This window comes from Protopterus annectens, chromosome 2.part0 (assembly GCF_019279795.1).
Source record: "Protopterus annectens isolate FY-2018-M chromosome 2.part0, PAN1.0, whole genome shotgun sequence".
NCBI classification, from domain to species: Eukaryota; Metazoa; Chordata; order Ceratodontiformes; family Protopteridae; genus Protopterus; species Protopterus annectens.
In genome coordinates, this window is record NC_056728.1 from 793,242,919 (window position 1) to 793,315,007 (window position 72,089).

The window sequence follows — 72,089 nt, forward strand, 5'->3', positions numbered from 1 at the left end:
GACTTCTGTTGTGGTGCTTGCATTAAGTACTGTTTTCTATTGATAACTAAGTCAGGGTTCTAGCCTCACTAAAGCTTACTGGTCTTTATCGGTGTTCAGTTAGGTCACATTTTGGGGACCATTTTAGAACAGCATGTGAGACACTCCTACTACCATTTTCTTGTCATCAGACACTGATGATGTCATCTGCTGTTGTGTTGTCTGACAGAATGGTAGTCAGACTTGTGCTGTGGCACTTGTGTTAAATAGTGTGTTCTATAGATAGTTAAGTATGTCTTTTAATCTCACTGCAGTTAACTTGTGTGTTTGTATTTAATTAGCTGTCATTGTGGAGACAATTTTAGAGCAGCATGTGAGACATTTCTAACATCTTTTCAACAAACACTAATGATGCCATCTGCTATAAAGTCTTCTGCAACAAAGGAAAAGTCAGACTTGTGCCATGGCATTTCTGTTAAGTGCTGTAGTCAGTAGATATGCAAGTAGAGGTTCTAATCTCACAGCAGTCAACTTGAGTGTGCTTCCATCTTTAGAGAAAATTTTACACCGAGATGTGATTCAGCATATATGTCAAATACTCCTTAAAACATCTTCTTCTCAGTATAAAATGATACTACCAGCTTCAGTAAAGTGCACTATGACATTGTTAAAGTCAGTCATAGGTGATGGCGCTAGTCTTACATTGTATGGAATCCAGCTTGTATAACTACAAACATTTAATGTTCAAATCTGATCTCAGTCAGCAGTTGGGTGTGTGGTTGGTGGTTTTCTATAGTCATTGTATGATATTTTGAATCACTTTTCATTTGGCTCTCACTCTGGTGAACCTTTAACATAGCCCCAAGAATCCAACATTTCCTTTTTCACTCTGTCCTCATAACATCCCTTCTGCAAAAGACTAGACGACGTCATCATGTTAAAAATGCATACACACATTGTGAAGCAGAGTTCTTCTGTGACCCTCTGTAACTCAATTCCAGACCACTGGATGTGTGATTAATTTTTTCATGGGATGCTGCAAAAGTCTCATATGGACTGAGTTAGTATGTAATACAATCAAACACATACACATATATGCACATACCCTTACTCTCTTCCATCATACAGATATAGCAATTATTGTTTAAATGCAACAATGATGGCTTGAATTTTATGTGATGTTGGCTGTTAGCCTAATAATGTCTTGTGACCCTATGAACATTGCACAAGTCAATGTTGTTGTCATCCATATGTGCTATGTTGAGGTATGGATGCACAGTAGCCCTGCAACAGTGTATTCCAATCTGTGATTAGAGGTAATGTATTGACAGCCTCTGCTGCCATTTGATTACATGTTCCATAGCAGCTGTATTAATATGTCTCCTGAGAACTGTTGACATATGATGATGCAATGTATATTGTTGCCTTACTAACTATACCAACATTCTACACAGTTCTCATTCAGCCATCACAGTAACACTTGCAGTATGTCACAGGTGTGTATGTATACTGACTATTATTAAATGCTCTGTGACATAAATCATTATAATATCATACTGATTACATGCACAGAGACATCTTGTTTCATCCACGCGCTGTAGTTCTGTTATATACATACACATATAAGTAGTTCATATTCTATTGCAAACTTTGTGAATTCATGTGTTGCTATTCACAGGGATTGCTGAGGTGGTCCCCAGCAGCACTGTGTGACTGACAGCATTTGGGAAATTAACTGTTCTGCATGAATCGCATCCACTCTATTTGTAATTTGTCCATACATGCTATTAGGGCACTCACACAAGCTTTCCTTTGAAAAACATATATGCATATGCAGTGCAATTCATGTAATTACATGACATAGGTAGAATGGTATGACTGACTGAATTCTTCAGTTGTGTGGCATGTGATATATACCCAAGGTTGCAATTGGAGATGTTGTCACAAATCATTTTTTAAATAAAAACAAAATGCTACGGGAAATACACAACTAAGCACGGAGCTGTTTGTGGATGACATCATCCATACTTAAGTGTAGGAAATAGATAATTGGCTAGCTGACAGATATGGATCAAACTTCACCATCCTGTCCACAATGGACATCACCCAAAGTATATATGCAAACATTCCTCAGCTTATTTCCTCAAGAGATCGGCTCATTTGTGTGCTCTCTAAGGCTAAAATCATGACATCAATGGGCCATAACAACATCGCAGGTTGCCTTTCAATAATGTGAAACCTGACCTAGAAGACAGAGTTGGTGGAATGGTGTACAGCAACAGTCATCCATCTGAACAAGGGGGGGGACTATCACCTGACCCAGGTAATTATTCACCTATAAGACTGACTTGCTTCAATTTTAAGGCAATCAAAGGAATCATTATGGACCTTATCAAAAAGGGCACAGGTAATCTCCTGACTGTCTACCTAACCCATTTTTGATTTGACAAGGATAAATCATGTCTGTTAAATCTGTTTGACTTCTTCAAGAAGCTCACCAAGGGCATGGATGAGGGAAAGATTGTGCATCCCTCCTAGATGGACTTGGCCAATACATTTTACAGAAATCCACACTCAGGTATTACAGAGAAACTGTCTCAACTGGGCATAAACACATACGTCACCAGGTGGGTAGCCAAATGGATCACTGACAGGACAATTACTATTGAAGTGTGTGAATTCACTTCTAGCAAGAGTCCAGTGACCAGTGCCATACCAAATGGTTCTGTACTAGGTCCTTTCATGATCAGTATTTACTTCTCAGAAGTCAAGACAAACTTAGACAGCCTTTGTATTTCCAACTTTGTGGATGACTGCAAAATAAGGACAATAACTGAATCCACTAACACTATTGATGTACTGCAGAAAATATTAATGCACAAAAATGATTGATGCCAGAACCATGGAAACACACTAAATGAACAGCATAATTTTTCCCTTTTGGAAAGCAAATACTCAAGGTAATTATAGTATCAACAGCATAACCCTATAAGCACACATCAGTGGTACATGATCTGGGTACTCAGAGACAGTGAATGGAACTTTGACCACCATTTGTCCGCAGTGTTGACAAATCCCTTGTATGTGACACAACTCATAAGTATAGGCAGGGCATTTACAGCAAAGGACACTATAATGCCATTGAACTTGGCCCTCATCTCATCAATAATATACCTCACCAAACAACTGCAACAGCTGGAGCATCCCCAGAGTTTTCACACAACGAAGATCAGTAATGTAAACAACAAGTCCTATGCAAAAACATTTTAAACCCTATCACTGTATTGTGTCTCAGACAGACTACTAATGGTAGAACTGTGTCTGGCCTACACAGCACTCTCCATTCTTGCCCTGATGTCAATAGTACACATTGTTAATGCAAATTCTACAAGGGTCACTCATTCCAAGGATATTAGCTACTGACATAATAAATCCTGTTGGTGAGATAGCTACAGCTATCAGACACTACCCCTTCTCTGGAACATGCTTGTCATTCACATAAAGCAAAGGCCTTCCTGCCCCTCTTCAAGTACAATCTAGATCAATGGATGGTTAATCATGATTGTACTCATGTTGTTGTGTCCATGTCCCTCATGGATAGAGGCAGTTGTTATTAGATAACATATCATAAGCACATACTTGTGTGAACATAGTTCACATAGCTATTGAAAATTGTGTAACTTATGTTAAATATGGCTAAGGTTTTATGGAATCTTGGGAATTTAGCCTAGTACTCTCTTATGCACCTATAAGCCTATCAAGGTGAATTGTATCCTAGGTACAGCTATAGTGCAATTGCACAGTGTCATGTACGTGCCAGTACATCACATTAGTATTAGTAATTGATAGACTGCATGAACATATATTCATGTATGTCAGGATTTCATGGTAGTGTAAAATTTTCCATGGCAATGTCAGGGTGACAGTGACTGTGTGGCACATGCCTTGGGTTTGACATGTGTTGATAGGAAGTGTGCTCCATGTATTGTTTGGTATGTCAACAATATCATAGTGATGGTATCCTTGCTCATTGATGCTATACATTGTACTGCTGTAGTTTCTATGCACATGAGCATAACTGATGCATCGCCAACAATTTAACATAGTGCTGTACCATTCATTATGATGGCTCACTTCTTAATTAACATATCAATTGTAGATGCTGCAGACAGTATACATTGCTATTACATGTGGCAAAGGCATGCAATACACAGCTGTGTTTAGGAAATCTACTGATAGTAATCTGTTTTTAAATGTTGTTATCCATATGGCCAATACCTAGGGATGCCTTACTCAAGTGTATCACTTTTGGCACAGTGAGCTCCTACACATCTTGTCAGCCATGCATAAATATATTTTGTGATGCATAACTATTAGGAGTTGACAGTGCAGAATTCCCTTCAAGGTGTTCTACAAGATGCATGTGTGATATTCTGTTAAGCGCCCAGTAAATGCTCAGCTCATTTACAACACTGATAGCATGGGTTACATTCTTGAATGTGTGGATTATGGCTTATATGTCATGCAAACCTTTCCATTGGCCAGGATTGCCCCTAATTTAAACTACAGGTGCAATGCTATCCCTCTTAACACCTCCAAAAAGTGGTCATTTTTGAGGAAGGTGTGTTGAATTCCCCTTATAGATTACTGACAAATTGTTACAGTTATACAACTGTGTTCCTGCAGAACATGTATAATAAATTACAATCATGCTGATGATGCTATTATTGTTTTGAAAAATGATGTGTGGATATTATGTGCTATTTGTCAGAGCTAGCGTGAGTTACAGATGGTCAAATGCATTCTATTCAGTCCACTTATTTTTATTTAAGCCCTTTTCTATTACTTGGTATTCAGTTTTGTTTTCATGCTGATTATGTAGTATTATTTGAACATTGTCCACGATTGCGCTTGCTTCTGTCTAATGTTGTCCATGAACTTGTTGCTATGTGTCCCTGATTGGTTGAGAGCTATACTGACATTTCAGTCATATTTAAACAGCTCATTTTGCACACCTTCACAATATGCACATACCACTATTACATTTAACTTCCTTGCTAAATGTCCTCTCCACTGATCATGCCAGGATGTTTATATCTCAACAAATCATCTCTGTTGATATGTGACCTTGTGTGACAGTCACATAATAAACTATAATGTGTGATGGTATAAATATAGTCACACATGAGGTGTAAACAGCAATATGTACTGTACTGTTTACATATGTGATTAATGTTATGCTACTGACTTGTCTTTGGAGAGTGCGGACATTGAAATGCCCTTACCTGGTGTACATTACCATGTTTCACATGTCCTCTTCTTCTTTCCTCATTCCTACCATTCATGTCTGTTGCCTTTTCAGCATGCACACTTCTCCAGACTAGTGTATTTATACTGCATTCTGTGTACTCTTGATGATCAATGCAAATCCTTTATGTCAGTATCCTAAAAACATGTTGCAGTGTACATTGCACTGAGTATACTTTTCTATAATGTGTTACTGCTGCTTTCATTCCATTCATTTTACACTGGTGATCATTGTGGCTGTCTGTGCAATTTCACAGAGCAAGTTTGCTCATACCTAAACTTATCTGCATGTTCTATATGCCTTTGTGCTGTTTACAGAATTTCCTGGTTGGCCATGAAACCTTGCTTGTATTCATGTAAGCATGATGTGTGGCATGCATATGCAACTAGCGCTGCTGCTCATCACTCAAACACGTAAATTCCATGTAGGCTTCATGCTAAGCCTACACAGAGTTTATTGAATCTCTGGGATAGTTTGATAATTAATGACCTGCTAAATGTATACTTCTTTTACTTAAAATGTATAACTTTCAGCACAATTATTCGGAAGATGTACAAAATAATGTTTTAATATCTAGTAGGAGACCTAGATAGCACCTATTGTACTACATACCTAGGAAAAATGCAGGGGGTCTGCACTACAATGAAAGGAAAATCTTAATGTTTTATGACATATGAGAGGAACTAGAGGGAAATAACTGAGGGAGAATTTGACACTTCATGACTGAAAACAACATAAACTGTGTGCTCAACAATAATGCCTTCAAGAATGCTCAATCCACCTACAGCATGTCTTTGGGATGAAACTGGAGCAAACCCACGTGACCACAGGGAGGACATGCAGACTGTGCACAGAAGGCACCCCAGCCAAGGATCGAACTAGAGAACCTCTTGCTGTGAGGCAGCAACACTAACCGCTGCACCACCGTGGCCACCCTGGCGTATGTGCTAATGAGAAATTGTAATATAAAAAAATGTCCTAGAGTTGCTAAATTTCAGTACTGCGACCAAATAGAGGAAAGAAAATATACTGACATTTTGGCCAGTGATGTGTCTCCTCTTTTTTTTATTTTTTTTTTTCTTAGTGTATAAAAATCATGTCAATATGCTTGTAAGAGGTACCCTTTTAAAATAAGTCAGAAACTTATAGTATGACACAACATAATGAAAGCACAAACCTGAACCTCAGAGAGGTGTATATAATAACAATGAAAAGACACTAGCCTAAATGCTAACTGGAAAACTAAAAACAAAGCAGCAAACAAGTGAAAGTACAGAACCTACATCAAAACAAGACTAGCTAGACAAAAACTAGAATACAACTAAACTTTATTAATTTAATTATTACTTATTTATTTACTTATTTTTTTATAGGTAGACTGGAACACGGGTCAAGGGCTCACAAAGCCAAAATGGGAACAACAGACCAACTGATCTACCACAATGCAAGACCTCATTTATGTTATCTCAAGATGACCATCTCAAAGGCTTACCTCCTTATTGGTCTCTGTGGATGAGCTGACTGTATCATTCTAAAAGGTGAACAATCATGGTGTTCCAGCTGCTTAGCCAAGACTGACATGCTGATAGCTTGAACAGTTTTGAGCTGCAATCACAGCCATACCCACAACATTGCAGATTGCATGCATTTCGATCTTTGGGCCCAAAGGGTATTTGTTACCTTCTTAGCTTTTTCTTACACTGATGATGCTGTTATTGTTTTGAAGAATGATGTGAGGATATTATGTGCTATTTGTCAGAGCTAACATGAGTTACAGATGGTCAAATGCATTCTATTCAGTCCACTTATTTTTCTTTAAGCCCTTTTCTGTTACTTCATACTCAGTTTTGTTTTCATGCTGATTATGTTTGGGTATGGAATTCCAAGTTGCATTCTACATGGTTTTTAAATACAAAATGAAATGTAATCAGAGGTTTTTGTGTATAAAAAGTGTATCTAATGAAGGATGTTTTACTGAATCATTTTGCTTTTGTGATGAATACCAATTTGTTTAGAAAAAATAATATGTTGTCCTTACTTTATTTTTTGTTTGTGTTTTCTTATTTTTGGAGGTTATGACAAACCCCCATAAAATAAATAATTGTTTAGAATTCTGTGAGTACAGGAAGAATGGGTATTTTGCATCTATTTTTATTTATTTATTTAACATTTGTTTAACAGGATAGTCTGACTAGGTGAAAACCCTGTTTTCAGTGGAGGCCCAGGAGAAAACCTCAAAAGACAGTTAACAATACTTAAAAATACATTTAGAAAGAGATACATTTTGAAATACCAAAATTTAGGAACACAAATAAACAGAAATATTAAGGAATACTAGTTTGAACACATCATAATGACAAAAAGTTACACACATCATAAAAAATACATTCAGTAGAGCAAATAAAGTAATTGTAAAGTAAAATGTTTTTTAATTGAAGTCAGATGAGAAATGGTAGCAAAAATTTGAACAGTATATGAAATTATGAAAAAGAAGCATTAGAAGAGAAACTATAGTGAGAAAAGTAAAGAGTTATTTGGAGAGTAGAGATGGAGGATCGGGGAAAGATTACAGGAAAGAAATAGTGGCAGTGAAGAAACAGAGACCGGGCAAAGGTGAGAAGTTAAAGGTAAGATAGCTGAAAGAAGTTGAAAAAGATGAAATATTACAAATTTGGAGCGGGTTAGGAAGAAAGTAAAAGAATTAAGAAAGTTACATAAGGAGGAAGTGGTATGAAAGGAGAGTAAGTTGAGAAACTGAAAGACTGGGGGAAAGGATTTAACCAGGGCAGGTAAATGAAGGGGATGAGAAGGAAAGCAAAAGAAGTAAGCAAATTGCATACAGTGGATATGATGTAGAAGGAGAGTTATTCTCAGAACTATACACCATGATGTCACCATATCTTTATTAAGGTATATGTTGTTTAAATATGTTTATGTTGGGGCAGCTAACAAATCTCTTAAACTAAATAAGGAGATAGACTTAAGTTCACCTCAGAATGTATTAGCTGAAGTTGCAGAAAATTTACATCATGCAGATTGGGAAAGATAAGAAAGCTTGGCATGGTTTGTAATGATAAATTTTCTTTTTTTAAGAGCCATTTACCTAACTATTAAGCTGCATCAAGCTATTTTGCTGAAGATAGCTTATGTCTCTGAATGGTATGTCTTACTCTGGGGTCATGCTGGAGAAAGTCATCATCTGCTAAGGGTGACAAGCAAACTAAACAAAATACAGAATGTGTTTGATTAGTGTTATGTTGAAGAATTAATCTAATATATTGTTTTTGTTATATAGACAAATTAAAGGTTTGGGGATCTGATTAACTTACTTATATTTGTGATCTTATTTTTTAATTACATTGCATATAATTTGTGTATGATTGTTATAGGGGTGTTCCTCAAACTATGAAAGATTGTTTTACTAAATTTTTGTGTTCTAGCTTATGGATTATTTGGAACAGTAGGTGTGGTGAACATTTTGGAATAAAAAAAATGGATAATAATTGCTTTGAAAAAATATATTTTACTAGTTTTGGCACGAGGGATGGGGGTAATTTGTGTTTCTATTTATTTTCTCTTCTGCTGTAACATCTTATTTATTGTGTCTAATGCTAAGATTTTCTTTATTTAACAAATTTTAACATACCACCTTTTTTTGGGTGATAAGCATTTTTTGCATCCACTTGCATAACTTAAAAAGCACACCGAGGAGAACCTCATCAGTATTATTCTGTACTGCAGCACCAGTACTGTGAATTTATTACAAACATTTGATCTGAAAATAGAACCAACAGTCCTTTACGTTTGTAGCACTGAAGGTAAGTGTGGTATCTGCTGAGCTACTGACATTGCTTCCAGGTCATTATTAATTTCTTTGTACTTCCAGGTCATTATTCATTTCTTTGTACTCCACTCTATTGGTATAGTTATGACTCTGCATTGTTGCATTATAACAGGTTACAAATTTGAATGATGCTCATTGTTATTACTCCATTATAACATGGCATATCAAAGACAGACTAGCAATATGACACAACCATTTAACTATATGGCAGCAGCTCTCTTTGCAGTGCTGATGACTCTGTTGGTGCACATATTCATATATCATTACATGCAGACTGATTCGTTTAAAGTCTAGCTTTATTCCTACTCTTTTCATTAGCAGACGAAGTGTGTACCACTGACAATACTATGAAATAAAAAGATTGCAAAGCCAAATTCTTCCCTGCAACCAAATTTCTCATTATTAAAGCTGCATATATAAATCAGTTTATTAAGGCTGATGCATTCAGTTTTTTAATTAAAGCATATATTAGTAAAGTTTATGTAAGTGACATGAATTTGAGTACTTTGAACGAGAATGTGAGAAAAGGGTTTCTATAAATATACGATAGTTACAAAGATTTGTGCCAGAAGAAAAATAGTCTCTGCACTGCATAATTATCATTTCTTTGTCATGTATTTTGCCTATTCTTTGCAATTAAAAAGCACACATTTTATAAATGGAGTTTGCAGACAGACTAGTTAGTCCTTGATGTCATGCTTGGAGGGAGGATTAACTGATGATTCTGACAATGTTTTTACTAGGCGGGGTTGGGACGTGAGTGAGAGAGAGAGGAGGAGAAGACAGAGGAAATTTTGTTTGAAAAGTAAGAATGTCTGGGATGGGAAGAGTCAGAGGGCAGGAAATAAGTTTAAGGAAGTATTGCAGATCGATTATATAAAGTGTGAGTGATAGTGTCATTCATCTTGTCACTGTGTTTTATTGTTAAAACATCTATTTACAGTGCCCTTTGCAACCAGTAACAGGCTATACTGGGGTAGCAGGCCTAGATTAGATCGATCAGTTATTTGTTTTCAGGCTAGATAAGAAAGTTTAGCCTTCTTTTCCTGACATAGGTTGACATTTGTTAAGGCCAGTGAGGCTTCTCTATATGGGATGCTGCCACAGCAAAGAGGATTTTCCCCCAGCACCAGCATTTTAGTCAATGCCATACCCCTCAGCCCAGCAGCAATCAAGGGTGTTTTCCTGTTTTATGGAAGTTGAGACTGCTAAATATGCAGGAAATATATCTGAAAAACAAACAGCCCCATGCTATGATGGGATTATAAGGTGTGGTAAATTCTAACAGGGAATAGGAATATAAAATCAGCCATAAATTGGTCAGACTGTTGATGGGTTTATTCTGGTACACATCATTCAGATATAGAACTAAACAGCTGCTGCAATCAGTAATATGCATAAATTTATTTTTCCTATGGTGAATAGTTAATGTTGTTTCCTTACTTGAAATTGGCACAGCTTCTTGCAAAAGGGGCATAATTCCCCCATTTAAAAAAAAAAAATCATCTTTCGACATTGTTTTAATGAGGTCAGCCTTGGAAGTTGAAATATAAATTTGGGATAATAGGTAACATTCTTAGAAAGTAAGTTTTAGTCATTCTAAAAAAATAGTAATAATTCTGTTACCTTTCTGTTGAGCTGTTATTGTGTAACTTGAATGTAGCAGGGTTGTGGTACAAGATGGAGAAGGCGAACCAGAGATAGAACTGTGAGACAGCAGGCAGTGTGGCTGTCTCTTTTTAAAGATGGAAACAGTGGTAGAGTTTTGCAGCAGCTTTACTGTGACTGAATTCATTGCGGCTGGCATGTGGTCAGCCTAGGACTGTTGTAGTGTCCTTCTAGGTGAAGGTGCAGGGAGAAAGAGGCAGTGCTACTGATGTTTGGGGGTGTGACATCAGCACATTGGGGTGCTAACAACTGTAAGGTGCATGTAAAGAAAAAAAAGTAAAGGAAAAGGAGGAGATTTACAGGGTATGGCTGGGCCAAGTGTGTGACTGAGTATGGCAGTGGTTCTCAAGCACACCCCAAGTTACCAAGCAAATATTATTTGGATGTAGGGCTACTTTTAGTAGTTAGTATTATATATCCTTAGCACAGTAGGTGTTAAGCTACCAATAGTTTGTTTCTGTAGTGCAGGGCAGGGGGTTGATTCTGACTCATTTATTTATCATGGGGTGCTGTTGAGCAAGGCACTTAATTAGACAGTGTTCGTGGGTCACCCTGAAAAGGACCAATAAGTTAACTTGCAGGTTAACTTTATAAAAAAATGAATGAGGGATAATAAGACTTGTCATCAATTATGGGGGGAGAAGATGGTGTTAATCTACTGCTGTACAATGTGTTGGGGCAGGGTTCAAATCTCCCTTTTTACAAAAAACTCCCTTTTTACAAAAAAGAAAAAAAAAGGACATGAAGAAAGGAAAAAAACAGAGCCAGGAGACAGTGACAAGGAGCACAAAGAAGAGGAAATGTACTGGTGACTGCCCACTTACAAAGGCCCCAGTAGGAAAGGAAAGCAAACACAGTTGAAGCAAAACATAGCTGATGTTGCAACACTGATGGAACCACAACTGATGCTGGGAAACAATTTTCTTGATGATTTAAGGAAGGCACTAGTGCAGAATGAATTGTCAGGTCACCTTCTGTTAAGCTTTGTGAAAGGTTTATAGAGCAGTCTATGGTTAATTTGCAAGATTTTTTAGGTTTCATGGGATGGAGCAGTTTGGTTGATCTCAGATGAGGTTGAGGTCTAGGACTATGGGAATGAGCCTATGGATGGGTGGCCAGCAGAACAAAAATGGGGGGGGGGGGGTAGTTTCTGGAGTTTTTCAACTTAACTGATGCAGATGTAGTACAGAAAATTGCAAAGGCACAGGCAGAGGCACTAGAGTTGGAGACCTTACAGCTGCCCTGCCAGAATTCAGTAAGATAAATGCAGGCAGATATAGCACCAGGACATGAGATAAATGGGTCTCACAATTTAGTTATATAAGGACAGCAATTCTGGGGAAGGAACCCCAGCATGGGGTGCTCTTGTTGGCCTATTACTTATCTATCAAGGAGGCTCTGTGTTTGGGGAGACGTCTGTAATGTTGTGCCAGGTGCCAGTGACTGTCTGGTCTTATCTGTCTACCTAAGAAGTAAGTATTAGTTTGACAAATCCATGCCAATGGGCTACGCAGTTGCTTGTGCCACAACTGGTAAATTTTGTAATATGTTATATTGTGTTTAACAGGCACATGTATCAGGGCTGAAGGCAGTGCACTAACAGGATGATTTTCTATTAATAAATGTTGGAGAAGTGATGAGGTGTGTGCAATGTTTTTCACAGATATTCAAAACAAATAGGTGTACCTCTGACTAAGAACAAGCAGAAAGAGTTGGGCAAGAAGTTAACATTTTTGAGGCTTAAAGTGGATGCAGAAGTGGGTGCATTTCACCTCATGAAGGGCAAGTTAGAGTTCAGAAAGGAGAAAGGAAGGGTCAAGGAGGTAATGGAAGTATTTGGGCTGTTGAACTTTGCATTCTGGGCAGTGAGTCCCAGAATAGCATTTAACAGGTCATTAGCTAATTTGCTCTGAGGAAAGAGACAAACATTATTGAGTCAGGATGTCTAAGTTGGTCAAGGAGGACATAGCCATCTGGGTGAACTTCCTCCATCATTTCAATGGGGATTGTTTTTGGCAAGGAAAAAGACAGTCCTTTAAGGAGATGCAGTTGTACACCAATACTGCAGGAGGTTTGCATGGTAGCACTTTTTAGGTTAACTGGCATGGTCACAGAGGTGTGCATTGCAGATATTTGGTGGGCATTTTGAATGATGTTCAAGCAGCTTGTGGAACACCTCACTGTTTACTTATCCATTTAATGAGTAATGTCTTGGGTGTGGTGCCCAAGCTTAGACTCCTTTCACAGATTATTAGGGATCTGATGTTAGTGAAAGAGATATTATGGTGTGGGGTTGATTTGCTCAACTATCATTAATAGGTTGATTTAGAAGTTTGCTGCTAGTTACAGGGCAGTTTAGACCATCACAAACATGTATTAATTATATAGTGGTGAGGTTAAGACCATCTTTAGGATTCTTGGTGTTGGAGCATTAGGATTTTGCTAATAGGGTCCCTGTTGGTTTAGAAATGATGGATTTATTCAATTAACATCTTTCTTTGTTTCTCAAAAGATTTGATCAATTAGAGTGAACAGTTGTTTATCAGTTGTGGGAAACAGACTGCCTGTCAGCCTAATGAGCAGAAGAAGGATCTTTCCCTTGAAGAATGGATGTCCTTATTTTCCCTTCTTTCATTCTAGTTATTCTTATGGAATGAGAGGGGAATAATGCTGATCTTGGAAGGGTTGGACTGATATACATAGTGACTGGTGGTATGATTGCTACCTAGATGAGTTTATGGAGTGGGGATAAGCATTCTCCCATTCTGCCACCTCTGTGCTACGTTATTGCTGATTTTAACTTGTTATCCTAGATGAGTGAGGTAAGTATTCTACCACACTGCCCATGATCTGTAATTGAACCTGATGTTACTATTGTTTTATAATGATTAAATGAGAATATGTATGTTATCATTTGTTTATAATTGTCTGGTTGCATTAACTTTTGGCGTTGTCTTTATCTCATTCATGTGTTTCAAGGGATAAATAGAGTTTTGCAGGCAAACAATGCAAAATGGGGTGAGGGGGGTACCTGTACCAAGATAAATGGGCAACCAGTGCGGTCTACTGCAAGAAAGTGCTGATTTGCACTTATGGTAGTTCTGGGTGATTTAGAGAGATGCACATTAGCTGATAATGAGATCATTCTGAATTGAGGCTGACATGTCTCTGAATTGCATGTTTTCGCATCACAACCAAAACTCTTACCACCAGCAATGGGTTTCTTTCTGAATCCCCAGGACTGTCTCAAATTTTCACATCTAGATAAGTACACTTATTATATATGAAATTAGTCTGAAAACCTAAATGCCATTTTTCCTCGGCTCTGGAAAATAAGCTGTGCAGTCATTCCACTGACATGTATTATATCACATCATATGAAACATACTTGCTAAGGACTACTTCCTAAAGTTGAACTAAATGAAATGCCTGGAGCACACTCTCACTGAGACACAAACTCAATGAGACACAGACATTTATTTGACAATTTAAATACTACTGTCTCTTAATATGAGACTTCTTCAGAAAACAAATTACGTGCTCTTCCTTCCAGTTTTAAATATCCACTCCCATATGACTCCACAATTTAAATTGTCAAACACACACAGCACATTCTAAATGTAAAAAATATAAAAGGTATAAAAACTGCATTTTCTTTCCTTATTTTTTTCTTTGGAGTTTCATGGAGATATTATTTTGGATGGCACAGTGGTGCAGCAGTAGCATTGTCACCTCACCTCACAGCAAGAGGTTCTCTGGTTCGATTCTAGGCTGGGTTTTTTTTCTCTGTGGAGTCTGCATGTCCTCCCTGCATTCATGTGGGTTTCCTCCTGGTGCTCCAGTTTCCCCACGATACAAAGAAATGCATCTGTAGTGTTTCTCCCCGGGCCTCCGCTGAAAATTGGCTTCGTTCCAAGTTAGACTTTCCCAGTTAACAAATGTTAAATAAATAAATAAATTGCAGTATAAATTCACAGGCTTAAACATATAACATATGTGAATTGTTGGTTTGTGATGCTGAATTAGCTAATTCTTGTTGCAGTTTGATTCACCAATCATATGGTCAGTATATAGATGGCAGAAGTGCATCTTACTATTGTTAACTGCATTATTTCTACAAAACATGGAAAGCATTGAGCTAGCATCTCATTTATGAAATTTTACACTCTGTAAATACCATGTCCATTCTGCATTTTCTTTCCTTATTTTTTCTTTGGAGTTTCACTGAGTTAATATTTTCATTGCAGACATTAACATAAATGCTCAGATTCATTTGCTAATTTGCTTCTCCACCCATTTTCTAGCCATGAATATGTTTGCATCTTTCAAGTCAGTTCTCACAAAAACTCTAAAATTCCCTATCAAATTTTATTTTGTTGAATGAACAATGCCAACACTGTTAAAATGTAAGCTTTAACTTAATTTAGAAGCTGTTGATAAATTGCATCAACATTTATATAGTTACGTAGCATAGCACACATAAAATATATACACATATCCATATGTAGACAAAAATGTATATTTTTATGCATATACACATAAAGCTTTCTCTCTCTCTCTCTCTCTGTCTCTCTTTCACATATACCAAAGCACACATACCTATACCTACACAGACACACACACACACACACACACACACACACACACACACACACACAGACACTCAGTCAGAACTGATCTTATACATTTCTGTATTTGTGACACAAAAGAAAAAGAAAAGAAATATACAAAACAATTAACCAAAATAAAACATTTTTCTAAGACACAAGTGATTTTCAGATCTCTTGTGGAATGCCTTAAAAATGATAACAGTATTTTAAAATGTGGTGTTTTGACAGAAGGGCAGTTCTATTAATAGAAAAACAACCTAATAAAAGTTAAGGTGAAAATTATCTCATCTTTTATCCACAGTACATCTGTTTTATTAGGTGACAATAAAGTCAGATGGTACTGAAAATTAAAATTGTTAATGTAAAATGTGTGATATCAAAGGCAGCAGCTGAAAATAATTCATTTTAGAACAATCCCAGTGCCACTGTTATATAATACATGTGCTATGATATATCACGTTAATCTGTATTTTTAGAAGAAAAATGCAGTATGCTGAGCTATTTAGAGTAAAATCAAGCTGATATTCTTATATCATTTTATAGTTGCATGTAATTTATCCTCATATTGTTTAAAGCAAATCTAGATGACAGATTTCTTTCCCCTCTCAAATATTTCTGCTGTTTCAGAACATCACAATAAAATGTAATGGCCCTGATTCCAGTCGACTTACTCTCAGTGTAAATAACTACTTACATTGAGAGCAGGCTAAGACCAGGTGTTTAGAATCTTGTCCACATAGTAACCCTGTTTATAGATAGGCCTTACACCAAAGTAAGTCACTCAAACTGAGAGCACTTCTTTTGGAGTCAGGGTAGACTTGCATTGAGATCAGCTGCTTTGGAACCTGACCCAGTATGTTATACATATAAACTCTGGGGTCATTACTTATTTTTTTCCAAATCATCTTGAGTGTAATTTTCATTGTTTTTTTTTCTTTCACAGCATGTAGCCAGTAGCCATGTGTTGAATATTGACTTAGAAAAGATGACAACACTACTTATGTCAACATCTGCATGACACTTTTTGTCACAGAACACATGCCTGAACACAATAAACACCAATGCAACACGTTTATTGTAAAGAGTAATTAAATAAACAATTAAATCATAAAAAAGTCAAAATAATGAATAAATGAACTAATAATAGCAATTGTTGACCAATGTAAATGTTAACCTCCTGAACAGTGAGGCAAAATGCTTACCTCAGACCATAACAATAATAAGCAGTGTTAACACACACACACAACATCAGAGAAGAGTGAAGCACAGTTCACTAAGAATACAATCAGGAAGGAACGAAAGGTGGATGGATGGGGGGAAGCAGTTTCCCATCAATCCAATCATTAAGATATTTTCTTCTGCTACACTCAAAGCTAACCTCATACAAGGCCAAAAAGAGAGAGAGAGAGAGAAATCCATTAAACCTCAGTGCTAGAAAGGCCAGGAAACTAAACTTCTGTTAAATACATCTCCCACCCACTACTTCCCCATTGCCACTACCTCACTTCTGGCCAACAGCTTTGGCCAATAACCAAGTAAATTTTGACTTCCTTAGCTCATCTCTCACCATCACCCTAATCCTAACATTACAGCTAACCTCAATAAATAACTGAAGCTAATGGCTTTAACCCCATGGCCTTAATCCCAAAGACAAAGCAGTCTGCCTGATAAATACTCTTTCTCTAACAAAAGGAACTACTCTAAGAATGCTTCAATTTCAAAACGGTGCTGTGTATAGCTGGAGAATATAATAAGAAAACATATTTGCTTTAAAAACAATAATTATAGCAGTTCAATAACACAATGGCAAACAAGATGTTTAGCTATATTAAAACATGGGTGGAAATTGTTTTATCGTGCTCTGTAAAGTCATTTCTGCTTTCATGACTCAAGATCAGACACTGTTAAGGCTGAGTCACATCATTCTCACCATGTTTTATGTGGCAGCTAAGTCATTCCAGCTACTTGCACATGGTCATTGGATAAGTGGCAAATAGTATTTCTTAAAATGTGACTAATAGTATAAATTAATTTTTAAATCTTTTTTTTTTTCTTTTTTTTTTTTTTTATTTTAAGGCTTCACTCTTTTTGCTTTGAATGTTATGGTGAAATTTTGATGTGTGGCTCTTACTCTAAGCATTGTCCAGTCCTCTGTGTACTTATAGGATGGGCCTCTACAGTCGTTGTTGTTTGCCCAGTTTGTTTAAAATAACTACATATATGTGCATGTATGTATATATTTATTATTCATTTCACATTTGGTGACTGGGTACTCCCCTTTTTCAGTGGAGACCCGGGGAGAAAAGCTCCACAAACAAAACCATAGTTACACACTTTGATCAATAATCAAAAGTAATCATGCACCCTATATCTCTTTTATATGTAGATTATAAGGTATTCATGTCAATCTTAGCTAAAAGATTAAACTCAATACTTTCCTGCTTAATAAAGGAAGATCAAACTGGTTTATAATTAATAGGAAAGGTTTTTTTTTTTACTGTCATTGTGACATAAAAACAAGAATGAATTATCAATAATAAGCCTAGACATAAATAAAGCATTTGGTTCAATAAACTGGTTCTATCTGTTTAGAACATTAAGAGAATATAACTTTTCTAATGAATTCATAGATTAATTAATAAGATTTATGCTAACTTAATATGTTATGCAAAGATAGGCACTTTCATATCTAGTCCCTTTAAAATTTTAAAAGGAACAAAACAAGGATGTGCACTATCCCCTTCATTATTTGCACTTGCAATATAACATTTCACTAACTTCATAAGGTATAATGCAAATATAAAAAGTTACAAATTAAACAAAAATCTTTCACCTAAAATCCAATTGTTTGCTGATGAAATTTTAATCACTAGTGGAAATGTTATAACATCTTTAGAACATTTAATATAATCTATAGACTTCTTTGAAAAACTATCAGGGCTAATATTCAATCAAAATAAAACAAAGACATTGCTAGTAAACAAACAGATAAATGATAGGTTGACTACATTTAAAAACTTCATTTGGGGCAATTCTCAAATAAACTATTCAGGAATAATCATTGACTTGACCTATAAACAATCAATAACAACTACTTATCAGCAAGTAATCAAGGATATAACAAAATTAACAGAAGCATGGAACAAATAATTCTTTACTTTTGAGGGCAGGGTAACTCTAATTAAAATGATAATATTACCAAAGATTTTATACATCAGCCAAGCATTAATACTCCCCCCATCAAAACAAATTATAAAAAAGCTAAACTCCATTTTAATAAAATACTTGTGGCAACCCATAAAACTTAGAATCTCCCAACATTGGCATACTTTAGGTTAGGAAGAGGAAGGTATTGCTTTTCCTAATATTGAACTATATATTACAGCTATGATCATAAAAACAGTTTACATGTGGCAAGATTCTTCTTTTATCTCATGCTGGAAACCAATTCCTGAAACATTGATAACACAAAATAATAAATATATAATTGAGACATTTATAAATATTGATAGAAATGTATTCTTATGGATTATAAAAGGATATTTATTGAATGAAAAACACCAATATATCCTCTTTCGTTTTAAGAATCAAATTCTTATATTATTTAAAAAATGTATTAACTCAAATTATTTATGTAAAGATCTATCAATGATATTATTCTCAATAGCTTACATGAGCAGATATCTAATATCTTTTAATACCAAAAAATGATACATATACATTGGCATCAATTCTTGTCAAGAAACAAAATGCATTCTGCAAATTATTTAATTGCAAAATATAGCATAGAAAATAATAGTTGGTTTGACTTGTAAACATGTAAAGAATTTATATAAGATAAAATCAAAGTAACATTCAATACACAAAATACTCAGATTCCCAAAAATCTAAACCTTCTATCTAATATCAGTAACAAATCATCTAATATTTCTTCATTATTAATAATTTACAAAATCCTAAGAACTGAATTTCCTTTATCTGATAGCTCATTCCTGTCATAGTCAACTAAAATTAATAAAGAAGAATTTTCAGATAATAATAAAACACTAATATTGAAATCAGCAGTGATAACATCTTTCCCATACTGGAAAATATTTACATGGAAATTTATGCATAGAAATTTTCTCATACCTCAATAAATAGCAACTATATATAAATTAGATAACACAAAATTTTGGAGATGTGAGATAGACTTTAATGCTGACTGGCAACATATGATAATTTGTTGTAAAATAGTTCTTCAATTTTGGACTGACTTCAGGAACTTTTATAGAACATTACGGTTGGATAAGCGTAACATCTCAGATTTTAGTATATTATTTAATGCACCTATAGCTGAAATGATTCCAGTATCACAAGTGTCTCTTCTTTGGAGTATTTTAGCTATAGCTAGAAAAACCATTATAAGAAAATGGAAAACAAAGACTACAATCTCATTCAATAATGAATGTATCTTTTTAGCAAAATCAGTAATGCCTACTATAAGAATGAGAACTAAAAATATGACACATAAATTATTAGCTTCGGAAAAAATACAAAGCTTACTAGAAAAGTATTAATTATATTACAAATATTTTGAATTTTGGTATGGACTTTGTCAATAGTATGTATATAGTTTCATGAGATTGCTAATTATTTATTGTGCAAATGATTGTTATTTTGTTTTAAAATCAAATAAACGTTTAAAAAAATAATCTTGCACTGTAGCTTCCTGGATTAGCAGAGATGCTTAGCCAACTTGTGAGGATATCCAGGAAGGTATGCCTCAAGATCACACAGCTAATCCGTTTTTACAGTTGTTTCACAAGTAGAAAATGAAAATGGTAATAAATATTTACAAGACTGTAGCCATGACAACCATTGATAATTACAGTATCATTACTGGTTGTGCAGACTGATGACTGAATAGAAGAATGATAAGTTTGTCCTTTACTTATATAATTTATATAGAGAGTAATCAATATTGTCTACAGTAAATGTTCTGAGTTTGAAAGGTAAGGGGGAATAGAAGGTATAACAGCAAGATAGGTGTCATTAGGAGTAAGAAGGTTCAGAGATCAAAGGAGAGAGAGAGACTAGAGGGAGGGAAGGAAGAATGATGTTAAGAGCTGGGCGATTGAGACGCAGATGTTACAGAGGTCAAGAGAGAAGAAAATCAAGTGAAGTTATTGCTAAGAGGATCAGGGCTGGAGTTTATAGTGACAAATCTGGGTGTTTGTTAGAAAATCTTTGACGGCATGCTTGAATTCTCTAGGATGGTCTATTTTTCTAATAATGAGAGGAAGCTTGTTCCAAGATAGGGATGGATAGTAACTATAGAGATTTTAACCAATCAATCCTTTTGGCTTACAAATTTCTAAGTGGTTTTGGTCAGAGATTCTGAGGTTTCTAGTGGGAGTATAGAGAGAGAGAAGAGAGGAGATGTCTGGGCAGAATGAAGGCTTATAGAGGATGGAGTGGATGAGCTGAAGTTGAGAGAGATGAAGTTAGTGAGGAAATTCTTACCAGTTTAAAGTAATGAGAGAGAGACAGTGCTGAGAGTTAGAGGATTGGTTAGCAGCAAATCTGTCAATTTTATTGTAGGTGATTTCAAGCATGGATAGGAAAGCCAACTGCAGGTTAGTTAAGATTTGTGAGTTGTAGAAGAGGCAAGAGAGAAGGTAGACATAGGCAAGAGAGAGAGAGACTGGCATCATTAGTTACGATTTTTTTGTTTCTGTACAGTAAACATAGTTTTTGGTGTGTTTTCTTGATACAATGCAGCAAGTGAAGGTCAACTTTGAGTTGTTCATCTATGATTTCACCAAGAAGCGTAATGTTAGTTTCCACTGCGATCGTAGTATTGTTAAAGGATGTATGGAGAATGCATCTTTTGGGTGCTGAAGGGATTTAGGCAGGAATAGCAGAAGTGTGTGGTTTTTTTTGGAAATTTAGTATAAGTAGATTATTGCACAGGAAGCGTTTAATAGATGTGAATAATTTTTGGGTAAGGGTGAGCAGATCAGAGATGTTATCACAGATGGAGATGACTGTGGAGTCATTTTGTATGAGAGATGAGTCTGGGCAGGAAGTGTATTGGTTATTTTTTGAACATGTTAAACAACAAGGGACCAAGTACTGACTTTTGTGGGACACTCATCTTAATGGGTATTAAGAGAAGTGAGAGAAGAGCCATTTTACTGATTGCTGTTGGTTGGATGGGTAGCTTGCAAACCAGGAGATTGTTGAATTTGAAAGACTGAGGTTAGATAGTTTAGCTAGGAGCTCAGGGTGAGAGGCAGCATCAAAAGCTTTGGAGAAGTCTAGGAAGAGACAGGAGATGAGTTTGTTGTTATCTCTGCCTAGAGAGATTTGGTGAGTAAAGGATAAGAGAGCTGTTGTGATTCTGTGGTTAGGACTGAAGCCATGTTGGGTAGGGGTTAGTAGGTTTTCATTGATTAGGTAGTCCAGGATTTGTTTATGTAAACATTTCTCCAATGTTTTAGAGTGAGGGAAAATATAGCTATAGGCCTGAAGTTAGACAACCTGGATGAATTACCTCCTTTGTGGATGGGTACAGTAAAAAAAAAAACAAACAAAGACAAAAATGTGATTTTTTTATGAATAAAACAAGAGGAAGTGAAATAGGGAAATTAGTACACAATAATGTGTTATAATGATGTATGACTACTGGAAAGAGAAAATGCTTAATGTATAAGATATATAGATACATCTATATATATATATATATATATATATATATATATATATATATATATATATATATATATATATATAAAATAAAAGACGCATCTCGAGCATTTCTCCCCGGGCCTCTGCTGAAAATTGGCCATGTTCCAAATTGGACTTTCCCGAGATATATATATATATATATATATATATATATATATATATATATATATATGTCCCTATCAGTTGATCGAGTTTTCAGAAACTTGAATTCCGTATGGTCTAAACCTTATGATCGAGTTTCTGAAAACTCGGAGATTTTGAATGGAATGAATGAAAATGTGAATGTGAAAAAGTTAGATGTGTGTGTGTGTGTGTGTGTGTGTGTGTGTGTGTGTGTGTGTGTGTGTGTGTGTGTGTGGTTTTTTTTTTATGTTTACATTTTTGGAAACTCAATCATATGGTCGAATTTTTGAAAAGAAGTAGCTCCTCTGACATACAACAAAATATATATAGGTATGTATATATATATATATATATATATATATATATATATATATATATATAAAAAATATCTGCATCACTCCCTATACATTCCTCCAGGTAACAACATCAACACCCTAGAAGACATCCTCTCCTGGACCTCCTCCAATATTAAGCTAGAAACCTACATCCTAGGAGATGTAAATATCGATTGTGGAAAAATCAACAACCCTTATCGCACCTCATCTATCAACCTATTCTCCTTCACTCAACTTACCAACACCATTACCAGGCCTAACAAAACTAACCCCCTTGGCTCCATACTTGACTGGATCTTAGTATCTCATACTAACAAAATGAAAGAATCTGGAGTCCTTCCCAACTCCTTAGGAGACCACCTCCCTGCCTATACTATTCGAGCTGCTCCCACTTCCTCACATTCTCACCAATACATCCACACTCGTAACTTATCTAACTTCAACCCTACTACTTTCTCTGATTCCCTTAAACAAACTAACTGGAACCCCCTAAAAATCCTATCTTTAGACAAAGCCATTGAATACTTCAATACATCATTCTTATCAGTCCTTAACTCCATTGCCCCAATAAGAACTAAAAGAGTTAAAACAAAGATCACTCCATGACTCTCCAAAGACACAAAAAAACATTATGCTCCAAAGGGATAAACCCTTGAAAGTCTACCTCCACCACAAACAACCAGAAATGTTGCTAAAATATAAACAGCTGAGAAACCTAGCCAAAAAACAAGTGATTAGAGACAAAAAGTCTTACTACATCAAACTACAGGAAAATCATGCAAAAAACCCCAAACACTTCTGGAATTCTATTAACTCCCTCCTTAGGCCAGGAACAAAACATAACCCCTGTCCTGACACCAGCAAATCTGACTCAGAAATTGCCTCACTATTTAATTCCTTCTTCACCTCCTCTATTGCTGAGCTTACTAAAACCTTCACAAATAATAACCATCCTCCCATCCCTGCCCAATCCTCCTCTCCCTCCCCCCAGCCTAAATTTGAACTTAAACCTATCTCCACCAAGGTAATAAAGAAACTTCTTTTCAAACTAAAGCCTTGCTCAAATGCCTCTGACTGTATTCAATCCTCCTTCTTATAAATAGCCTCAGATGCTATCGCTCTACATATCAGGATCTTGATCAATAGATCACTGCTTGAATCATACGTACCCATACTATGGCGCTCTGCATATATTCTTCCTTTGCACAAGGGTGGCAAGAACTGTAACATCTCCAATTTCCGCCCTATAGCCATCCTCTCCCTTATCTCTAAAATTCTTGAAAAAATGCATCCATCTACAGCTCTTACCATTCCTGACCAAATACCAGCTTCTCTCCCCCACCCAACATGGCTTCCGACCAGGACATAGTACTAACTCCTCCCTTCTCTTCTTCTTACATTCTGTCAACTCATCCTGTGACTCTGGTAATTTGATTTCCTCTGTCCTACTGGACTTATCCAAAGCTTTTGATACCATCTCTCATACCCATCTTCTAAACCATCTCTCTAATCTTAACCTTTCCCAAAAAACCCTCTCATGGTTCTCTAGCTATCTTTCAAATAGGTCCCAAGCTGTAGCCACCTCTACTTTCCTTCCTACTCCTACCGGAGTACCCCAAGGTTCTATACTTGGCCCTTTGCTATTCAATATCTTTATCAATGACTTCCAAAAAGCCATTCCTAACACCAAAATTGTACAATACGCTGACGATTCCACTTTGGTTTGCAGCGCCACTAACCTAGCAGAACTCCAATCTCTGACTCAAAAGGCCTTCTGAACCACTGCAAACTGGATGCTCCAAAATCACCTCTCTCTTAATTCCAATAAAACTAAGATCCTTCTATTCCCCCCTCTAAATCCTTCACTCTTGATGAAAACTCTCTCCAAATCACCAGCCTTAACAATTCCCCTATTGAGATCGTTTCATCAGCCAAACTTCTTGGTGTCACAATTGACAATCAACTAAAATTTAACTCTCATATCCAACAAAACATCAAAAAAACTCACATAAAACTGGGCCTACTTTATAGAAACAACCACTTCCTCTCTCCTTCCTCCAGACTAACTCTTGCCTCCACCTATCTCCTTCCCACTCTAATGTATGGTACTCCTCTGCTCTCTAACTTATCTTCCACACTTACTTCCAAACTGGAGGTATGCTACAACAAAATCTACAAATTTGCCACCAGTGCAAAATCCTCCTCTCACCATTGCACTTCCCTTCACACTATAAACTGGCTTGAACTCCCTAACCTACTAGACTTTCACCAGTTAACCATACTCCACAAATTATTGGTCCAACCATCTAACTGCCCTGCACTATCCAATATTTTACAACCATATTCCCCCCAGACCCCTTAGATCTTCTCACCAAAACCTGATATCCATTCAGAAACCCAAATGCCCGGCTGGGCAGCTCTTATTAACCTTTACCCTAGCAAAAAAATGGAATGCTCTACCCACCTACCTGAGAACCTGTAACAACCTTAATAATGTCAAATCTCAACTTCATTCCTACTTCTACGTAAATTGGAAATGCAACTGTACCCTTCCACCCATTCCTCTCAAACTCTCCTCCTCTTTCTCTCCTGGGTAACCATCTTACCTTATTAACCTCACTCTCAATTGCAAATTCGTAATCTTAACTAAATGTAAAATCTAGCTATTCAGTTATTCTCTTATTTGCCTTATGAAGTGAATTAAATTTTACTGAATGTTTATTTTTTTCTTGATGACAAAATTCAATGTCAGTAATCTAAGCTATCTGTAAATTGTTTATGTTAAAAACTTTTGTTTTGCGGAGCTTTTCTCCCCGGGCCTCCACTGAAAATGGGCCTCACAGCCCAGTGGACCTCCCCGGTTATCAAATTGGAAAAAATAAATAATAAATAAATAAATATATACATGGATCCCCTACACAATGCCGACCTTCCAGAATGCCGACAACCATATGGCTGACACAGTATGATCGACATTCGGAATGCCGGCATTGTAAGAAGTCCACAAAAAAAAACAAAATAAAATTTCCTTTAAACTGCTAGCAGGGGGGCTCCACCACTCTGCACCCCCTGTGGTGGGCTCCACCACCCACATCCCCCCGTAACTTTAATATACCAACTCCGAGATCACACTACAGTGCAGGAATGGAAATCTTTCCATTCCGCACAATAGTGAGATGCCGGTTCCGCATTGTCGGCATTCCAAATATCGATCATATGCTGTCGGCCATATGGTTGTCGGCATTCTGGAATGTCAGCAAACTGAAGGGGACCCATATATATATATATATATATATATATATATATATATATAAATAAAATATATAATATGTATATGTATGTGTGTGTGTATATATATATATATATATATATATATATATATATATATATATATATATATATATTTGGATTCACTTTATAATTTCAAAATACTGAAATACCAAATTTCAGCATTTCGAAATCATGAAGTCGAACATCCATAATCTCGACAGCACACAATCTCAGATACATACACACCATATACCACACAACACATACATCGTCCAACCCACACTACAACAAACAAAACACACACAAACATAAAAACACAAACAAACCTACACTACAGGTAAGGACTGGGTCAAGGCCCCCTGCACCCCCCATGTGGTGGGCTGTTATATATACTAACTCTGAGATCGTACAGATACAAAAAGGAAACACACACCCACACATTTCACAGTCTCTCACACACACACAAACATCGCACATATACATACAACACATTCAACACTTACACACATTCACACACAGTCATACTCCCACACAAAACCCTTACAAAACCCTCACTTACCTTCAGTTGCACCTACATCCATACATAATACACTCCCAACCCCACACACCACGTACCATAAGCCATATCTGCAAATTCAAGATATTCGAATTTGCAATTATGCACTTTCGCGATTTTAAGTTTTCGACTTTACGATTTTGAAATACTGAAATTTGGCATCTTAGTATTTTGAAATATATATATATATATATATATATATATATATATGTGTGTGTGTGTGTGTGTATATATATATATATATATATATATATATATATATATATATATATATATATATATATATATATATATATACACATATACAGGCACACACACCCACACACACACATACCGCTTGCATCTGTAGGGAAATTCTTCTGTATGTCTATCTTTTACTTTGACATATGCTTGCTCTGCCCTAACTTCTGTGTTGGTTTTTACTTGGATTGAATAAACTGGCCAGCACTGTAAAGTGGATCACAATGTTTTAATATCCACAGTTCACCAAGTGCAAAAGCACTAGAAATATTTATATATACAAAAACACATACAATATTCAAACCTGTTTTGGTAGAACACCTTCATTAGTGAATATACTACCACAAATCTAACTTGCATTTTAGGTACCCATCTTCAAAGCTGCATAATGATTCGAAGATTACAAATGCTCATTAAGACCTGGAGCTAATAAGCCACCTAACTTAACAATCCAACTATTTTCTTTCCTGTTTAAAATATTCTGCCAACCAATTTTATTTCTTCTATCTCCCTCAATTTTATCAGTGATGTCAAACATAAAATGCACTGTATGATGCTTAATGGAATGTTTGTAAAGGGTACGGGACAATCTTTTATTTCTCATATCACTAATATGTTCTTAAATACATATCCTGAGTGGACATGATGTTTGTCCTACTTGAAAAGCAGAACATGAACAAGTTGCTAAATAAATGATCCAATCAGTGCTACAATTGCCTACAAACTTAATATCTTATACCTCAGGAGTATTTTTACTAGTAAACTGCTTCAACTTCAGGACATATATACACAAAGAGCAGTGGCCACAAGGGCCATAACCTACAACTAACCCTTCATCTATTATCATTTGATATGTAGAACCAGAACAAACTTTGTTCTTTCTTTTGTAGTGGTTAAAAAGAAAAAACACCCAACATTTTACCTCTACAAAATGAAAATTGACATTTGGAGGTTAATATGTTACACACCCTGTCATCAGAAAGTAGAATGGCCCAGTATTTATGTATGACATCCATGAAATTAGATGTGTTCCTGCCATAACTTGTAATTAGTCTAATAGTCTGATTCCTTCCTTGGTTCCTATGCTTATACTTCAGCAATGATGATATATTCTGTTTGGAAACCCAATGACTAGTTTTAGTAGTTCCCTTTTGTAACCATGTTGGCAGAACTTATTGACCAAATCCTTGAACATATTTCTGATCAGAAGAACAGATACGACGTATACGTAAAAATTGTGACTTGGAGATGTTCCGAATAATTGTCTTAGATGAAAACTACTTGTGTGCAACAAGGTATTAAACTGTGAATGTTTTCAAAAAGCACTATTGTCCAAGGTGTCATCACTATTATGTGAGATTTTGTCCTCCAGAAAAGCAGTATTGCTAATGTCATAATGCAGAGTGAAATGCATGCCCCATTTCTTGTCATTCAAATATTCGATAAACTCATGCAAATAAGCAGTGTTAGACCTCCACACCATCCAGCAATCATCCAAATACCTACATCAGATGTCATTCTCATCCAAAAACAGATTATGAGTGACATCATATATAAGTTGTTCCTCCAAGTACCCTGTAAAAAGATCCACATAGATGGCTGCAAAAGATGCACCCATCACTGTCCCTTTAACCTGAAAATAACATTCATCATTAAAGTAGAAGACATTCTTTGTTAGAACCTGTTCAGTTAGACACAAAAGAAAAGTATGACAGAATATATAATGAGACCCAAATTAACCAATACTCCAAGGCCATCAGGCCTGCCCAATGTGGTATGTTAGTATAAATGGCTGTTATATCCAATATGCACATAAACCATCCTGGTTCAAGTTGCATCACAGATATAATATTCAAAGATTCAGTAGTGTCTTGAATCCTGGCTCCGTAATAACCTGTAGTAAATATTTAGTAAGAAAAGCAGATAAGGGTTCAGTAAGGTACCCAGTGCCAGAAACAATGGGTCTACCTGGCGGTCTATGAGAATCTTTATCTTTGGCAGTAGGTATAGATATTGAGGTTGGGGATAAGGTACCATCAAATGAGACACAACAGTTTGACTAACAATACCCTCATTAAATGCCAACTGAAGGAAGGAGTCTATTTCCTTTTTGAATTTATATGTGAGATCTATTGACATTTTCATATAGAATCTCCCATCTGATAACTATCTAACAGCCTCATCGAAATACATGGACCAATCCATAACAACAATAGCCCCACCCTTGTCAGCAGAAATAATAACCAAATTAGTGTTGTTTTGAATGTGATTTAATATTTGAAACTCTGATGATGTTAAATTATTCCTAGAAACAGACATACCTATCCCCATAAAATGTAGATCTTTGAGAATGTACTGCTGCAAAACAGCCACTTGCCTATTCATAGGGGGTATAAATCTAGACCTATGAAATCAAAATTCATCAAATGGCTCAGAAGAAGAATCATCACCAAAATATAACTTTATATTCAACAAATGACAGAATGAAATCGCATCATTAGCAAACGTATCTTCAAATACAAAAAATAGGCACAAAATTTAGTCCCTTGTTCAATAATTGTGTTTCCTCATCAGACAATACAACAGAACAGATGTTATGAATATTACAACAATAATCTACTGTGGTACGAGCAGTTGTTAAAGTGTGCCTAAGGTGGCTACTTGGTTTATGTTTTCTTCCTCCCCTTCATCTCCTAACCCTATAGGGTTTCCCAAAAAACATTTTTTGGGGCTTGTGCTTCCTGTCTGTGTTCACATTCTGTATCAGTGATGGAGAAAGATTCCTCACCTGATGTGTCACTAATATTATTTTTTTTTTTCAAAATAGATTTCTTCCTCTTTCTTCTGTTAGATTGATGTATAAAATCTGAATTAGCAAATTTTACATTTTTCTGGTGGCCAAAAGGCTTTCCCAGACTGTAATCCTTCATATCTCTTTGACATTTTCAGATTGTCCTTTCCTTTATTTGTTTTTCAGTTAAAATAAGATATTCAGTAAGCTTTTGAAAAAAAATGTGGTGTGAAATGATTGACTTTCATAAGGTTTAGCTTCATCACAAATTTTAGAAACCTCAGCTATATTCTGAACTACCCTACTTTCATAATAACCTATCAATATCTCCACAAAATGCATAGAAGCATTCTGCTGAGCAGTAGCCCATTACTGTAATAAGGTATCACTCACATAATTGACTAAAGGTTGTATACAAATACATAACTCCCTTTGTGTAATTCCTTCAGATTTATATGCTTTAAACAACTTTAAATGCCACAAATTGGTACGTAGTGTTTTCATCGATTTAGTAAGAAGAAAAAACACTTGATTGCATATAATTTCTGTATTATTTTCATTATTTTTGTGAACCCCCTGTGATGATAAGATGTTGGAACCTATTCCAAACACCTGGAGGTCATCCTTGTCCACAGACAAACGCTGAAGTATAGATATCAGGTCCATAATCATAAACGAACCCAACAGTCACCTGTAAATGTATGTTCACAAAATGTTAATATAATCGACAACTAAAAAAATTTTTTAATGATGATATCTCATTTTCATATGAATGTAATAAAAATGATTATAGCATATAAATCCGAACAATTGTGCATAACTAGTTGACAGATCCAAGAAACTACCACATGAATTATAACATAGTTTGACATATAGCCTGCAGTAATACAAAAGTAACAAATACGTAATGATCATTTGAGTCCTAAGATCTTAATATGCAAAATTATTCAAATGCAAAGAATAGGCTAATAACATACATAAAAATGTATGACTTGTTGTGTTTCTGTTGAAATATAGTTTCTCAATTTTTGTGCAGGCAGCATTATAATAATAATTGTGTACAATTGTTCGATTTTCCTGATGCAGTAATTCTGTTTTTTTGATTTACTGATATTGTTTTGCCCCCTTTTTGGGCAATTTATGTATGTGTTAGTTTAGGATGAGATGGTTGACACGTCTTCTTGTTTTTCTACTGATGGCCTTTCCCTCTCTTACCAAGGCTTTTTCATTCTGGCTAAAGTCTTTGCTGCCCTCATACTGCCTTTTTGAGGCAGACTTCATCCAATGATCCTTACAACCAAGTAAATACTAATTTGGTACACATTAATGTGGCTCTACTAAGTGTCCGGTGTCTTAACAAAAAATACCTGCACTTTGATGATTTCTTGCAAATGGAACACATTATTATATGTATGGATACAGAAACATGATTTCAGAGCAATAAAAGCACTCCCATTCTTCCTGGGTATAAAGCCTTCAGATCCACTGACAATTGTGGGGTGTATCAGCATTTGTCAATGTTTCTTGTATAAAAGAAATAAAATGAAAAAAAAAAAAAAACTGTACCCCTGTGCTGCCAGCTTGCTCAGTCAAAAAAAGGGATATTATCACCCTCACAACATATTTCTAAGGACACCACATGTAAACTCCTAGAAGTCAAAATCACCATAAGCAACACTAATTATCACTTGATAGCCAGCTTTAGAGCTCCCTCTAGGTCAACCCTTCTGTGTACAATAGCTATCTTAACACATTAGCCGAAATTTCTATTAAACCCAATACCTTTCTTCTGGGAGGCTTAAACTGTCCGTGAATAAACAGCCAATGGTCAGCACGTCCTTGACATAATAAACAACCCTGTTTCAGAAATAGTTAACCATCCTACTAGTGGCTCTAATATCCTGGCTCTAGTCCACACAAATATGGTCACATCTTGCACACCAACATATGTATCATCATGTCTTGTTAAATCAGTTTATAATTTAGTGACCTTTTTCTTTAAAACTAGTGATACTTCCTCTGTAAATAGTGTTTAGGGAATTCTGGAAAGCAAACCTTATACAGTTCCTTGATGACTTAAATAAATTCTGCTGTTATTCTTCTCTGAATGATCCTATTGCTAAAGCTGAAACTGATGTCTCTGACTTTTACTCCACTTCAATAGTCATAATGATTAGGATGTCCCTATCTGCAACAAACATAAAGAGAAGTTTAAAAACAAACCCCATGTGATGGGAATACCTGTATAACTAAATTATATAAAAAGAGAAAGAAGCTGTTTAATCCTTGTAAGTTGTCTAATTTGACCTACCTTAAGACCATACCTAAACAAATTAACAAAGCTTAACGGAAACATTAGGAAGTTGAAAGCTGAGTATGAACTTACAACAGCCAGAAAGTTAAGAACTAACAGCCAACAGAGTTTGGAATGTGTCAACAATAAAACTAGAATCTCTGACCAAAGATTAATAACTAATATCCTAGCTAACATATTTAGTGCAAATTTTACTCCACCTACAGTTATAGCTATCCAACAGGTTCCACAATCCAAGCCACTCCATTTAACTACTATGGAACAACTTCTCTCAGAACTTTAAAAAACTAAGACTATTTCATCCATATGCCCTGACACCATATCAGGTCACCAAATTATAAGCACCAACTATGGTCTTTTTGAACCCCCACTTAAACTTTTTAAACCAAGCTTCTCCACTGGTTGCATTTCTGAATCCAAGAAAACAGCTGTTACAGTGCCATTGCCAAAAAGTGGCCCAACCACAGATCATGGCAACTATAGACCCATTAGTCTCACCAGCCATATATGTAAAGCTATGGATCTACTTATTATTTTCTTTGGAAAAAAGTAACTGAAGCAATGGATAGTGGTTATGTGGTGCATACAGCACATATAGACCTGACCAAGGCTCTAGATACTATTTCCCATGCAAGAATTGTGACAGACTTGTAAATCTGAATATAAATCCTTATCTTGTGTGATGGATAGCTAACTGGTTGTCTAACTGAACCCATGTGGTTAGAGTAGCAGCTTCCACTTCTGAAAGCAAAACAGTTGCCAGTGGTGTAACACAGGGCTCAGTTTTAGGCTCTCTCCTATTTAGCATACATTTCTCAGACGTTCAGGCCAGCACTTTTAGCCTATGGTTAACTAAGTTTGCAGATAACTATAAATTGGGTGCTGTTATTCAATCTGTAGCTGACTTACAATTGCTCCAACACAGCTTAGACCACATTAACAATTGGTGCATGGACAATGGTCTCAAAGTAAATGCAAAAAAAAAAAAAATGTAACATAATTCATTTTGGCAAACAAAACAATTTCACTCACCATAAAGGAGATGCACCCCTCCAATCAGTCACTGTTGGAAGAGATCTGGGTAATCTTGTTGATAATTTCTTATCATTTGAGCATCATGTCTTCAGAGTATTTCAGAAAGCCTTTCATCTGGACCATCAAATTTCGAAAGGCATCTCCACTAAAGCCAAAGAAATCTTAATTCCCCCTTACTGTTTTCTTATCAAACCCATTATTGAATATAGCACACTTTTTGTCATGTATTTATCTAAACATATCACACAACTTGAGAGACCTGAGAAATTCAATAGTAAAAAGACCAGTGGCCTCAAAAATCTTAGTTATCAGCTGAGACTGGCAGCTCTTCTCTGTATTCAGTGTCTTACAGACTCCTTTGTGGAGCTCTATGTCTAACATTTCTTGACATGAAATATCCAGCCTTATTTGATCTCCTATTTTATTTTATTTTATTTATTTTACTTTACATTTGTTGGCCGGGCTAGTCCAACTGGATATATGTCCATTTTCAGTAGAGGCCTGGGGAGAAAAGCTCCAAAAATCAAAACAAACAAAACAAAAAAAACACTATCATTTATCCTATGTGACATTTACAAATACAGCTAAATTTACAGATAATTATCCCATTCATTACATTTTGTTGCATTTCTGTAAACAGAATCATGGTACGTAACAGAATCATGGTACATATCAGCTATGGTTAGTCATTCAAATATTTAGCTAATAATATTTTAAGTATAAGAGACTACTCTCTTTGTTGTTAACAGAAAAAGTAGCTAGCTTATACACTCTCTTAGTAGTTAACAAGAAAAGTAACTAGTTTATACAGGTATGGTGATTAGTACCCTGAGAATGTTAAGGTAGTTAATCAGGGTTAGAACAAGGGCATAGCCACCGTGATTTAAGGTATGGTTTCAATTTGCTTTTAAATAGTGTTGTTGAGGTAAGGGTGGTTGGGTCTTTTGGGAGGGAGTTCCAGGTTTTCCCACAGTATTAGCGAACAAGGAATCACCAGCCACGTTGTTAACTTTACCTATTTGTACAAGTAGTTTATTTGATGAGCCCAGGGTCTTGAGGTTGTTATAGGGGGTGATTAGGTTAGTAAGTATTGGTGTGTTAGTAGGTTGGTACAGGATCTTGTGGGCAACTGCTAACTGGTTAAATAGTATTAGATTTGGCAGTTCTAGCCATCCTAGCTGCTTAAGATTATTGCAATGATGGGTTCTGAAGGCAGACACAGTTGCAAATCTGACAATATTATTGTAGGAGATTGCTAGCTTGTTCAGGTTGTTTTTACATAGTTTCATATATATTGGTGAGGCATAGAGAAAGGTAGAGATTAAGTGGGTATGAGAAATGGTGGTCCTGGCTAATGGGGTCAAAAATGGTTTAATCCTGTATAGGGATCCTAATTTTTTGTTGATTGTTTTTATAGTACTGTTAATATGGGAATCAAAGGTGAGGTTGTTGTTAGTAGTAGAATCAGGAGATATAATAGTACCATTACTTGATGTCACAGTAAAATTAAATGGGGAGGCCCTACAGGTGGGAGTGAATAATATCAGTTTTGTATTTTTGGGATTCAGGATGAGGCATCGATGTAGAAGCCATTTCTCAACTGTGTTGAACATGTTTTGGGTTAGGGACTGTAGGTCAGATGGTGAGGTGGCAGAGCATATTAACATGGAATCATCCACATATTGGATACAAGTAGCTTGAGGTATAAGAGTATCTAGGTCATTTATAAAAATAGAAAATAGGAGAGGGCCTAATATTGAGCCCTGAGGGACACCAAGGGCAATTGGGAGGTGGGAGAAAAAAACTGCTGTCTGTTGTCTAGGTATGATTGGAACCATTCCTTTGCAATTGGCTATTCCTTTGCAGAACTAATGTTACATCAAGTACTCAGTCAAAGGAATTAAACCTTCATCAGCAGATAAATAAGGCAAGCTGGCTTGATAGATTCATATCCCAATGTATCTGTCACCTCTGGAACAAAATTCCATTACATGCCAAGCAGAGTAACATCCATGACACCTTCAAGGTAAATCTAGATAATTTGACGGGTAGCCTCAAATTCTCTCCTAGTTTATTTTGTTTTGTCATCCTTCAAGCTAAAGGGAAATTTTGAAAGAGTTTTTTGGCAAGGCTTGAAATGGTATGCAAACTGATTGCCTAGTATTTCCCTATGAAGCTCCAAATCCTTGGGATGATAGTCTTTGTATTAGAATAGATTGAGAGACTGGTTAAAATGCCTTTGAGAGATCAAGAATGTCACCCGAGACAAGGCTACCTAAATTTCTGTTATTATTATTAGTGAAGTAAAGTTGGAAAGGTGGTATAATATGGGCAGGAATCATGATATATAGGGGATAACAGATTGTTTGCTTTGTTGTGTTTGAAACTCTGTATGCAGTTTTCTAGTACTTTAGCAGAGGGGACATAATAGTAATATATCTATAGTCAGAGATCTGTGACATTTCCACCTTTATGAAACGGTAATATGCAGCTTTTTCATAGGGCTGGAACATGGTCTTCTGTTTTGGAGCAGTTGAGGACAGATATAAGGTATACTACAGCTTCAGCAGGTAACTTGATATTCTGAGGCTAGATTGTCTGGGATTAGTCTTGTAGCCTTCAGTTTGAGGAGTAGTTTTCTGACAGTGACTATCGGAACTGGGGAAAAGGAGAACAACATGCTGTGGATAGACTAAGAAATAGCTTTAGAACAGACAGAGAGTGTTGCATCATTATGTAGAGCAGCTGTAGTCTGGGTAAAATGAGAGTAAAACCAGGAGGCGATGGGTGCATTTTGTGATATAATTGCTAGGATAGGTTTTGTGGTGTAGCCAGGCTACATGAGGTTATTAAATGAAAACCAGAAAAAAAATGGGATTATTATAGTTTGAGTTTTAGATATGTGTAAATAATTTTTCCTTGCCTTGTTCTATCTTATATTTTGTGGTATTCGTGATGTATAGAAATGTTTGCCAGTTGGAGTCAGATTTATTTTTTTGGTCAGGCCTTCCAGGCTTTGTTTCTGTGTAGCATGGGCTGTTTAGCTCTTTTGGAGAGCCATAGGGGAGGACTGGGTTTGATTCTTTAGGTATAGATTGGAGCATGGGTACCTAGGGTGTTAATGGAAGCATTACTGAATTATGTGATCACTTCATCTAGTGGGAGGATACATAGAGGCACCCAACTGATTAATTTAAGTTTGGAGATACATTTTTTGGCATTAAAGGAGGGAAGATTATGCACCTGGTTGTAGCTGTACTGCTTTTGCATTGTGGCTCAGTTTCTAATAATGAAGGTGGGGATATGATTGCTTAGGGTATCAGGAAGGGAGCCACTAGAGATTATGTTGTTTGATGTGTTTGTAAGGATCCAGCCAAGAGTGGATTAGGTTTTTTAACCTTATTGTGCCTGGTAGAAGTTGAGATTAAATGGGCGAAGATGAGTAAATTTATGACATTATTGGAAGTATCACTATTAATAGCCTGGTAGTAGGTGTTTAAGTCTTCTAGGGTTCTAGTTTCATGATCGAAATGTATTGAAATCTAATTGGCGGATTCTTCTGCAATTGCTATGTTATTACGTAGAGGGATATAGATGGATGCTAAACAATTTTTTTTTATATAGTTGTTAGGTTTAGACTGGAAATAAGGACTTCAGCATTGGAGGTTGACATTTACAGATTCTGTCATTTGCTTTTCACAATTACTGTTACATATGTTAGTTTATTTTAAGGCTTTCTATCCAGGTGTCTTATTTTGAATATTTGCTAAAAATATCTTGAATCAGTGTAAATTGAGCATTATTTAAAGGTAGAGAAAATGCATGCAGAATTACGCTAACACATACAAAAAAACAGAGGTGTTGGAGGTACATCTTTCACAGTATTAATTGCAGAAAGTATCTCCATAAAAGTTTGCATTATAACAGCAAGTTATAATCTACAGTGTTTTCTTGTTAAGTCACACCTCACAGTTTAGATTTCTGAGTGTTAAAGATTAGCATGGAAAACTTCTGTCATGGACCCCATAAAAGTATTGCTGAAAATGGCACATATTTTGGAGGAAAAGCTATTTAATACTCTGGAAATTTTTGTAACTGATTAAAAGGAAAATAAGCATGTTCATAGGGAGTTTGACACTGAATGGTCATCCATTTTGATGTAGGAAGGAAAGAGAATGTAGATCTGCACTTATATTTAGACTCTAAATTAAATGTAATATTCAAGTACAACACGTAGATATTATCTTGCACTGAATAGGTTAATTATGAGTCATCTATATTTATTTCAGTTTTCTATATATTTTTCTGGATAATTCAACATTCCAGATGGGAGATGATTGCAAAAAGCATACATCTTTTATCACTACAGATTCAATGGATCAGATTATGTAAGGCCATAGAGAATATACATAGATGTATTCAGATTCTATTATCATGTTTATTAATTCTAGATTAGTTAGTTTGCAGGAAAGAGTTTGTTAACTGCAAGTAATACATACTTGACATGGTTAACATTAAAACTTGTTCATTGTTGGTGGTATAGAGGATGAAGCCCTGATAATGGCATAGGTGGCCTGTTTGATTAGTGGTACAAGCAAATGAAACATTTTACAGGCTGGATGGGCATACCTATTCTGGGGGAGGCATGCTGATGGCATCTTTCGCAAGTTCTGGTGGATGCAAGGATTCAGAGAAGATTGCATGGCTGAAGGCTGTTGGTGTATCTTAGACAACAGAGAAGGTGGTACTAACAGAACACTGGAAAGATGAAGTGCACCCAGTCCTGCAGTCTCATATGTTAGTAACAGAGTGACATTCTGCAAATAAAAGAATGAAAGATATTTTTAAATTTATTTTTCTGAATATTTTTGAGGATTGTAGTCCATTGATTTGAATATTATATATATATATATATATATATATATATATATATAATCTTAATGCTTTACTTTTGATGGGGTTAACCATAAAGTCTTACATTTTCTCTTTTTGGTATACAAAATACATTAAACATTTATTTAAGTCACTATAGACAGCATAAGTTAATAAATACTTTCTGGTTATCTTTGAAGTATGGAGGAGGATGTGATAAATTATTTTAAGGATCTCTTCAGAAATGAATGGGAAAATTGAATTGTAATGGTGTGTGCATTTTTAAGGATTTTTTTTTGAGTAGGGGAAAAATGGAATGCATGGGTTTGAGCATTTCTACAAAAATGTCAGTTATGATTTGGCTATGTTATTGAAGAATGTACTGTGACCTTAGGGAATTGACATTTTTTTTCTATAATTCTGCAGTAGAAAGCTGTGCTACAGGACACTGGAAGAAAAAAATGAAATTGCATTACAGGCATAAATTTACACTACAATAAGAGTGCCATTTACATTGCTGGATGCCTGACATGGCACTATTAAGAATTAATTTTCTTGATTTGTCCGCTATCTACCTTTTTGGTTTCAAATATATAGACAGCTTAGCAGGCTGTTTCCTAATGGTTTATTGTTGTTTGGGAGTGCTACACTCTGGAACTGGATGTTGCTAAGCCACTGCTTGAGGGAGGGCACATAACACAAAAACTGTAATAATTATTAATGAGCATTTGATAGATACAAAACCAACATCACATGTTCCCATAACTCCTCAAATTGTGTTCCATAACTTTATAGAATCTTAAAATTTAAATGAAACATTCCATAGTAATTACATGCTGAAAATGAGGACATAAAGCTTATAAACTGTCAATTGGCTTGCTACTGCATGTTGTCTTGTTCACAGTGGACAGAAAATGTTTATTTCTTTCATTAAAAAGCAAACAAAATATCTGTCAGACTGAATGATTGTACAGTTTTTGTTTTAAAAGCAACTAATCAGACAAAATCATGACCACTAGCCACCTAACCTGGACCGAAACACTAAAGGCAAAGGCATGCCCATATTCATTAAGGATATCCACATCTCCAGGCTAGTTGCTCAGCATAATGCATCCGAGATTATCCAAGTGCAACTAACTCTGGGCAAGACCGCAATCGAAATTGTAACTTGCTACAGAACCCCCACTATGCCCCAGGATTCCCACTCCTCATTTCTTGATACACTGGAAAATATTAGGGTACAACCCAACACCCTAATAATGGGTAATTTCAACTACCCCACCATTAACTGAGAAAACTAGCCATGTACCAACTCTTTTCCACAACGTTTTCTGGAATTCATAAACTCCAACACCTTGGATCAACTTATCCACACCCCCAACAGGGGCAACAATATCCTAGACCTGGCCATTACCAACATGGGCGACTGGTGTTCCACACCAGAGGTCAATTCCTCGTTGGTCAGATCCGACCACAAGCTAATCACCCTAGACATCCACATCCCGTCCCCCCCTGCCATTAGGGGAAACCACCGTAAAAAATTTCTCCAAAGCCAATTTCACGCTTCTTAAGACAGAAGTGGCAAACTTCACAATACCCATGCAGATGGACAATAAAGGTACGACTGCTAAATTCTACACCCATGCACTTTATAAGCACCTACATGAGTGTATGGATTGTGCTATCCCTAACAGAACCAAGATGCTATCCTCCAAAAAAAGGAAGCCAATCTGGTGGTCCCCGCCATAAACACTACAACAGAAGAAAGAAACTGTTGCAAAAAAAGAGTAAAATCCCATGATTGAAGGAACTCCCTGGTCAGCCTCAGTAAAAAGCTGAGATCCCTCATAAAATCTTCCAAAGCTAGTTATGAAAACAAAATTGCCACTGATTCCAAAGACAACCACAAAACATTCTATAGCTATGTCAAGAATCTCAATGGCAACAGTCAGATCTGCTCTGAGTTACAGCACAATGGCACTAAATATACAGAACCAACTGATATTGCCAACATCCTGGCAGATAGGTTCAGTGCTAAATTTTCCCCCCTCTCAACCCCTAAAAGGCCCACCTCTATACCGGATGAATGCAAAGTTCCTTTAATCATGGCTGCAAAAATAAAAACCACACTCTCCAAAGCCAAGAACACAGCATCCATGGGATCTGACAACATCCCAGGCTGCCTTCTACATGAACTACAGAATGAAATGGCACCCCACCTAAGCACCATGTTCAATCATAGCCTCACCTCAGGCTTTGTGTCCACTGAATGGCACACAGTGACAGTTATCTCACTCTACAAAGGGGGAGCCATCACAGACCCCAGGAGCTACTGCCCCATTAGCGTAACGAGCCTGGTCTGCAAGGCCATGGGACGTATCATCATGGAACTTATAAACAAAGACATTGGTAGTCTCCAAACTCTTGACCCCACCCAGTTCGGGTTTGTAAAAGGCAGATCATGCCTCCTAAACCTGATAGACATCTTTGAACCAGTCACCAAAGCAGCAGATGAGGGTAAGGTGGTTCACACAGCCTATCTATATATCTCGCCAAGGCTATTGACACCATCCCCCACTCTGGAATTTTAGATAAACTCACTAAACTAGGTATAAATCCCTATGTCACAAGATGGGTTGCCAACTGGCTCACTGACAGAACCCACACTGTGACAGTAGCGGACTCCAAATCCGACTTCAGACCAGTGACAAGTGGAGTACCACAGGGTTCAGTCCTGGTTCCTCTCTTGTTTGGTACCTACTTTTCTGAAGTGCAGGCTAACACAGAAGGTCTTTGGCTAATGAAGTTCACAGATAACTGCAAACTAGGCACCATAATCAAAACTCCTAACGATGTGGACATCCTACAAAAGGGCCTCACTGAGACAGATGCCTGGTGTCAAAGCCATGGCCTCAAGCTCAATGCCAAAAAGTCCATTGTCATCCCCTTTGGTAAAAACTCTGTACCCATGAGCTACAACATAGGCAGTAGTCTACTTAACACCGAAAGTGTGATACGAGACCTTGGGACACAGGTGGACAGTCATCTCTCCTTTGATAATCACATTGCCACAGTAGTCAGGAAATCCTTTTTCATGGCACACCTCATCACAAAAGGTTTCTCATCCAGGAAAAAAGCGGTCATTGTTCCCCACTACTCATCACTCATTAGACCCATTATAGAGTACAACGTCCCTTTTGGTATGTACCTCATAAGACATCTACAACAACTGGAAAGGCTGCAGAAATACCTCACAAAGAGCATTACCGGCCTCAAACAGATGCCCTATGCAGACCGCCTCAAATAACTCCAGCTTTACTCTGTCGCATATCGCCTACTCAGAGGAAATTTCTGCCTAACATACAAAGCTATGTCAAACCCAAAGCTGTTGCACATGCTCCACTTAAAGAAATCCTAATCCTTCCAAGCTACACAGTCTAGGGACATAAACTTTGTCACCACAATAAACAGAACATGCTGGAGGGATACATTCCTGTCCCAGAAACTTCCCATACTCTGGAACAAACTACCTATCTATATCAAACAAAGCTCCTCATTAGCACTCTTCAAGAAAAATCTTGATGATTGGATAGGAAATAAGAAATTCAATCTGGTGATCACCTCTGTGGCTCTGCTCGACAGGGGCACAGGAAAATAATTTTCTTGGGTGGCAAAAGCCAGGGTAAATTTTTAGCTAGGCTTATATAGGCCCTAGGGCCAATAGCCTAGTACCTACCTATGAACCTATGAACAAATATTAAAGGCACTCTGCAAAGTACTGTACATACTATTTGTGTGAACTAGTTAAGCAAGGAGGTGATGTATCATCCATATGTAATTAAGAGATACCTGTGTTATTTGAATTTAGAAATGATGTATCTTGTAAATTGCTGCTTTGAATTTGTATCAGGCTTTTTGACATTTGATGGCTCTTGGTCTAACTGTACTCAAATATGAAAGTAACTTTTTTAGCATCTCAGCAAAGCTTGATATTTATACTTTTAATTTGCCGGAGACATTCTCATTTGGGCTGGCCCAAGTTTTGCAAATGCAGATAATGTTAACCATCTCTATAAAGCAAAATCTAGTACTGATATGCTAGAGTTAGAGAAATAAAAATAGTACCCCCAAGACCTGGGTTATTACCCATAAAATGGACATAGAAAGCATCACTGCATCTGTGCTCATACCAGATTCTATAACACCATTTGATTCAAAACAGCTAACCACTCATTCTAGGGCCACAGACACTAAGCTTGTATAAGATAAATTATTCTTAATCTAATACCACAGAATATCTCATGTTCACCAACTATAGTACTCATTTACAGACCTGACCATGACTCTAAATATCTCATGCCCTACCAAAACTCAGAATTGCCTTAATCTATAATTCTGCCAGCTGCTAGTTTACCTACAAGACACAGCCATGTCCACTTCTAAATATCCCTTTATAGTCCTTCTTAACTACATGTTAGCTTGCTATCATTGGCTCATGTCAAAACTGTCAGAGGCAAAGATCCTGCAAAAATGCCTTTTTTTGGTAAGTACATCATAACTAGTTGCAGTTCCTTTAATAATAAAAAGCAGCCACTGTAGTGCTCACCTTGTTCTTTTCTTCACATTTTTTATCTAAGTTTGATATATATAAATATATATATATATATATATATATATATATATATATATATATATATATATATTGCTAGTGCAGAAAAAACATGAAATATGCTCTTAGATTAATTTTTGACACCTCGTGTTCATAGTGATGGGCATGGAATAACAGACTGTGATAAGGGCTACTTCTAATATCATATATGTACCTTGACTCATAGGGAAAACAATATTTAATTCTTATTTATTATTTGTTTAGGTGTTCAAATTCAGTGGACTGGTTTTAAGCTTAACTCAGCCTTAGAGACAGGGATTACAATGGTAGTGTGTTTATTTATTTATTTTATTTGTTGAAATTTGATTAGCGGGAAAGTCATCTGGGAAGAAGTTCATTTTCAGCGAAGGTGCAGGGAGAAAAACTCCAAATTATTACAAAACATTTTAAGAACAGTAATTTTAAAATCTTCAAAAATAAAGCAAAGACATCTGCAGTTTAAATAATTATAATAAATTAGACATGATATAAAGGGTCTATGTCAATTATTCAAATGCTTAAAATGTTGAACGTTATATGGTCGAGACCATATGTTCGACATTTCAAGTACGGTGCAGAATGGGAGAATTTCCCTTTTCTGCACTGAAGTGCAGTCTCGGAGTTGGTGTATTTAAATAGGGGGGTGTGGGGGGTGCAGGGGGGCTTGCCCCCCTTCTCGCACTGTTAGTGTATGTTTTTTTTTTCTTTTTTTTTTTATTAGATATTCGAATTTCCATATATCGACCATATGATCTTGATCATATGGTATTCGACATTTTGGAAGTTTGAATATTTGACATAGACCCAATATAAAAACATTGGTTAAGAATTGATACAAAATATATGACAATCATTTAATATCTAGAGAAATTTTAGACAGTTTGTAGAGAAATTAAAGGTAAGTTAGTCTAATTCAAATAGGAATTGCTGTATGAAGTGAAGTAAAAACTGGCTTGTGATATATTTAGAGAGAAACTCAGGGAAGAGAATAAGATAGCAGTAAGGAAGTAAGTGAAGAAGGGAGAATAAGAAGGTAAACAGAATGAAAATGTTCCCACATAGAGATATAGTTTATCCTGATTTTGAGCAAGAATAGAGACATATTTTAGCTAAGACATCCTTCAAAGTGATTTTAAAAGATGGGAAGAGAGAGTATAGACCTGATGGATACAGGTAAGGAGTTCCAGGCCTTAGCAATCTTGTGCCAGTACATTCAATGTCCATCAGATTTGCTAGGTTTGTAGACAGATAGGAGTTTTTGGTAAATGGATGACAATGACCATATGGGAACATAGTTAAATAGAAAGCTTTCTAGTGCTGGACAGGCAGATGAATGCTAGATAATTCTGTAGGTGGTAAGAATTTGTATGTATGTTAGTTGATGTGGCAGTTCTAATCAATTTAGGCTTTTCATTGCTATACAATGGTGGGTTCTGAAAGGGGGTATGTGCTGCAAACTTAGCAACTTTGTTACAGCATTGCAAAATTTTAATTTTTTTGAAGCCTGGAGGCTAGTAAGGATGGGACCACTATAAAGAAGAGTGGGGAGGAGATAAGTAGTGCAAGTGTAGTTTTAGTTGCGTCGGTGAGAAAATATTTGGCTCTGTAAAGCATCCCTAGTTTTTGATGATTTTTTCTATGCAATTTTATATATGCAGGTTGAATGCACGATGATCATCCCTAATAGTTTGCTATGAGAAGTGACTTCAATGGTCAAGAAAGAGGACTTAAATTTTGTTTTTTTATGAAAGAGGGATTTGGAGAAAAAAGTAGTAGTTTTTTTTTTTGGGGGGGGGGTTGTGAGTTACGAAGTCATGACTGAGTGGCTGTTAAAGCTTCCTGAGTAATTTTTTTGAGATGTACCTTCCATATTGTCAGATGTGCAAATGAGAGTGGAATCATCAGTGTATTCTATTGTATTAGGGTGGCCTGCTATGTGGAAATATAAAGGGTGCTGGTGAAAATATTAAAGAGGAGTAAACCAAGGATAGAGCCTTGTAGAAAACTGGTGGTGATGACAGGTAAGGAGAGAACATGCAGTATAGTTTTACTGACAGATACTTATTGAACATGTAGCTTTTGAACCACAAACTGGTGGGCTGAGAGAGACCTACTAAGGACATTTGAAGTAGCAGTTTCCTGTGACAAACTGAAGGCTTTAGACAAGTCTAGGAATAAGGAACAGACTAGTTTGCCATTATCCCTAGCTTTATTGACAGTATCTATACAGGTTAGAAGGGCAGTGCTAGTACTATGGGAAGGGTGGAAGTCATGTTGTGTAGCTGATAGGCATTCTTCGTGTGGGAGATAGTGTAGCAAATGTTTTTGAATACATTTTTTCAAGTATTTTGGTGTGGAGAGAGAAGATTGCTCTAGGTCTAAAGTTATTAATAAACAATATAAACACAAAAAGAAGACTAGTAAACAACAAAGACTATCAACAAAACAAATTTGGATCTAAAAAAAAAACAAGTAATACAAAGGCCAGTAATATTTACAATTGCAAAAACAGCCTCAAATATAAACAAAAGTCAATATATACACTTTTACAATCTCAAAAATATACAAAGTCATAACTCATTAAATCAAACATTTCATATATTTAAAGTCATTCATTTAAGTCACAAAGTCTGTCCCAAAACATTTTCCTTTTGTGCCACATCTCATAAATTTCATGAATTTTCATTTGTCATTTATTCTTACATCAAATTTAATATTTTCATCTTACATTATTAATATTTATCAACATTCACTTAATATTTAATGGGATACTTTTTAATAGACTCAATATTTTTTCTTATTTTTTCAACTAGTAATAACATTTTATTTATTTTATATTATCTATTTTGTTTATCTTTTTTATCTATATCCATTCTTTCTTTTCCTATGACATACACAACATCTTTTTTGTTACATGTATATTTGCCAACACCTTTATTCATTTCTTTATATTTACCATTTTGTTCATTTTTTTTATTACTTATTTTATTCACCATTTTATTTACTTTTTTACATATGTGTTTACATATTCAAGGGTTTTGACCCAAATGCTTTATCACACAAGGCTTTTATATTTTCCCCTTTTTATTTAATCTATTAGTTTATGAGTTTTCAGTGATTATATATTTCTTATATTTTATATTTTTTAATTTTATTTTTTTATATTTTTTCCAATAAAATACCAATTTTAATAAGATTTAATTACCAATCGTAGAAGTTAGTGTACAAAGCAACAAAAACATTCATAGTTGTTGTTTCCATATTTATCTATACTCTCTTTAGTTATTTTATGTTTAGATTTTTCTTACTAGGCTCTTTTTCTCCCTCTAATATTTCATCATCATTATCTAGTTTGGTTAGTTTAGTATTGATAGAGGGCCCCCTACAGGCCTGAGCCTAAGCCATATCAATATCAATTATATTCTTTTAATTTCAAAAAAATCCCCATATGGGGATGGCACATAGGGAAGTGGGGGATGACACAATTATGAAGCATCATATTTATTATTATTTTCTTATTTTATCAATGTATATTATATAGCCAGTATTTATTGTAAAATAATATATGTCAAGTTAACTTTCACAGTTTTTTGTATGTAAGTTTTATTCAAACCAGTTATCTTATGTATTTTTAATTTCATCATCTGTATTATCCCAATCCCAATCCCAATATGACCCATGAAAAATGAAAAATCAAAAATCAATAAATCTAAAATACCTGAGATTTTTGAAGAAAAAAGACCTATAAAGGTGTTCATTTTCAATTCCAACAGCCCCATAAGCAGGTTATGCATAGCAGTACCTGGCAGTAGCTGTACCTGTAGCTTGTGTAGTGCAGCAAAAATATTAAAAAAAAAAAAAATTATTTTCAAAAATTCTTCCACCCAGTTCCAGGACATAATATGTTCAAGGACTATCAAAAAATTTATTTTTTTTATTCAAGAAATAATGGAGAATATTGGTGTTGAGACTCTCTACATCCACGTAATAAAGTACATATTTTCTTAATTTATATCTTCTTATATATTTTAGGGAATCTATGAAATCTTATAAGAGGGTAAAACAAGAAGGTAACAAATCAACTTTTCATGTAACATGGTGTAACATGGTGCAGTAAAATATCCAAAAAAGCTGAGCACACAATATGACCAAGGTGGTGGGATTCAGATCTATCTTTATTAGTGAAACATAAAAGAGGCAAATTTTTTTTTCTATCTTTACATTATTTTTTTTTCTATTTATTATTTGCTTTAGATAGATAAATCTCACACCTTTCTGTAATAATTTTTTCAAATCTTTTTTCTGCTGACATCTGATTTGATTGTTGTTTTTTACAATATACATTGTTGTTATCTAGTTATTAATAAGTTATTAATGTCTGTTGAATTTCCTCATCCTTTCTGCCCAAAGGTCAGTTCCTGTCCTTAATTACAATGCCCCGTAGCAATGTCGTAACATCCCCAGAAGGGGAACCAATGTAATGTATCATGTGTTTATCAATATGGGTGACCACTGCAGCCCCCCACAGTGAGGTCCTCCCTGGTGGAATCTGACAACAGATCAGTCTCATGAAAATGACCAAAACTAACCCCACCTTGCAGACAATACAGACATATATTTTAGCAAAGCAATTTATTACCTTGTGTGGGATGGTTTACATAGATTGACTGCACCTCCCCCTCGGATTGGACAGGCAAGTATGCAGAGCTGTACACCCATGCATTGTGCGAGCAGCATTACAACTGCATGGACTTTGCTGTACCTGACAGGAGGAACACAAGCTCCTCATGGCACAGCAAACTGTCTGGTGGACAACTACCATTAGCAGGCCGTACAATAAGAGGTGGATATTGCTGTGTGTCAGTTGGTGTGAGGGTGCCCCCCAAAATGGTGGCACAATCTCCTCAGCTAAAACAATCACATAGTGTTGCTGTCACATTGTGTAGACACAATAAGTGACAAAATTAGCCACCCACACAAAGCAGAACCACAATGCACAGTGCAGTTACATGTGTAACCTAAAAGGACAGGCACAGATTGTTGGCGATCTTGTAAATAATGATCCCACATATAATGTGTCTGTTCTCATAGGTAACCTGCAGTCCCACAGGTTCTGCAGCTACTTCACTCCCATATCCCCACCACATGTGCCACATGACATTCCTACAAAATGTCCTATACCTTCCATATCTACAGAGCAGGTCATAACTGGCCTTTCTATGGAGGATACACAGCATCTATTGGAGATGCTAACATCCCAGGCTGTGTCCTACATGGGTTCTGGCAAGGATTACTAGCATCTTTGGAAACACCTTGCAATCATACTGAAACCACTGGCTGCACACCAGCTGACTGGACAACAGGAACTGTTATATCCTTGCACAGAGGTGGTGCATCCACTGACCACTAGAACTATAGACTTCGTTGACTGAGTGTCCATATCTGTATGCCTGCAGGGCCAATCACCATGGGGCTGATCAGCACACATATATGTGGTCCACACAGTTGACTGTACACAGTTTGGATGTCTGACAGGGGGATCATGACTGTTAAACATGGTGGACATTTTCAAGGCAGTCACCAAGGATCTGGGTGGGGGACATCAGGGCATACAATCCCCTGGACTTAGCCAAGCCATCTGACTATATCCTCCACTCAGGCATCATTTACAAAAGCACCCACTCAGGCATCCATGGTAATATCATTGTAAGGGTCACAAAGTGGCCCATTGATGGCACACATATTCAACATAGGGACATCTGCCTCCAATAGCTAATCTGTGAGCAGCAGTGTTCAACATGGCGCTGTCCTGGGTCCTCTACTGCTTGGAATCCATTTAACCATGATACAAATGAATACTGAATGTCTGTGGCTAACAATGTTAGCTGATGCCTGCAAAATGTGAGCACTCATAGAGTCTGTGAGTTATGTCAATATCCTACAAAAGGGTATTGATAAACAAATGCCTGTTGACATATTAATGGCCATACACTCCATGCAAATATATATGTAGTATCATTTCCATCACTTACACCTATGTACCTGGTAAGTAGCATATCAATCACAGCATGTGATGTATATATTCAGGGCTGATACAACTGGGCATACCGACCTAGCCACACACATTTACACCTACTGTGCTCAAGATCACCATGTCTCCCTAGTGGTATGACGGGAATCATATGTCATAACTGAAGGTACAGTCACCCGTAATTGACATACCCATAACCTCCAAGTACTCTTCCCTCAGCATGCCAATATCTGAGTGCAATGGCCATTTGGTAATGTACCTTTCCAAACATCACTGGCAATTGCACACAGCAGTATGGTCCCTCACAAGATAACTTCATGTCTTCAGTTTCTGTTCAATGGAGATCATCAGACATCAGTGTCATTGTAGCCTGTGACATATAGACTACTCAGATGTGATCTCTACCTTGCATATGCACCACTGTGTGACTTTGCTTGATTGTAGATGCTGCATATCTGTAGGTGGCATGGTACATGGATTAATCACTATAAGAATATTAACCTTGCATGTGACATTAATAATACATGCTGGTGGGATAAATCTGTCTAGTAGAGTTTAACACACCTTTGAAACAGAGCCCTGCCTAATAGCAAACAGAGCATCTCAGTGTACCTCATCACATGCCATCTGTATAATTGGCTGGGTGATTGTCATTTCAGCACAGGGCTTCTAACTGTGTTCCTCTTGGACTGGGGCAATACCTGCTGATCATGTAAAAAGGATATAAAGTTGTCTAGGATTATGAAGGCTGTATAGCCATTATGCTAGGGAAGTTAAAATATCATATGGTTCCATAAGCTGATGTAAAATGCTTTAACAGCCACACACACAAACAGGGCACATCGAGGATAGCACCACTTACAATTACTGCTTACAGGACACCAGCACACACATGGTTCAAGTTGGCTGTATGTAGATTAGAACACTTACCTATCTAATGTTGCACACTAAAGATCACGGTGTGTGATGCATGCAACACACCTCATGTCTGGTATTACTGTCTCTTTAGGACATATGCTTGATGACATCAGCAGGCCTAGTTGTGGTCAGGCATTTGGAGGCCCACATCACCTGCTACAAATACAATAATGCAAAACCCTATGTCTTTCTAAGTTACTGAGGTGATAATATTTGTGCCATACAGACATACACATACCAAGTAGCCTGGAGGGTGATTAGAAGTCCTACCTATCTAGTCATACAGACTATAGTGCATAACACTTATCACATGTACCACAGGTTAAGTCTGATGTTACAGTGGCAGCTGGTAGTCTTAAGGCAGATGAAATCATCAGGCCTTGTAGAAGAGAGCAGTTTGGAAGCCAGCAGCAACTCACAGAGCCAAAAAGTGCATAACCATTGCAGTTTGATAGCAAATGAGTCATTATCTGTTGTTTTGCAGGGGGATACATTTGTGCACACACACACACACACACACACACACACACACACACACACACACACACACACACACACACACACACACACACACAAACACACACACCAAGTGACCTAGAGTGAGATTAGTACCCCTACCTATCTAGCCTTACACACTACAGATCACAGTCCTTATCACACGCACCACGGCTGACATCTGTTTTATATATGATTGCCAGCAAACTACTTGTGGATTACTCAAACTAGGCTTGTGTTGAACAGCATCTATGGCCTGCAGAGTTATATTGCTTCATACTGTTATATGCATCTAGTATCGGATTAGTCAGATAACTGTTATTTATCCTAGCTATGTATCTACAGTTACCAGCATGGCCATATGTGGCTGTTTGCAATTGGATGGAAAAGCCTTCCATGAGTGCATAGACAACATTATAAATTACACCACCTGCTGACCTGTTGTTGTATGTATGGTGAAATCCAGCATGCGCAGGTGTCTGTAGGTAAGTGCATTATGTACTATTGATCCCTTACTTTGGATCCTTTGAGCAGCATTATAGATGGATGATAGTGCAGCTTTACTCAACATTTTTAGGGTATGTAGGACAATACAGACATCCACACACATTTATGTATGTATATAACTGGGAAGTATATATAAATGTAGCTGTGTGTGTATGATATGCATATGTGTTATGTAGGTATATGGGGAGAGACTGTGATGTATGTTTATATATATATATATATATATATATATATATATATATATACATTGTGTGTGTGTTTGTGTATGTGTGTGTGTATGGGTCTACTTTGTTTAGTTGAATCTCATTTCACTGACTTTCATTTCACCCTGACCACTTTGCTGAAACACAAATGACTGAAAACTCATTTCACTGATTCTCATTTCATGGTACTGCAGTTAGTATATATGGTAGTGTGTAGAATACTGTAAGGCAAGTAAAAGGTATATGCCCTTTTGCCCACTGAAATGCAATCCTGGTGTTAGTATATATAGTTAGGGGGGTGTGGCCCTGTGTTTTAAATCAGATATACCGGTCGCTCAGGCTGCTGCAGAGAGATTGACCTACTGCCAGCTGTTGATATTGAGAAAATGTAAGTGTTTATTCTCATTTTTTGTCTGCATTTTGATTTAATATCTCTGTGATCTTTACAACTGTACTTATTCTTCTTCTTGTTTTTCTCCACCCACCCTCCCTGTTCTTGTTTTAGTGTTAGTGTTGGTGGCTCTAGAATTTTCCACCCCTCCCCTAAGTCTGTATTTGAACACTCCTCCTGAGTCCATCTCATTTTCTCACTTAACCAAATACAGTGAGATCATATTATAGTTTAGTGTTCACTCTACATAATACAGAGAGAAGATTTGAGAAGGCCAACCCACTTAGGTTCTTCCTTCCTCTCTCCTTGCACTTTACTAACAAAAATAAAAAAAAAATCATCTGCTTTTACTGTATTTGTGTGTCCTCCTACTTTGTTTTGCTTTTGCCTCTTCTTAAAATGTTTTCAATTGCATTTATTCTGCTGCACTTATTGCTGCTTGGTAGTAGCCTGATTAAATTGTAACTGTTATTCAAAGTCTTTTGGTTTAAGCACTTCGGCTTCATACCAGTTGTTTTATGTTAAAAAGGTTTGTGGTCTGCACTGTTGTGGCAGGACAGGTAGCTTACATCCTTCTAAGCTGGAAATTGCTGATTGAAAGCTCAGTGTCAGCTATTCTAAAAGTGTATTAGTCCTGGTTTAAGCACTTGAGCTTCAGGTCAGTTATTCTACATTAAGAAGGTTTGTGGTCTGCACTCTTGTGGGACGAGAGGGTGGATTCTGCCCTTCTGAGCTGGGAATTTCTGATCACAGGCTTATTGTGCCTGCTTATTCAAACTGTTTTTTTCTGAAATTGGTGTGCCTTGTTGCTATAGCATAGGACCAGATTCAGGCCTGCTGAATTTAGCTTTGTTTGTATAACTTGAGCACTGATCCAGGCCATCTTTTTTGGAGAAGGTTCCCCTGCACCCTATTACCGGGAGTGTGCAGTTAGAACTTGTCTGATTGAAGACTGCTGCAACAGGGCTCAGTTTTGAGTTTTTGTCTGGTTAATTGGGTAACTTGTTTAAATCAGATTGTTTGCTTTCTATTGTTTATATATATATATATATATATATATATATATATATATATATATATATATATATATATTGCACTTTATTCATCTGCTTTTACTGTATTTGTGTTTCTTCCTACTTTATTACTAGGGGCACTGACTACAACTCTGAACTGAGATATATAACAATAAGCATCTTTTTATGTGCATTTAAAGTGTTTTTTGATTGTATCTGCTTTATTTTCTGAAAAAAATATATACTAGTTTCCCACCTTTCTAAGCTAGTATAGTCCAGTTTTCAGGTTAGTGCTGAATTCAGGGCTGTTTTACAAATCTCTGTGTTTGCCCATACCTTACTTGGATAGAAGGAAGTTTCTCTGTTCACCTTGAGAGAGGGGGGAGCTTTGAGCAGCCTATCTGTCCCTGGAGGAGTAGTTTCAGCACAGAAAGTAGTTTATTGGCCATTTTGGGCTAATTTCTATCTCTTTCATTTCCCTACTATAAAAACTGCATTTGCCCGGTTTTGAGTGCCAGTTAGCTAAGGTATAACTATTCCTGGCTCCACAAAGTCTCCTCTTCAATTTTTCCCTTGGAACTAGACAAACTTTCATCTTAAACACTCAATCCAATCATTTCTCAGCCTGGCACTTGATCAAAGCTCATAGCAAGCACTTATAAACCCTAGCACTACAGAAGGACAAGGCTCTCTATTCAGCTTTACCAGCCATTCAGTAAAACAGTTTACTGTACCTATCCAGGCATGTCCAAAAGTCAGTTTCAGGTGTACTCTCCAGTCCAACTGGTGAATCAGAGCATTTTGAGGCAATGTTACAACTGCCTCATGTACACAAACAGCCCTCTCCTCCTACCACCAAGCACTAATACATGCAAGAGATGCAATTATACAGCCAAACTGGAGGCTAAACTCTCTCAACCCAAGACTGGATCAGACAGTCAAGAGGAGAAGGGAAATACTGGCATCACAACACCAGTCTCACATAGACCCATTAAACCAGCACTGGCAAAAAACAAACGTAAATACATGAAAACATACTCGGAGGCTTTAAATAAAAATCTGCAAAAGCAACAGAGCCATCCAAAGCAGACATCCAAGCAACCTCCACCCCCAACACAAACCATGAAACACATACTTCACAAAACCAGTGTGCCATGCAATCACAGCCCTCAAGGCAAAAAAACATACCTAACAAACTAGTAATAGGTGACTCTATAGTCAGGCATACTGATGTCCCACTCACTAGGCTGAATAAGGAGAAGGTTACTGTTGGCTACCTGTCGGGTGCCAGGATCTGCCACATAACACAAGCACTCAGGTCACTCCAGAACAAGTACAAATATGACTCTGTCATTGTCCATGTGAATGACCTGAGCTGTACCTCCCTCTACTACATGAAAAGAGACATGGAAGAGCTCTTTGATCATGTAGCCCAGGCTGGTATGACCCTGACCCTGAGTAGCATCCTGCCCTCACCAAGAATGATACCATGATATAAAGAAAAATTTATCAATTTCAGCAATTGGTTAAGTTTCTGGTGTCATTCAAAGGGAATCCAGTGTCTGTCTGCCTGGAATGACATGCTCAACAAGCCACGCTGCTTCACTAGAGACGGCTTGCACCTGTCACCCTTAGGCTTTTGAATCCTGGCCAAGGCTCTTGCCAACCCCATAGTGCCTTTTTTAGGCAAGGCTCAAAAGACAAACCTACTGCCATAAATAACACAAGTAACAAAAATCTGAGGGTAATACTACTCAATGCCAGAAGTCTAAACTTCAAAATGCACTACTCAATGCATTCCTCAGTATGGAGAAAATTGATATATGTGCAGTAACAAAAACCTGGTTTAAGGCTCCAAAGAGCACCCCAACACTACCAGGCTACAACTCATACCATACATTTCAGCCACAGAACCCGGACCAAAATACAAAAGGTGGGGGAGTATCCATATTCATCATGGAGACCCACACCTCCAGGTAAGTGGCACAGCATGATGCTTCAGAGATTATTATGGGCAAAACTGCAATTCAAATTGTAGCTTGCTACAGATCACTCACCATGTCCCAGGACCCCCATTCAGCATTTTGGGAAACACTGGGTAACATAAAGGTCCTACAAAAAGACCCTAATATTGGGTGATTTCAACTACCCAAACATTAACTGGGAGAACTACTCAAGTACTAACTCCATTGCCCAACATTTCCTAGAATTTATAAACTCAAATGCCTTGGAACAACTGGTCAACACTCCCACCAGAGGTGACAACATATTGGACCTGGTCATCAGCAACATGGGCGACCAGTGTTCCACACCGGAGGTCAACCCCTTGCTGGTTAGATCTGACCATAAACAAATCACTTATAGGTTCATAGGTTCATAGGTTGGTACTAGGCTATCAGCCCTAGGGCCTATACAAGCCTAGCCATAACAATTCCCTGGATATTTCTTCCCACACTATTTACTTCCATGGACCCCTGTCTAAAAGGGCGACTGACGTGCTCCCCAGGGTGAATTTCCTTTCTCCCATCCAATCATCAAGGTTCCTTTTGAAGAGGGCCAAAGAGGCACATTTTGCCCCCACCCCCAGACAAGGAAACCACCGTGAAAAACTTTTCAAAAGCAAACTTCACGTTACTTAAGACGGAGGTGGAAAGGTTCAAAGTCCCCATGCTAAAGGATAATGCTGTCCAAGCTGCAAAATCCTTTACTAATGCATTTTACGGGCACCTACAAGAATGCATGGATCATGCTATCCCAAGCAAAACCAAGACTCACTCCTCTAAGAAAAGGAAACCAGTCTGGTGGACCCTGGCCATAAACAAGCTATACAATAGAAGGAGGAAACTAGTACAGAAAAGAGTAAAATCCCAAGAAGGGAAGACATTCCTGATCAGTACTAACAAGAAACTACTATGCCTCATAAAATCGTCCAAGGTGAGCTTTGAAAGAAAACTTGCCAAGGACTCCAAAGATAACCACAAGGCATTCTTTAGCTATGTCAAGAATCTAACTGGCAATGCTCAGATCTGCTCGAAGTTAGTGCAGAATGGCAAAAAATACACTAACCAATCGATATTGCCAACATCCTGGCAGACAGGTTCAGTGCAAACTTCACCCCCTCCCCTCACCCCCAAAAGGGCCCATAACCATACCAGAAGAATGTAGAGCCCCTGAAATCACAGACATTCAGGTTAAAATAGCCCTCTCCAAAGTCAAAAACAGAGCATCAATGGGACTGGATGGTGTCCCAGGCTGCATCCTACATGAGCTCAAAGACGAACTAACCCCACACCTAAACACACTATTCAAACTCAGCCTCACCACAGGTCATGTACCCATAGAGTGGTGCACAGCAACGGTTATTCCTCTCCACAAAGGTGGAGCCACAACAGACCCCGGGAACTATCACCCTATAAGCCTGACTAGCTTGGTCTGCAAGGCTATGGAGCACATCATCATGGAACTCATTAGCAGAGACATTGGGAACCTCCAAACACTGGACCCTACCCAGTTTGGCTTTGTTAAGGGCAGACCATGCCTCCTAAACCTGGTGGACTTCTTTGAGACAGTTACCAAGGCTATAGATGAGGGAAAGGTGGTACACACAGCCTACCTAGACCTTGCAATGGCCTTCAACACCATTCCCCATTCTGGTATTATAGACAAGCTCACCAGCCTGAACATAAACCCCTATGTCACAAGATGGGTTGCCAGTTGACTCACGGACAGAACCCACATGGTGAGAGTTGCGGGAGCTAGGTCTGACTCTAAACCGGATACAAGTGGTGTTCCCCAAGGCTCAGTCCTAGGATCCCTCCTGTTCGCAATATACTTCTCAGAGGTACAGACAAGCACAGGAGGACTATGGCTGACCAAGTTCGCAGACGACTGCAAACTAGGGGCTATAATTGACTCACTGGCTGACATAGACATCCTCCAAAAGGGTCTCACTGAGATGGATACTTGGTGTCAAAATCATGGCCTCAAGCTAAATGTCAAAAAGTGCATAGTTATTTCCTTTGGAAATAACAAAGTACCCACAAACTACCGCATAGGTGGTAGTCCCCTAAATACGGAAAACATAATAAGGGATCTGGGGACCCAAGTAGATAGTAACCTCTCCTTTGATAATCACATTGCCAAAGTGGTTAGAAAATCCTTCTATGTGGCCCACCTAATCACAAAACGGTTTGCATCCAAGAGGTCATTGTGCCCCTCTACTCATCACTCATCAGACCCATCATTGAGTACAACACCCCATTTGAGATGTAACTTACAAGACACCTGCAACAGCTGGAAAGACCACAGAAGTACCTCACCAAGAGGAACACTGTCCTCAAACAAATGCCCTATGCAGCTCGACTGAAGAAACGCTACCTGTACTCGGTTGCATACCACCTGCTCAGAGGTGATCTCTGACTGGCATACAAGGCCATGACCAACCCAGAATTGATGGACATGCTCCACCTAAAGAAAACCTTATCCCCATGAGCCACATGCTCTAGGGATCTAAACCTCACCACAACAATAAATAGGACTTGCTGGAGGGATAGATTCCTGTCCCAGAGACTACCTGTACTCAGTTGCATACTGCCTGCTCAGAGGTGATCTCTGACTGGCATACAAGGCCAAGTCCAACCCAGAATTGATGGACATGCTCCACCTAAAGAAAAGCTTATCCACACGAGCCACACGCTCTAGGGATCTAAACCTCACCACAACAATAAATAGGACTTGCTGGAGGGACAGATTCCTGTCCCAGAGACTTCCCATGCTTTGGAACAAGATTCCAATCTACATTAGGCAGAGCTCCTCGCTAGCACTCTTCAAGAGAAACCTTGACGAGTGGATGGGAAACAGAAAGTTTACCCGGGGATCACTTCAGTAGCTTTGCTGGACAGAGGCACAGGGAACTAATCTAAAGGTGTGGCAAAAGCCAACACATTCTGGCTACGCTTATAAATGCCTTCAAGTAGATAGCCTGGTACCTACCTATGAACCTATGGACCGTAGCCTCCCACCTTGTTTGTTTTATATTGTACTTTACCAGAAACTTCAAAACAATACATTTTAAACAATAGACATGCATAGTTGCAACACCAATGACTAACTGTCTCCAAAAGACAATATGTACTCAAGCTAATAAGGGGGGGCTATGCCCCCCACATCCCCCAATGTGGGGGGGGGGTTGTGCCCTCCAACCCCAGTAACTTCATATACTAACTCTAGGATTGCACTACAGTGGAAAAAATGGCATGTACCTTTTATATGACTTACAGTACTCTGCACAGTGCCATACATACTACTGCAGTTCAGCAAAATGAGATACAATGAAATGATTTTTCAGTAATTTGAGTTTTCAGTGAAGTAGCCGAGGTGAAATGAAATTCAGTGAAATGAGATTCAACAAAACAAAGTAGACCCATATGTGTGTGTGTGTATATAGATATATTTACATATATATATATATATATATATATATATATATATATATATATATATATATAGGTATATATGTATTTGTAAATACATAGAGATAGATATACTACCTATGTGAGAGACAGATAGTGACAGATCAATATGTATACATATAGGTTCATAGGTTCTTACTAGGCTATCTGCCCTAGGGCATTTATAAGCCTAGCCAGAGTGTGTTTGGCTTTCGCCACCCATTTTAAATTAATTTTGCTATACCCTTTTTCGAGGTTAGTATACTGTGCCTCTGTCTAACAGTGACACAGAAGTGATACCCGGGGTAAACCTACAATCTCCCATCCACTCATCAAGATTCCTCTTGAAGAGAGTGAATGAGGTACTCTGCCTAACCTGGACTGGAATTTTATCCAGAGTGAAGGGAGCCTCTGTGTTATGAATCTGTCCCTCCAGCATGTCCTATTTATTTCAGTGCTGAGGTTCAAGTCTCTCGAGCAGATAGCTAGATGGGATTTGTATTTTCTGAGGTGCAGCATGTCCATTAATTCCGGGTTGGACATAGCTTTATACGTCAGGCACAGATCGCCTCTGAGCAGGCGGAATGCCACTGAGTAGAACTGGAGTTTATTTAACCGGGCAGCATATGGCATCTGTTTGAGCCCTTTGATCCTCTTGGTGAGGTACTTTTGGGGTCTTTCCAGTTGCTGCAGGTGTCTGGTAAGGTACATCCCAAAAGGGGCATTGTACTCAATTATGGGCCTGATGAGGGATGAGTAAAGAGGCACGATGACCTCCCCTGATCTAGATGTGAATCCCTTCATGATTAGGTGGGCTATACAAAATGTTTTTCTAACCACTTTTTCCACGTGGATGTCAAATGAGAGATTGCTATCAACTTGGGTCCCCAGGTCCCTAATTACTTCTTCTGTACTTAATGGATTACCACCTATGTGATAATTTGTGGGCACTTTGTTTTTGCCAAAGGGGATGACTATACACTTTTTGGCATTTAGCTTGAGGCCATGGCTCTGGCACCAGTTGTCTGTTTCTATGAGGCCCTTTTGGAGGATGCTTGTGTCGGCTGGAGAGTCGATTATGGCACCCAGTTTGCAGTCATCTGCGAACTTGGTCAGCCACAGTCCTTCCATGTTGGCCTGTACCTCTGAGAAATATATACTGAACAAGAGAGGTCCCAGGACTGAGCCTTGTGGGGTGCCACTTGTAACTGGTTTGAAGTCCGACATGGCTCCAGCAATTCTAACCATGTGGGTTTTGTCCTTGAGCCAGTTTGCAACCCATCTAGTGACATAGGTGTTTATATTTAAGCTGGTGAGCTTATCTATAATGCCAGAGTGGGGTATTGTATCGAAGGCTTTTGCGAGGTCCAGGTAGGCTGTGTGGACCACCTTCCCCTTGTCAATGGCCTTGGTGACTGTTTCAAAGAAATCATCCAGGCTTAAGAGGCAGGATCTGCCCTTAAAGCTGAACTCGGTAGGATCCAGTGTCTGTAGGTCCCCAATATCTTTATTTATGAGGTCCATGATGATCCTTTCCATAGCTTTGCAGACCAAGCTAGTCAGGCTTATGGGGTGATAGTTTCCAGGATCCGTTGAGGCACCACCTTTGTGGAGAGGGACCACTGTTGCTGTACGCCACTCTTTGGGTACATATCATGTAGTAAGGCAGAGATTAAACAGTAGTTTTATGTTTGGGTTTAGCTCTTCTTGGAGTTCATGTAGGACGCAGCCCAGGACATCGTCTGGTCCCATTGATGCTGTGTTTTTTGCTTTGGAGAAGGCAGCTCTTACCTGAGCATCTGAGATGTCAGGGGAGCAGCACTCTGCTGGGATAGATATTTGCCCTTTTTGTGGGGGGGGGGAGTTTGCGCTGAACCTGTCAGCTAGGATGTTGGCAATGTATGTGGATTCGGTGTATTTTTTTGTCATTTTGGACTAATTCTGAGCATATCTGGGAATTCCCACCTAGGTTCCTAACATAACTAAAGAAAGCCTTGTGATTATCCTTAGTGTCCTGTGCAATTTTTCTCTCAAAGCTGGCCTTAGACGATTTTATGAGTGCCCGTAGCTTTTTGCTAATACTGATCAGAGATGCCTTCTCTTTTTGGGATTTTGCTCTATCATGTAGTAGCTTCCTCCTTCTATTGTATAGTTTGTTTATGGCTGGGGTCCACCAGATAGGACATCTGCCTTTGGAGGATTGGGTCTTGGTTTTATTTGGGATTGCATGATCCATGCATTCCTGAAGGTGTTCATAGAATGCGTATATAAAGGATTCTGCAGTCTGGGCCGTATTTTCCACAGGCCAGGGGGCTTTGAAGGATTCCACCTTGGTTTTGAGGAGTGTGAAAGTTGCTTTAGATAAGTTTTTCACTGTGGTTTTCAGGGCAGGGGGTGGAGTCGGGATGTGAATATCCAGTGAGATTAGTTTATGGTCTGATCTTACCAGTGAGGGATACACTTCTGGTCTGGAGCATAGAGTCCCCATGTTGGTAATGATCAGGTCCAGTATGTTTTCCCCTCTTGTGGGAGTGGTAACAAGTTGTTCCATAGCATTTGAGTTTATAAATTCTAGGAACCTTTGGGCTAGGGTGGTGGAGCTAGAGTAATACTCCCAGTCTATGTTTGGGTAGTTGAAGTCGCCCAATATAATGGTGTTTGGAGAGACCTTCATATTTTCCAGTGTTCTCAGGAAGGCCGAGTGGGGATCCTGGGTTTGGGAGGGTGGTCTGTAGCAGGCTATAAACTGGAAGGCAGTTTTACCCACTGTTTGTTGCACATGGATAGTCTCTGATGCTTCGTGCTGTGCCAGCAACCTGGAGGTGTGTGTATCTTTGACGAATATTGATACTCCCCCTCCTTTTGTGGTTCGGTCCAAGTTTTGGGGCCGAAAAGCATGGTATGAGGTATAACCTGGTAGTGCTGGGGTGCTCTCGGGAGCCTTGAACCAGGTTTCTGTTACTGCACAGATATCAATGTTCTCCATGCTAAGGAGAGTTTCGAGTGCTTGCATCTTGAGGTTTAGACTTCTGGCATTGAGTAACATTACTCTAAGTTTCTTATCCCTTGTGATACCTATGGAGGTGGGTTTGTCTTTTGAGCCTTGCCTAAAAAAGGCACTATGGGGGTAGCAAGAGCCTTTGCCAATATCCGAAAGCCCAGGGGTGACAGGTGCAAGCCGTCCCAAGCGAAGCATCGTGGCTTGTCGAGCATGTCATCCCAGGCTGACAGGCATTGGATCCCCTTTGAATAACACCAATACTTAAGCCAATTGTTGAAATTGATCATCTTGTCTTCATATTTTGGCATCATTCTTGGTGAGGGTAAGATGCTACTCAAGGTCAGGGTCATACCGGCCTGGGCTACATGCTCAGAGAGCTCCTCTATGTCTCTTTTCATGTACTCTAGGGAGGTATGTCTCAGGTCATTCACACCAGCATGGACAATGACTGAGTCATATTTGTACTTGCCTTGGAGTGACCTGAGTGCTTGTGTTATGTGGCGGATCCTAGCGCCTGACAGGCAGCTCATTGTGACCTTCTCCTTGTTCAGCCTGGTGAGCAGGACGGCAGTGTGCCTGACGATAGAGTCACCTATTACAAGTGTATCAGGTTTGTTGTTTAGCTTTAAGGGCTGTGACTGTTCGGCACACTGGCTTTGTGAGCTATGTGTTGCACGTGTTTTGTTTTGGGGTGGCGGTTGCTTGGGTGTCTGCTTTGGAGGTCTCTGCTGCTTAGGCAGATTTTTATTTAGAGCCTCCGAGTATATTTTTGTGTGTTTATGTGTTTGGTTTTCTGTCATGGTAGGTCTATGTGAGACTGGAATTGTAGTGAGTGTGGTTTCCTTCTCCTCCTGACTGGTTTCGCCAGTACTGAGTTGAGAGAGCTTAGCCTCCAGAATGGCTATATGGTTGCATCTCTCACATGTGTTGGAATTTGTTGGGAGGAGGAGAGGGTTGTCTGTGTACATGAGGCAGTTGTAACATTGCCTCAAGATTCCCAGATTCACCAGCTGGACCAGAGAGGAGATTGACAACTGACCTTTGGACATGCTAGAATAGTATTGGGAATTCCTTTATAATTGAAAGAAAAGGGCCAATGGGGAATGGGGTACTCAAGGGGAGTTTGTGAGGGTGTAGTGCTTTTAATATTTTAGTGCTGACTTATATAATTGCTTTAGTGAGCAAGTGCCAGGTAACTTAAATGCAATGTGTTACAGGTAACTTAAATGCAAAAACGACAAACAGTAACTTTCTTTCAAGTGAAACAAGGAAATAAGTACAGTAAGCAATGCAGATATCACTAGGGATCCACAGAAGCGCTGAAAAGCAGCGTTTTAGATGGAATTAGCATTTCAGGGAAATAACAATCAAACAAATAGCAAGCATACAAATACAGCTAGATTCAGCAGGCCTGGATCTAGTCTATGCTACAGCAAACAAGGTGTACTAATTTCAGTAAGAAACAGTTCAAATATGCAGGCACTATAAGCCTTTAACCAGAAATTTCCAGCTCAGAAGTGCAGAGTCCAGCCTCTCCTCCCACAAGAGTGCAGACTATGAACCTTCTTAATGTAAAATAACTGGCATGAAGCCCAAGTGCTTAAACCGGAACTAATACACTTTTAGAATAACAGACACTGAGCCCTCAATCAGCAGTTCACAACTTAGAAGGGTGTAAGCTACCTGTCCTGCCACAACAGTGCAGACCACAAACATTCCTAATGTAAAACAACTGGTCTGAAGCCCAAGTGCTTAATCCAAAAGACTTAGAATGATAGCTACACTTTAATCAAGTTACTACCAAGCAGTAATAAATACAATTGAATACTTTAAAGAATGCCTGGATTAGTGCTCAAGTTATACAAACAAAGCTAGATTCAGCAGGCCTGGATCTAGTCTATGCTACAGAAAACAAGGTGTACCAATTTCAGTAAGAAGCAGTTTAAATATGCAGGCACTATAAGCCTTTTATATATGCATGCATGTTTGTATACACGTCTATACATAACAGGTCATTTTGATCAAGGGGCAACAGAATTGTGCTCAGTTTAACTAACTGTATAGGCATGCCCAATGGGACTGTCAGCACTTATAAGGTGACTCCAGCCCACACCTACCTGTACCCCAGTCCAGGATTTTGTATGTTACAGACAATGACATCTGTCCCTGTTTTTTCAGTACTGCACTTCACTCAAAATGTCCATGGCATTCTCCAGCTGTCTGATGTAATTAATATGTGATAGAGGTTAATAATGTTTCACCACACATAGCTTGACAGTCTGTAACAAAAAAACTTAATAATACTTCACCTCCAAAAGCTGTGAATACTTCCAGATTAGAACCATCAACACCATCACCAAAGCTAATGCCCCTAGTTCACTGATCCACACAAGATGCCAGGTGAAGAGGACTCATTCATGACACAATCAACAGCATACATATGTACGTTGTTATTCCTGCATTAAGTGAGACATACAAATACATGATCAATTTCTATGTTACTGCCATGAGATTGCCTGGCCTGCTGATATACCACTAATGAGTTACTGTTAAAGCAGTTATATGGGAACACTGCTATGTTGGAGGTGGGGGAACAACACCACATGTTCTCCTGGGATACACAGAAGTCCAATATCACGTGAGCCCATTGTTTAACATTTCCCTGAACTGATGTGTTGAATATTTCAACCATGAAGCCTAGTGAACATTAAGGAACTCATACTAGTGGACTAGGTATCTGTAGTCCCATGTAGATGTTAATTCTGTCCACATATACCACTTTATTTACTTGCATTAATGCAGCAAATCCATTCACATAATACCATTTAATAGTAATCCTTTCAAGTACTGTGTAGGTTAGAAACTTACTTTGCAAATGCAGCATTTGACAGAACTGTATGTCAGGGATAACTCTGTCTGATGCAAGCAGTACACAGCTGATACATGGATAAGTACAGGTTGTGTGGGTTGTCTGGCATCAATTTTAACATATGTATGTGAGAAGGAGTAAGGTGTCAGCCCCTAGGTTGTCAGTGAATGTGCTATGGGTTGTCTCTTAGCCATAGCAAGGGTATACTGAGGATGCCTATGTCTGCCTACAGGGACATCAGCAGGGGGTTCCTCCTCCAAGTCCTCCTGTGACTGTGGCTGTGGTGACATAGGCACTGGTGGGGGGCTGTGTATCCCTTCCCTTTGCTGATCCTGCTGCAGCTGTTTCTGCAGGATCATATTGTGTAGCATAGCACATACTGTGAACATACATGCACATGTGGCTGGAGAGCACTGCAGGGCTCCACCAGATATATCTAGGCACCAGAACCATGACTTCAGAAGCCCAAACACATGCTTTATGATGGTCCTGGTTTGTGCGTGTCCCTCATTAGGGCATTCTTCTGTGGGTACGTGTGCATTTCTGATGGGTTTCTTCATCCACGGTTCCAGGGTGTAGCCAGCATCCCACAGTAAGTGGCCATGTGAGATGTCCCCCAAGCAAATATCTGGTACAGCTGTGATGCATGCCAGATATGGGAATTGTGATAACTGCCAGTGCTGCCAGCACCCACATTCAGGATAATCCCCTAGGCATTGCACATGATCAGGCATTTGATGGTGTGGTACCCCTTGTGGTTGATGTAGATTCTACCCTCCTCACTGGGTCGTGCCTTGACGTGTACATGAGTGCAGTCTGTAGCACTCAGTACTTCAGGTACTGCTCTACATGGTAGAAGTGTTGCATATTGCTGGCACTCGCCTCAGTGGTGAGGGGAAAAGAAATGTGCTCACTGGCGTGTGGTAGCATGGCATTCAGAAACTGGTATAGTACCCTGGCTGTAGATGCCTGTGAGACCCCCATCATGTCCCCAGGTGGTCTTTAGAAAGTACCTGTAGTTAGTATCCTAAGGACTACACATATCTCTGTTTACACTGGGATGGGTTCCCCCCTGTTGGCTCTTGGTCTGAGGTAAGGGCAGCAGAGCTCAGTCCTGTAGTATGTCCCAGTCCACCCTGTAGTGTTCTACTATTTCCAGCTCATGTTACTCCTGACAGGTTACCCTAGGCCTGAAGTCTCTTCTCTTTCTCTGTCTAGGCCTATTGTCAGCAGAACCAGCAGCACTAACTTCAGCATGTAGCACATACAGATGTAGCAGACCTGCAGCAGCCCCTACCATTATCTCAGTTAAAATTCCCCAAGTCTGTACTTCAATGGTGCATGGTACTGGGGGAAAATCAGAATGCAGGGTGTATGCATACTTTATACAGCTCTGCTGTAGGTATAGAATGCGTGATTGGCTAACTATGATGCATTCCACCTCTGTACAATAACATTAACATCATTTAATCGCCCTATGTCAGTGTGCAATGCCTCACAGAGCACTGCACCATGCAGTATACCTTAAACAAGTCAAAACTTCTAATTGCATAATCCAGTTTTGAGACACGCTCAGCCAGGTGGCAGGCTGAGCAGACATGTGCAACAAAGCTTAAAAGAGCTTAGAAGTCAGTGGCCCCCCCCCCCCCGATGCCAGCTACATCTTGTATAAACTCAACATGGGTCTAAGCTTACACGAAGGTGATGTGCAGACACAATTACTCCTTTCTGCTATTCAGTAACTTCACCTCATTCGCATACATATCCATGCTCACAGCCTGGAAACTGCATGCCTCATAGCCCTACCACATTAGCAACAGCACCAATACACCATTGTAGCAAAGTCCTGTAATACATTTCTGTTACATAATATTAATTTCTTTTTTTTTTTTATTTTTTTATTTTTCTATAAAGCTTGTTTGCACACTACGGCATGCAGCGGAAACATGCTGAGATTATTAAAAAGAAAATGAACTTATTTCTTTTAATTTTTCTGACATACAGGATAATAGTTTCACTAATATGTGCATGTGGCATTACATTTTCAGGGGATTACTGCCATATATCTGCAGTTTTACAAACCCTTTTTTCTGTCTACATTCCTGTACATGGAATTTTTCTCTGTACACTATGGACACTGACATGGGGTCTAAACAGATGCCTACCTGCTTGTTGGATCACTCTACCTGTCTCATTTGCATGAAATTCACCTGCTTATGAAGTTATTTGAATGCCACATAAATTTCCGTGTTTGCGCACGTGTGTATGCTGCTCAGCATAAATTCCCCAGTGCATCTTTTAAAGTTGATCTAAAACCTGAAAAAGAATCACAAATGTTCACCCGTTATTAGATAAAAACAGCCTACAAATGAGCATTACTGATGGCAACTGCTATCTCTTCTTGAATGACAACAAACCCATTAAAGCAGATACCAGTGCTCCTGAAAGGAATATTGTCAATAAGAAGAAACCACTTTATTCACAAAGCCACTCTGACAACCTCAGGTGGCTAGCATTCAATAAATAAACAGATAAAGAAATAAATGAATTAATATACATGTATATGCAATAGTAGTCCATAATCCTCCTTTAACTTAAGAATAGTATTGTTCTTAGTTTCTCTTACTTGATTACCTTACCATTCTTATCTGTGACCTCCACTGCATCCTGAAGCATCTCTCTCTCTCAATGTATCACTGTAAGAGCGGAATAGTTTCATTTTCACTCTAAGAAAATATTGACTCTGTGGAGCAGTAGAATAATTTGATAATTACAGTGCTCCACCAATATGAGCTATATTCCAGAAGACTGTACTTTAATGTTGCTCACACCTTAGAATTTTGTATCAATTAATACTCCAGTACTATGCAACATGCAAGACAATCTCTTTAGTACCACAGGCCTTACCACATGCTATGATGGCACACTAGTGAGATTTAAAGTACTCTATGTTAACCACAGTCTTTCTATCTTTCTTTTGTCTTACGCCTGTAACAGATGCAAGTTATCTTTACCACAAATATATATATATATTTATATATATGAGTACAAATGGCTACCGTTAATAGGAATCCTTCAATGTTCACATTCTTTGCAGCACTTATTTTAACTCTGAAAAATGGGTTAATACTTTCCTTATAACAGCTGTTATGACATGAAAAACTGCCATACAACAGAGGTTCAGTACACAAACACTCAAATTCTGTGGATTTGAACAACTTTCTCCTTTGCTACAATACAGGCCAGATATTCATGTTTTCTTATACATCTGTTTTGTACTATTACTTTGATTGAAACAAGTGTATATCTCCAGAATGTGCAAGACAAAAAATGTAGCAATAACAAAAGCACCTCTCCTGATTCTATCCACTGTTTTGGTAGAGCTATTGTATGAAACATACCTAATATGACAAGATCATATGTATTTTTATAGCTCCAGCAGTATTTCCTCATGTAGTTACAGTTGTTCTTCAATATCATACTGTATATTCTCTTCTCTCTCTATATCTTTCTCTCTTTCTCTGTATGTCTTTCTCTCTCTCTCTCTCTCTTACACTCCCATTCTAAATTATTCAGATATAATTCATTGTTTACTTCCATAAATGAGTAGTTAGGCAGACTCCTTTCTTAAATAGCCCTAATAGGTGACATCTCTTCTGACAGATAATAGGCATAATGCACTGACAGGCAAATCATTATCAAAAATTCAGATTCTGAAGACAAACTGGGACCCAAAATGTAATTTTGCATCCTGGTAAAAAAATGACTATGTGCATGTCAATGGAAATATATGACAGAAATAGTGGTTTCATTTTTTGTTCGAATTATTGAAATCTATAATGTGACATCAAATATAAGCAATATCAACATTATTTATTTCTTGTCTTTGCATCCTCTTTGTTCTCTCCCATCCCCTTTTCCTGTACTTAACAAGTAAACACTTTATAAAAAGAAACAACTTAATTAAAAAAAAAACAATAAATAAACATTGTCTAAAGTTACAGGAGTAATCAGAATCTGATGAAATGTACACACAACATTTGAGAAACTAAAGCTTGTTATCATAGAAATGTCAGCAAGTGGTCATAAAGCATGGTCCTCCTAGTCAGTTATAATCCCAGAACTTGATTGCTATATGATAGCTGTCATAAATAACAAGATACAACTGATAATAGTAAAATACAATGAATTGCAAATACGTATTCATGCTAGACAGTGGAGTCACTTCCTTTACTAATGAGACCATGATTTACTCTTCTCCCGTAGGATGACTGAAACTGGCTTTGGCTGCCTAGGGCCATCATTTCTTTTTCCTTGGCTGGCACAACAGTCATTTTTCTGATTAGAAGATTCAAAAATTATCCACGGTTGTGGGGCCCCCTAAGGCTGTAGCTGTTAGTGACCAAATTGTAGGGTCAGTATTCACTAAGGTAGCTGATGAAAAAAATCTTCTGGAAGGGGTGAGGATTAATACAAATGCTGAAAAATGCAAAATGACAGTAGCTTGCATTTCTAGATGTTTATGTCCATATTTACTTACACTATAGTTTTCTTCTCGGATCATGAGACAAAACCAATAATAGAATATATTGATAATCAAAAATTTGCTGGAACTTCAGTGTTTGAAAATAAATACAAAATGTACTTAAAAAATGGTGTACTTCAGTCAGGAATACGAGGAGTGCTTCATTTGGTCACCTTTGAAAATACTTACTTATACCCAGTACAAATTCAGGCACTGTTATATTATGGCAGATTATTGTCCATATTTTTAATATAGCTACAGCTAATCTAAATATATATTTTAATATATTTATATGAGCTGTACCATGTAAGATGCATCACTTTTTTTTGAATTTGCAAAGCTCACCATGCTGCAGAAATGTTTGATTAACTGCACTGCATTTTAAAACCCTAGGGTAAGAAACACAGAACGTAGCTTTAGTTAACTCTGTCATATGCTGTTATCTGAAATTCTGTTGCATGACCTAGTTTTTCATCTCTCTCACCAGGTAAAAGCACTAGGGAACTTGAACCGTACTAAGTAATCTGTTTCCATGACCAAGATGAATGTTAGACTACAGAATAAGGCAAAGAAGCATTGCCTGCATCGGTAATGTTAGTTCGCAGAATGTGGCTGAATTCCAAGCATAATAAAACAACAAAAAAGTGCTAAAATGATTGCGTTGGCTCATTTTGCACAGTTCTGAAGGTTTGTTGGCTCAGAGGCTTAGCATATTATAACAAAGCTGTGAATTTGGAGGTTTAATCAGCCAGATTACTACAGAATGTTATTTATTGCAGTAAACCTGTTTCAGAGATGGAATACCACATATATGTGAATAATCCAAATAGTACTTTTGACCTAAATCATTGAAGGCAGGAGCTGATGTAAGCTATTAATGCATTGGCTTATCACTCTTCCAGCCATCTGGATAAAAGGTAATGCAGAATATTAATTCAAATCTGCATTTATCTTGTAACTGAGATTTATGCAATGTAAGAATCAGCTACCTCAATTTACAATATGAAATATATCAGCAGAGGTATGGTCCTTGTCTTAATATCTTCAATTACAAGTTCTGCATCTTCTCTGTTCAGACACAGAAATCCAGTCTTATCCAGTAAGTTCAAATAATTAAATGCATTGTGAGCCCATCGCCAGTCTGATAACTGACACAGGTATGCTCTAATATCCACAAAGCACACACGGTAGCATAAACAGCAGCAGATAAATTGATCTAAGAGAAGCTACTTTAAATCAGACATTGCAAATGCTTGACCATCATACCTTATTGTTACAAAACTTGCAAAAACACATATAAAGTTAATGGACTGTACATAAATATCTACTGTTTTCATTTTCCTAAAAGAAAAAAAAAATAGCCTGAAATAATGTGCGTGCATGTGTATTTGAATGTGTGTATGTCTTCACCTTTTTGTATGAGTCTTCAATGTCTCTGCCAGGCTAATAATTGTTTTCCCATGATTAATGGCTAATAAAAATTAGCAGCCTGGGACCTAGAAACCTTGACTACAGCACTTTGAGCTTGGCTGTATGTGAAAAAGAATCTGATGAAGTCTGTAAATAATAACAGTACTCTAACTGACACTTTTTGGTGTGAAGAATGCCAAACTGATAGGACACTACAGCTGTTACGTGGTTTAATTTGGTAGAATACTGCACCTATTTTATAGAATAATATCTGGACTCCAAAACAACATCCATGTTTGTAAAGCATTTATATCACTCCAGATTCCAAAAGAATGTCTTCATCATTTCTCAAGCTGATTAGACAGAAGTGGATTCTTAAATTCTTCTTCCTCGTTCTAGAAATGGAAAGGTTCCCAAGATCAAGAAACTTTGATTATTTTACATTGGCACTGAACATCAAAATAAGACTTTGTAGTAATGGAAATGCCATTAAAGTCTATAGGCTCTTGGGACATAGCTACAGCTGCCTTGTTAATGTGAACTAGTACTGTAGGCATCATACCGTAGAAAGTTGAAATACCTGCAGTACCAGTCTTCAGACACAGGTGGAGCTGTTATCAAGCAGCAGAGGTAAGTCATGCCAGCCAATGGGAACATTAATTTTATGGTAGTTCTGTGTGTGTAATTCATCCCCTATGTGTAGAGTAGGAAGCTCAAGACCTTTGTATGCACTGTCTGAACTGTGCTTATATAACATAGTCCCAGAGCATGCTACCACTGGTGTTTTTGACTCTTTGCATGACCATAAAACTCTTTGCATGAACTAAAACCAAGTGGCACTCTGGGAATAGTTGACACTGAGACTTCTCAGCGATTAAGTAGCAGGTTAACCAGTCACTGGATTCTGCAGATAGAGGTAATGGTAATGGTAACGCAATGAATCTCATCACATGTTACTTGCATACCTTGTATTCCAAAAACTTCGATCATCTGCGAAGTGTTCGGTATTTTATGAAATATTCTTCCTCTGTAGGAAGTGAAAGTGAGGTTTGAAACCCACTGTATTTTGGAATCTAGCTCCGAGTCATGATCTATGCACGCATTAACTGTATTAATCTCTAAAAGTCCTTAAAACAGTTGCCTTTATTTTCTTATCCTCTCTTCTAATGCATTTAGAAAATAATAGTAGTCACAATTCTGAACCAGGACATATGAAAATTATTTGAAAACAACCAAGTGGAGAAAAGCATTAGCAAAAGTAAATGCAGGAAATGCAGCTTGTGTTATGTGTTTAAATACAATTTCTTTAAATTGCTTAAAAACTGCAGTATGCGATGTGATTTTTTTTTTCAGAAGTAGAAAATTCTTTTAAAAATACTGTTCATATGGCTACTTGGCATTTTGTGTGCAGGACACTAGTGTCATTGCTGATTAAGTCAACACTGATATTTATAAATTATTCATGAAACTCACAATAGGCATAGATAATAGCTAATTCAAACTGTCTAAATTCAGAAAACTGTTTCGAAGAATTACTTGTAGTGTGTTCCCCAATGGAATGATCATCAGGAGATTGGTCTGTGTAAGTCAGTAATACTTATTCAAGTAGCATTACTGCATGCATAGGTATATATTTAGCTATATGATACAAATATAGCTATATAGATATATAATCACACACACACACACACACACACACACACACACACACACACACACACACACACTCACATAAATATATAGACTTTCTACTGTGTATTAAGTGGTACTGCTTGTAATTATCAGGAAAACAACTGTCATCAGTGTAAGTTAATATATATTTTACACAGGACATTTGGCAAATTACTATTTCATATGGAAACCAAAAGCGGAAATGTCAGCAAACCAAAGAACAAAAATCCACGACCAAGAAGCAGAGCAGCAGCAATATTATATATAAAAACAACGTCCTTTATTTCAGAGAGTCCACAAACAATCCTAACACAAGTGCTTTCACTCAGATAATTCTGAGCTGTGTCAAGTGATGCCATTCCATTTAATAAAGCACCTTATATATTGTTCCAACCATTTCATTAATTAAAAGCACCTGCTAATAATTAAACATTAAAAGGAACATTTACACATTTGAACATAAATAAAATGTATCAAAAACTAACATGCATCTGAGAATGCTTCTTAAGCTGGAAATTAATCAATATTAAATTTCACAAAATATAAATTATACAAATTTATTAAAAACCAGTAAATTAAGCTGTTATTCATAATGAAAAATTGTTAGAGATGTGCAAAGTAATGCTCTTAAAATATAAATAAACATAAACCTGAATTGCCCAAAAAAAAGAGAATATAATAGTAGAACCCCCCCATCTAATACTCATGTCAGTGGGGTCTACAAGTGGAAAAATCTATCACCTTTATTTTTTATTTAAAATCCATTAATTGTTTATTTATTAATTTATTTATTATTATGTATTATTTAATACTATTTTATATGCTTAAAAAAGGTATGTACATATACTTTTTAGTTGGCCCATTAAAAGTTGATGCAAAACAGATTTTTCACACCATGTGTTTGTCATCTGCAACAGAAAACATGCTAAGTATCGATTCAGATATATTGATAAAAGCTGAAATGCAAGGAAAATGCTAGCTTATAGTAAGTGTGTGTGTGTGTGTGTGTGTGTGTGTGTGTGTGTGTGTGTGTGTGTGTGTGTGTGTGTGTGTGTGTGTGTGTGTGTGTGTGTGTGTGTGTGTGTGTGTGTGTGTGTGTGTGTGTGTGTGTGTGTGTGTGTGTGTGTGTGTGTATGTGTGTGTGCGTGCATGTGTGCGTGTGTCTGTGTGTCTTTGAGCTACAGATGCTAAAATGAAGAGCACAGAGTTCTTTCCAGCTAGAAATCTTATTCTGGTGTCAGTGGTGGAACATTGTATTTGAAGTCAAGTGCTTGGATGTC